Source organism: Tasmannia lanceolata, unplaced genomic scaffold (genome assembly GCF_043159265.1).
Source record: "Tasmannia lanceolata isolate RefF3 unplaced genomic scaffold, GAP_Taslan_0.1 ptg000015l, whole genome shotgun sequence".
NCBI lineage: Eukaryota > Viridiplantae > Streptophyta > Magnoliopsida > Canellales > Winteraceae > Tasmannia > Tasmannia lanceolata.
Genome location: NW_027518692.1, coordinates 64,294,313 through 64,361,106, shown reverse-complemented (window position 1 = coordinate 64,361,106; position 66,794 = coordinate 64,294,313). Strand labels below are relative to the sequence as shown.

The 66,794-nt window shown below is 40.0% G+C and overlaps 3 protein-coding genes across 4 annotated transcripts; 2 read left to right on the top strand and 1 right to left on the bottom strand.

The window, feature by feature from the left end:
• Positions 1 to 9,632: 9,632 nt before the first annotated feature.
• Positions 9,633 to 14,821, bottom strand: LOC143847415 (Toll-Interleukin-Resistance (TIR) domain family protein). 2 transcript variants are annotated; one of them, XM_077356230.1, is made up of 3 exons: positions 14,740 to 14,821; positions 10,519 to 11,044; positions 9,633 to 10,049 (listed from the first exon to the last, which is right to left on the bottom strand). In XM_077356230.1, the coding sequence occupies exons 2-3, from the start codon at positions 10,986 to 10,988 to the stop codon at positions 9,980 to 9,982; spliced, it is 540 nt and encodes a 179-aa protein (XP_077212345.1). In that variant the 5' UTR covers positions 10,989 to 11,044; positions 14,740 to 14,821; the 3' UTR covers positions 9,633 to 9,979. The 2 variants fall into 2 exon arrangements, with proteins under 2 accessions (XP_077212345.1, XP_077212346.1); XM_077356231.1 differs by lacking the exon at positions 14,740 to 14,821 and adding an exon at positions 13,793 to 13,858.
• A 5,483-nt stretch (positions 14,822 to 20,304) lies between these two features.
• LOC143893036 (NAC transcription factor 56-like) lies at positions 20,305 to 21,904 on the top strand. Its single transcript, XM_077397981.1, has 2 exons — positions 20,305 to 20,968; positions 21,161 to 21,904. The coding sequence occupies exons 1-2, from the start codon at positions 20,438 to 20,440 to the stop codon at positions 21,614 to 21,616; spliced, it is 987 nt and encodes a 328-aa protein (XP_077254096.1). The 5' UTR covers positions 20,305 to 20,437; the 3' UTR covers positions 21,617 to 21,904.
• A 26,952-nt stretch (positions 21,905 to 48,856) lies between these two features.
• LOC143893032 (putative protein phosphatase 2C 52) lies at positions 48,857 to 66,581 on the top strand. Its single transcript, XM_077397973.1, has 6 exons — positions 48,857 to 49,210; positions 49,672 to 50,154; positions 50,248 to 50,601; positions 50,686 to 50,803; positions 50,876 to 51,099; positions 65,831 to 66,581. Exons 2-6 carry the CDS (start codon positions 49,879 to 49,881, stop codon positions 66,299 to 66,301), a joined length of 1,443 nt encoding a protein of 480 aa, XP_077254088.1. The 5' UTR covers positions 48,857 to 49,210; positions 49,672 to 49,878; the 3' UTR covers positions 66,302 to 66,581.
• Positions 66,582 to 66,794: the final 213 nt, after the last annotated feature.

Genomic DNA, 66,794 nt, shown 5'->3' with positions numbered 1-66,794 from the left:
TTAATTAATATAGATCTAATTAAAATCTTTTAAAATAATAAAAATAGATTAATCAAGAAAGGTTAGAAATAGCTTGTGTATAATGGATCGATGCACGTCAGAAATGACGTTATCTTTAGAGTTAATACGCCCTCGTCTGCACTGGGTTCACCGGCGTTTGGCTCCCAAGATTCAACTATCCTTCAGGGTTGTTTCTGTGCAGTGAAACGCTCCCAAGAACTCGAATCGCCCGTATCGCAAAAAACAATAAAGTACCAAAGATGTAAAAGTTCAGAGGAAAATCCATGTGGGGTTTTTACCAAGAGAATATATATCTTCTAGTAGAAAACATAGAGATCAGGAGCAAGAAAACATTGAAGAGTCTATTTTTAAGCCAAAAGAAGAGAGAGATAATATAGGGAAATGAATGACTAAAATCTCTCTAACTCCCTTTCCGTTTTACACCTTTCTCTCTAACATTAAAAAACATTTATAACAAAAACGTTGTCAGTTTTTAAAAATAAATAAAAATTACTTTTAAATTATAAAGCAGTTACAACAAAACAATGATTATTTAATCCTTTAAAGGTCCTTATCGCTTGCTAGGGTATCTTTATTCTAAGGCGAATGATATCTTCCAAATGGCTAGGGCTATCTCCCTCAACAAAAGCAAACGATCGAGCTAAGTGAAGTGGCAGCCTAAGCTAATTGGAAACTACCTTTGGCTTTGAATGGCTAATATACTCTCATAAAGCACATTCAACCTCCCGAGTGTATGAATTGTGTATAATTGTTTCTAGACAGCAATGATCAAAAGAGTCAACTTCGTAAGACCAAAAGTACCTGACAGATTGGGGCTTCAGCAATGATCAAAACAAGTCTACTTAGTAGACCAAAACTTTTAACCTCACAGATTGGTGCTTATGATTTGTTGTCGGAGCACTAAAAGTCACCAGCCTATTTCAAAACTAGTACTAAGAAATCAAATTATTACCTCTTCGACAAAAGCGTTCTTATGCCTTGGTGTGATATCTTTTATCCTAGGCCAATGGTGGATTCTAAATGGCTCGGCCTATCTCATTCAATACAAGACAGAGGATGGAGCTGAGAGCTAAAGCAATCCAAGTCACTTATAAGCTACCTTTGGCTTTGAATGGCCGATAAACGTGGGAAGAATATTGCTAAAGAGAGTTGATGTCGATCAATAACCATGTTATGTTACTGGAATGGAATAATGATTAGGGTAGGTGTTTATCATTGAAGTATATTATTAGCTTAGTAAGAGAACTAATTGATATCTATCAAATTGTAATATTTCATGGGTCCCAAAACCATTCTCAGGTAATAAAGATAGGGGCCCATAAAAGACACATCCCGTCAGTCAACTTTTTTGTAAAAATCTGATCTCGAAAAACCCTTTCTATGTATCAACATCAAACACATAACCAAGGACAAAAATATTCCTTTAAAAAATGAGAACAACAATATTTGTTAAAAAAAAAATATGAGAACAACAGTAATTTATAAGTTGAATCAAAATATGAGAACAAAAGTTGTATTGATGATGACCTTAAGAAACAGCCTCTGCTAATGCAAGGTTGCTACAACCCTTAGCACATATTTTGATGCAACGACGTCATTGGAAATGTCCTTAGAAATCTGCCATTGAAGAGGATCCACAAGCACCCTAAAAGTAAGCTGTTATTGGTGAAGCCTGATCTCAATCTAATATGGAAAGTACTGTACACATTTCCTGATTTTTTAAGGTATTTTTATACTGGGGTAGTTTTGTACTTTCATGAATTAGGGTTTTTCCCTTTATTGTAACGCAAGTGAGAACACTATATAAAAGGGTGTGATATCAGAAGCCGCCTCAGAGAGTTATGAGGGTTTTTGTAATCTCTTCTTCAGAATAGTGGAATCATTGGCTTGTCGCTCTGCTGTGGACGTAGCCCATACCAAACTGGTTGGGTGAACCATGTAAATCTGTGTGTTTTGTTTGTGTGTTTTTTCGTTTATCTTTTACATCGTTATTCTGCTGCGTTGTTAATTCCTAACATAAGCTTATATAAAGCAAAATCTGCAAGAAAAGGCTCTGTGTATTAGAGATTAAGAAATGATGATCCCAACCTGCCAATAGGTCAATCCATTCTTAGTTATTAGTTACACATTCAAAAGAAAATAACAAAAAATAAATTAAAACTACAACAAAAGGAACGACATCCATGGAAATGTGGATGTATTCATGGTAAGTGGCCATCCTAGATTGGAAAGGGACTAACTTAAAAGTTTATATGAAAAAATGCTTGATATTCACTGTTAAGTTATATAATTAAGCATTAAGTGCTAAACAATTTTATGTGATATGAAACTTACGGAGATTAAAAGGCTAGGATCCTCCAATCAAGCTGTGGCCAGTGGCAATGGGCTGCATCCTGGTCCCTTATAAGTTCGAAGGACCTGATTATAACCATAAGAAGCTGAATATTATTAGTTTTAGTAAAAAAAATCAGAATGTGTGAGGGTGTGCCCGCATACACATGCGCTCAGATTTTGGAGCCGGAGATAGCAGTTCTGTACCACTAAAAAGCATTGAACTTGAAAATCTAATATTTAAGCATGTAAACCGGGAAGAGCAGTTGCACTATCCAACGATCACAACGAAGCTATGAGGAGCAGTTGGTGAATCACAACTTGAAAAGAATCAATAATGACCAATACAGATGAAAAAAAAAAGAGGAATTCTAGACTGAAGAGAGCCCTTGCAAAAAAGAGGTGAAAGGGCTCTCCCATTGGCTGCACATCACTATCATGCATTAATAGCTGCCGAAAAGTCAAACATGATGGTGATTTGCAGCCAATGGGGAGCCCTTTCACCTCTTTTTTGCAAGGGCTCCATTCAGTTTAGACTTCCTAAAAAAAATCGTGTGTTTCACCTTACCCTGTTTTTCATCTATACATAGTTTTCACAAACCAAACTGTGAAAAGCAAACTCCAACGAAATCCTTTAGGGCCCATTTGGATGCCGAGAAGATTTTAATTTGGATTTCTCACATTTGCAGCCCTTTTTGCATTGTAATTTGGATCGGATCAATTTTTTGGATTTCTAATTCAGCAGCTGACATTAGATACTTTTTATGAATGTCAACTAAGTGTCGTAAGTAAATTGATCCCGGTTGTTCAATCGTTTGATAACCAGAAGGAAAAAAATGACAAACCCAAAAGAGAGAGAGAGAGAGAGAGAGAGAGAGAGAGAGAGAGAGAGAGAGATGGTTAGAGGTTTTGTTGGGTTGTAGAGAGAGAGAGAGACGGTTTCATTTTTAGGATTTGCTGGGTAGCAGAGAGATAGGGTTTGGCTTGCACCGAGAAAGAGAGAGGGGTTAGGGTCTTCTTCTGCCTTCTCTCTTCTGTAGAAAAAACCCAATCCTAGAAAACTCACATAAAAGAGTTTTTAGAAATGCCACCTTTCCAACAAAAAAAAAAAGCTTTTAGAAATGCCAATAAAAAAAAAGTGTTTAGAAAAAATAAACAATGAAAACATTGGAAAAATATTTTTATTTTACCTTCTTCTTTGGATCGACCATAGGTTGTCGGGGTTGGTTTCTCCAGCGGGAAGCAGAAGAATGGACGAGGAGAATTGGTAGGTAGAGAGAGAGAGAGAGAGAGAGGGTTTCCCTTTACCGTTGCGAAGAGGATCCCAGTCACAGCTTGCAGGTGTGACCAACCTCCTGGACTCAACCTGGCTCCATAACGTCCATGGAGGAACTTACTCCATGTTCCTCTAACATGAAGGGGTGCACAAATACTTCCTCCAGCCGGACCCAACCGGAGGAACTCTTTTCAACACCCAAACCCGACCCGATCCGGCCCGAGTTCAACCTGACCCAAACCTATTCAACCCATGTGTTTAAGCTTACGAAAAAAATTAATAAAAAATGTTGGATTTCACTCGAGCTTCCCCAAACCGAACCCGACTTTTTTTTCGGTTGAACCCTACCCAAGTTGAGTCGAAGAAAGTTCCTCCGTAACGTTTTGGAGCCAAGTTCTGTTCGAACTTCCTCCGTAAATGAGCAATGTGAGAAGTGGCCAGGGTAAAAGACTGCCACATGGAGATTCTCTATCCCCCACTTCCTTTGTTCCCTTGGTGGGGCTGAACATCTCTCTCTCTCTCTCTCCACACCCTTGGTGGGGCCACACAATTGAATGGTTTAAATCTTTGAAGGAGGGCGGGCCTCATTGTATTTAAAAAAATACATACACCTACGTACAAAACACCATATAAAGTGTATTAAAAAAAAACTCACCTATGTACAAACACTAAAAAGTGTATTAAAAAAAACTCACTTAGGCCACAAATATCGCACCTGCCTCCATACACGCATCTAGAGTGGCTTATCTTGGTCACTGGGGTAGTGGGCGAAATGAATGGTTCACATACTAAACAAATCAATTTAAAGAATAGCATGTGGACAAGGATATGGATCAGGTTATTCTGTTAGTCGAGACCCTTTATTTGTCCTTCGACCTGAGGAGTCGTTTTTGTCTGTGGGCCCACCTTATGGCTTTGGTCTATCAAAGAGTGGTTTCGGCCCGGGATCACTTACGGATAGTGCTGGGTCATTGGGTAACCCATGAGATCAATAGTGATGCCCAACAAGGGATCCTCCATCTCTCTTACAAATAAAAGTCATTTATCGATCTCAGCAAAGGCCTTTAAATATTGATTGACCGGTCGCTTTAATAAAGTATTTATAAAAAGGGTTTTCAAAAAATAATGGTTTTTTCAAAGGTGTTTAGAAATGCATATGCGAGCCCGAGCTTACAGATCGAAAGGTATACCATTGGGGGTGGGCTCAGTGGGTATTGAAATCCACTCCCGTAGGACCTAATCCGGTAAATGAGTATTGGAGTAAGGACATACACATTGGATGTGATTAGGGGTATGTTGATTTGATCATCTATAGGGTAATGTCCTGGTGGGGGCCACTTGCCCAATGCAATTGTAGTGAGACTACAATGCATGAGATCGTAGTGGAGCCTATCATGGGTTCTGCAGGATCGGGCGTCATATCCCTACATTGATCCCACTCATGACTCGCTTAACCCATACGGATCATTGGATGATCTGATTACAGATTTAATGGTTTGTACATATGGATATGACCCAGTACTGTATGAGATACATGGAGGAGGTGCACCATACTTATGGTCTGTACACATTAATTAACGAGATTAATGATGCATGTGCTAAATAGATGCTTAAATACTATTGGCTGAAATTAGCTTAAATCCTATTAGTTGAGATTAAAAAGGAGAGAGATATATTAGAAAGAATTTCTAATTTTTAGTAACTTCCTTAGCAAGCAATCTAAAAGGAATTTTATTTAAGCTTGTTAAAATCCTATTGGATGAAATTTGAAAAAGGAAAGAGAGATAAATACAAGAAGTTGTATTTGATTAAATTTGCTAAAAAAGAAAAGATTTTTATTGTCTCAAAATTGCAATTTGATTTCAAATACGAAACAACAAGAGTAAAAGAAAGAGGGGACGCCCAACCCTAATTGGTCTTGGATCCACCTTCCCCTTGGCTATCTCTCTCTCTCTCTCTCTTTCCCTCTTGCTACATCTCCTCATATCTCTCCTCTAGTTAAAACTTGAAGAAACCTTTAAGATTTCAGCCTCCATTATTATTTGAAATGGATTCCAAATTAGAAAAAAAGTTATTCTTCCCCCTACATTGTCTATGCAACCAAAAGAACCCACTACTTTGACTTCCAGAGTATTCAAAATTGAGAAATGACGAAAACCAAGTAGGGGTGGATCAAGCAGTGCTTATTGTTGAGTTGGATGTCTTGAATTATAAGGGAGGATATGGATAGAGATACTACTCAGTTGTATCATATGCATTTGGGTCACATGAGTGAGAGAGGTTAAGCAAAGCAGGGGTTGTTGTGTGGGCAGAATACTGGGAAGCTGGACTTTTGTGAGCACTGTGTGTTTTGAAAACAGTGTAGGGTGAAGTTCAGTAAAGTTGTTCATAGAACCAAGGGTACAGTGGATTACATTCATTCAGATCTTTGGGGTCCTTCTCTTGTGCAGTCAAATGGTGGTTATTGGTATCTTCTCACGTTTATTGATAATTATTCTAGGAAGGTCTGGGTGTATTTTCTGAAGCAGAAGAATGATGTATTTGTCACTTTCAAACAATGGAAAGCTTTGATTGATAAGAAGCAGGCAAGAAGATAACAAGGTTCAGAACTGATGATGGCCTGGAGTTTTGTGAGGATGACTTTAATGAGTTCTGCAAGAATGAGGGCCTAGTGCGGCACTACACAGTTGTAAAAACACCTCAACAGAATGGGGTTGCATAACGGATGAATAGAACTCTCTTGGAAAAGGCTCGTTGCATGCCGTCTAATGCTGGGATGTCTAGAGACTTTTGGGCTGAAGCAGTTAACACAGCTTGCTACTTGGTTAATAGGTCTCCTTTCACTGTGATTGACTGCGAAACTCGACAAGAGGTGTGGTCTGATACTTCTGCAGATTATTCAGATTTAAAAATATTTGCTTGTCCTTCATATGCTCATGTTAATGATGATAAGCTTAAGCCTAGGGCAAAGAAATGTTTATTTCTTGGTTGTTGAAAGTAAGAAAGGAGGTTGTTAGTGCAGGAAGAGATTAAGAAGTCAGGAAGCAGGTGGAGTTTGATGTTAAACCTTCACGGTTAGTACGACAAGAAACCCCAGTCCCACCTATTCATGATGAGGTGGAAGATCCTACAAAGGATGACAGTTCAATACAGGATGTTGCAGATGAGCAACAATATAGCATTGCTATTGAGTGGATGAGGAGGCATATTAGGCCGCCTCAGAAGTTTGGCTATGCAAAGTTAGTGTCCTTTGCATTGACTCTGACAGAGAGTATAGAAGTTCAAGAATCTGTTACTTACCATGAGGTTGTCACAGGGAACCATTCAGCTAGTGGAGTATTGCTATGAGTGATGAAATTGAATCTCTTCATAAAAACCAGACTTGGAAGCTTGTGAAATTACCTAAAGGTAAAATGGTTGTCGGTTGTAAGTGAGTCTTCAAGAAAAAGGAGGGAAACCCAGGGATTAATGATGTGAAGTTTAAAGCTCGTTTAGTGGCAAAGGGCTATAGTCAGAAAGAAGGTGTGGACTTCAAGGAAGTGTTCTCACATGTTGAAAACATAGCTCTATCCGAGTGTTGCTTGCTATGGTTGCTTTGTTTGACTTGGAGTTAGAGCAACTTGATATCAATACACCCTTTCCTACATGGGGAGCTTGAGGAGCAGATTTCCATGCATCAGCCAGAGGGGTTTGTTATCTAGGGAAAGGAGGACCATGTTTGCAGTTTGAAGAAATCCTTGTATGGCTTGAAGCAGTCGCCTAGACAGTAGTATAAGCGATTTGACACTGTCATGCTTAGTAACGGTTACACCAGAAGTGAGCATGACAGTTGTGTATCCTTGAGGAGGCTCTCAGATCGATGTGTCATTTATGTACTTGTTGTTGTATGTTGATGACATGCTCATTGCTGCTAGAGACATAACAGAAATCAACAAGTTGAAATCTAAGCTTAATGATGAGTTTGAGATGAAAGACTTGGGTGCGGCAAAGAAGATTTTGGGGATGGAAATCTTGAGGGATAGGAAAGGAGGCAAGCTGCATTTGTCATAGAAGTAATACATTGAAAAAGTACTGGAGCGTTTTGCCAAGCAGAAGTGTAAGCCTGTGAGTACACCACTTGTTGCACATTTTAGACTTTCATCAGCTTTGTCACCACAGACCGAGGAGGTGGTGGAGAACATGTCGCATGTTCCATATGTGAGTGCAGTTGGTAGTATCATGTATGCTATGATTTGCACTCTCCTGGACATTTCACATGCAGTTAGTGTTGTTAGCAGGTTCATGAAGAACACGAGAAAAGACATTGACAGGCAGCGAAGTGGATACTTCGATACTTATGTGGAACTTCATATATTAGTTTGGTGTTTGATAGGAGCAGTAGTATTGTTAGAAATGTTGTGGATACTTGGATTCATATTATGCTGGTTATCTTGATCAGATGAGGTCTTTGACGAGGTATGCATTTCTTTGTGGTAGTGCTGTTAGTTGGAAGGCAATATTAAGTCTACAGTTGCGTTGTCTACCATAGAGGTTGAGTACATGGCAGTGACTGAGGCGGTGAAGGAAGCCATTTGGATGAGAGGGCTACTTGGTGACTTGCGATTGCTACATGAGTCTACAGTTGTGTATTGTGACAGCCATAGTGCTATCCATCTGACTAGATATCAAATGTATCACGAGAGGACGAAGCATATAGATGTCAAGTACCACTTTGTTCGAAAAGTTGTGTCTGAGGGAAATATTGCTGTGAAGAAGATTGGTATCGCAGAGAATCCAGGAGACATGATGACCAAGCCTATTCATGTGGCTGAGTTCAAGCATTGCTTGGACTTTGCTGGTGTTAGCAACTTGTGAGTGCCCCGATGAGGCTGTTGCAGAGATGATTGGAGAGAATTCAAGCCAAGGTGGAGATTTATTGAGTTGGGTGTCTTGAATTCAAACCCGATTGGGGTCCGAAACATTGGCTTGAATAAGGCCCGTTTATTCGACAATGTGTGGGGTTTGCCCACTATTGTCTGGGGTCCGGGGGCGTAACCCTCGACCGCTTGGCCCAACCCGTTTTATGTGTTTCTCGGCCGGATAAGACTAACTTATGGTCCACTTTATATAAAGGGACTTTTAGGGCTTATATCGTATGCTAGTCATAAAAAGAGGGTTGAGAGCTCAAAAGAAAGGGGAAAATGGTGTGCTAGGGTTTCTAGTGGGTTTAGTGAGAGACACCTGTCCATAAAGCAGTTTTTAACTTCTGGAAATGCGTAGACGTCTACACCGTAAAAAAAATAGTCGTTGTGGCTAAAACGGCTAGTTCGAAATTTAATTTTTTGTAGCTGTAAAATGACCATTTTACCCTGGAACGGTCATATTTTGGTTTAGACTATATATACCATCTTAAATGAAGCATTTAATGTTTTTTGGAGATTTGAATATCAAATTTACTTGCTATCAAAGGGTTTTCTATCATATTTCTAGCATGCGTGAGTAGGGACTTTAGTAGATCAATATATGGAGGATTGAGGTAGGTGTGTGTGTGTGTGGGAGGGAGGGGGGGAGAGAAGGGAGAGGAGTGGGTTGGGGGTGGGTGCTCGCATTAAGTCTCTTCTCCCTCTCTTACATTTCATGCAAACACGATAAACATATCTTCCTTTACGACAGGTCGATTGGACCTGGCCCTCTTTCCCAAGGCCACTAAGATAGGGTAACTCCACAATTTGGATCTTTGCCAAGGCCACAAAATAGTATAATTCCTAACATAATTAAGTTTCAAGTTTCAGAACCCAATATCCTACTATCTCAATTAACTCTGTGATCCAATAGAGCTTCCTGTATGAATCTTTTGTGAAGATTCAGAGTTTTGATTTTTTTTGACTTATTTGAATGAGGAAGATGGCACCAGTGGCATGCTAAAAAAAATGATCGATTTGCTTTGTTGGCATGAAGACATAAGTGCCAATGAGTATAAATGGAGATATGGACAGGATTCTTATATATATAAGCACATAAAATATTAGAAAGATCACAACAGGTCAGCATATTAGCTTCTTATTATCAACCACTGTTTACAAAATAATTACAAATAAAAGAATTCTCTTCATTGCCTCTGTCCCCTTATTCGCCTTGTCCCAAGTTTAAGATAGTCACCACCGTCGATCTCTAAAGCACTTGCAGAGTATAGAATGTTATGCCAAACATTGGCAGTTAATTTTCATTCTTTGTTATATGCATATGGAGTCATGGGATTGGTAGAAAAACATAGTAAGATAAAGAAATTAATACGTAAAGCAAATTAATTAGATTTTTTTTTGTCAACATACAAATGAATCACGAAAGAATGTTTCTCTTTGCATCTGTCTCCTAATTCTCCTCCTCTTCTAGACACTTCACGACTACGTCTGTGGCTCTTTTTACGAGATCCGACCAGTTCCTAAACAAAACAAACCGCGCCAAGGAGAAATCCTAAAGATTAGGAAGGCTGAGAAAGTAAAAGGCAAGATGAAAGAGAAGATACATATGCATCCTATAGAATATCAGTTTTAGTAGTAACTCTACAAGAATGGTGCAATTATTTCTCTTGGGATCCTCTTACCACGTCCTTGCGGGAAAAGTACATGTGCAAACCCCACAAGAATGGGTAATCATTTAATTTTTAAGATAGCCGACCCCAACTAGTTTGGGACGAAGGCTTAGTTGTGTTGTTGTTGTTGTAGAGTGATTCCTCCTATTAAGTTAACTAGGGGTGCAACTGGGGCCAATTTTTGGGGGGTTGATTCCACTTCATTTTTTAGCAAGAGCTCAACCCGATCCGACCCAAATTGGACTCTTGTATTAAACTTGTCCCTTAAATTAATAGCAATAATTAATGAAACTTGTAAAGAGGGATATTGTCTACTTACCCATTGTGCGAGTCGAACGTGAGGCCTACAGTGTACCTAGCTTCATCGAGAGCCATCCTAAATCTGTCGAGCTCCTTGGGTGGACATGCAGCATCGCTGTTTATGTGAAGGTCAGAGGGCTTTATGTCACAGAAAATGGGGATGATCTTCTTCTTGGCCTCAACGATAAGAGACAGCTCACGGAGACAGTAATGAGACTCACAGTAACGAGGGGAGAAGACGGCAATCCCAACCTTGGAGGTTTGGATCGCTGAAGCTATGCATTCCCAAAGCTTATCACCGGGTTCCATGCTTCTGTTATCCAAGAAAGGACGGAGATTGAGTTGGACGAGGCGGTCAAAGAGCAAAGCTGCGATGGTTTTCTTTGTATCAACGCCTCGGTGGTTTATGAAGACGTCGCAACCAGGTGAAGATGGAGGTGGAGAAACCCTCGCTCTTGTGATCATTCGACCGCTAAGAAGACGCTGCATGATATATCCCTACGTGATCGATCTTAGTAGAGCCTAACCTTTTTTGTTTCCCTTCTCTGTACATTTGCATGCACCCCATTAACAGCTATATATAGTATGCATGTTAGCACCGTCATGGCATTGATTTCAAAGAGGAATTCAAATATCAGATCGCGTTTAGCCAGTAATATTTTAAGTAAATGGGCGTTTGAATACGTTGACTACAATGAATTTCTACGGTTTGAAAAGCCCTTCAAACACGACAGGAGGGTCCAGAGACATGAAAACATGACCGGAAACATGACCCTCTTTTCGGACGGGTTTCTTCAATCTTAATTTACTAGAGAACGACAGACTCGGATGTATTATTATTATCTACTAGGAAAAAGAGATTTCTTTTCTTTTTATCTGGGATTTACACATTAGCATTACTCTTTTACCATTAACCCCTTTGCTGATATCTAACATCTATCTTTATAAGAAATTATTTGAGGGTAAAATCATAATCTACATACAAAAAGTACCGACATAGGGTATCTATCTATGATAATTAAGGAAAAAACTACCAAAAAGAGATAAAGACATATGACAATGACGAAAGAACTACTTTATATTACTCATGCAGACACTTGCAAAATACTGACGGATTCCGGGCACCTGAAGAGGAACAACAATTATGGAACCCTCTATCGATTGGAGGGCTAGGATCAACCTATGGAAACGATTTGACGGGCACAAACTTATTGTTGTTGTGTTCTATCACATGGACGGTTTGCATCAACCTATAACCCTCTATAGATTTGAGGGTTCGGATCATCCTATGAAAATTATTTTTGGGGTACAACCTATGTAGGCAGTGGCCCATCTAATGGACGGTTTGGATTATCCTATGGTACAGGCCATACCGTACATTTTAATAAAGTGAGGAGTGCAATCATCAAAATACGATGAGTAGTGCCATTATAAAATATGGTAGTAAGGACATTAGCATTATATCTATTTTGAAACCATCGTTGTTACTTGGATGTTCCCACGCGGGAATTTGGGTTGGGTCGGGTTAAGCTTTTTCGCAAATCGGGTTAGGTTGAGTTAGGAAAAATCAACCCGAATTGGAAATCGGGTCGGGTAGGGCTGTCGGGCAACCCGACCCGACCCGACCCGAAACCTGAATTTGGTTTCCATCTGGATAAGTTATGTGTATATGTTTTTCTTTTTCAACATTGAAATAGTCTCCACAATCCACAATGGACGGTTTGGATAATCCTATGGTGCGGGCCATACCGTACTTTAATAAAGTGAGGAGTGTGATCGTCAAAATATAGTAGTGCGGATAAAATTTTCCTTTGTTAATTGTTAGTCCCTGTTTGGTTTGGATTTTGAGAACCGATTGTGAGTTAAAAACTGATTATTGGTGACTCACTATTGGTTCTCAAAATCCAAAGCAACCCGGCTTGAGTTGAGGTGGTCAACAATTGGTACCATATCAAATCGGGTCGACCCGACCCGACCCAACCCGAATTGGAAATCGGGTTGGGCCGGGGTGAGAAAATTGCAAATCGGGTTGGGTCGGGTTGAACCCAGTCGGGTTGAACCCAGTGAGGTTGGAAATCGGGTTGGGTCAAGTTGAGACCCAAGTTGCACCCCTAACGATGATTAAAAAAACTACTTTTCCTTATTCACTATGTGCGGGTCAAATTACGGAAAGTTTGATATTAGGACACTAGTAAAAATATTGATGAATTCTGGGCACCTTAAGAGGAACAACAATTATGGAAACCTCTATAGATTGGAGGGCTAGGATCAACATATGGAAATTATTTTACGGGTACAACCTATTTATGTTATGTTCCATCACATGGACTGTTTAGATCAACCTATGATGTGGTCTGTACAAATCTTTGTCGGCACGGGATTTTTTGCTAGTATACTATATAGCAGGAGAGAAAATGAGAGAATTATTTGAATTTCTCCCCAAATTCTAATAGAATTACACATCATTTTTTTTTTGACTTTTTTTAACAAAGGCACACATCAACCCACATATTTTCAATCCTACCCCCTCCTTTATGCTTTTTAACAAAGGCACCCATTAAAGCCACATAATTACAATCCTACCCCCCTCCTTTATGCTTTTGTAATAAAAAAAAAATGGGCAAAGTTACGTTTTTTCTTTGCAAAAATACGGATTTGGTGCATATGTTACATAATACTACGGATCTTTGTGAACATATTACATAATATTACGACTTCGGGACACCTTTACAAATATTGACAAATTGCGGGCACTTTCAGAGGAACAACAATTATGGAAACCTCTATAGATTGGAGTGCTAGGATCAGCCTATGGAAATGATTTTACAGGCGCAACCTATTTATGTTGTGTTCCATCACATGGACGGTTTGAATCAACCTATGATGTGGTCCGTACAGTTCTTTGTCGGCCCATGCATCGCACAAGGTTTTTTACTAGTACATATATAAACTTATATAGAGATTTTACACTGCCATTCTTGGCCCAAGCATACCATGGGTATGCATGGGTGTACAATAGTGGGCCACACCCCATGCTTGGCTTGAGTGGACATCATGGGACCCACCCGATCAAAACAAGAGATAAAATCCTGATCCTCACCAATCAAAATAATGAGCCCCAACCTATGCATGGATTTGGCTGGACATGGTGTGCACTTATGGGTGTAAAAATGGTAGGCTATGCCATTTGCATGGGCTTGGGTGAAGATGGTGGGCCCTACCGTGTCTAAACTTGAGGTGTAAAATGGTGGCCCTACCCATACAATGCATGGGTGTAAAATGAGGGACCTCACCTGACCAAAACATGGGTTGTAAAATGATGGGCCGCACCCATGCCACACATGAGGTTTAACAAGAATCTAAAACAGAAAAAATTCCATTAAAAATTCTCCATAAAAATGTTATTCTAATAAAAAAAATTCTGGGAAAGAAAATGGAAAAGCATGGTTAATATACAGGGATTTGCTAGGCAATTTCACAGAAATCAGCCATTTCACAGCTGACTTTTGCAGGAAAGAATAGCCACATCAGATGATGAATAAGACAAAATCTGCAAAAAGTAAGCATGTGTAATTGTTCTCACATGCAAAAGTCAGCCGCGAAATAGCTTCCCGTGAAATTACCTAGCAAATCCCTAATATATATTATATCGATGGCTTTGTGCCCCGCACCGGCCATCAGACATTCTATGCATGGGCATAAAATGTTGGGCCCCACCCCATCAAATCCTGAGGTGTAAAATGGTGGGCCATCCAATGCATGGGTTTGGGTGGAAATAGTAGGGCTATGGCATCTGTAAGATGGTGGGACCCACCCCATCAAAGCATGAGGTGTAAAATGGTGGGCTCAACCCTAGCTATCTATAAGGTATACAATGGTTCCTTCTACCATATGAATCAGTATTGGTAGAGATGGCGGCCTCACCCCATCAAACCCTGAAGTGTAAAAGAGAAGCTCCACACCACAAAAATATGCGTATAAAATGATGGGTCCCACCCTCTTTAGAGTATATGCCCTAAAAATCCAATTGTTATGTAATATGCTTTGATTAATTAATGAATTTCACTACACTTATTGCCTTATTGGGTACTTTAAAGGAATGTGTAACATGCTTGTGAAAGTTGGTGGTGGAATCTCTATACGCAGCGGAAACTAGTTTGCAATTTTATTTCCACCAACTCAACCAAGATCCTAGTTACTAGATTCATGTTGGTGATAAATTGGAACAATAAAAACTTACTAGTTGATCTTCCTTTCTCGAAGAACGCTCCTTCATCTACTCCTTGCTATGTATGCTCGGCGCCCTCAAACCCTAACTCTTCCGAAGGTCGAAGTAGTAGCTTCCAAAGATTGCAAGGATGAAGGTGCCTGAAGAAGCCGTTCTAGGGTTCCGAACCCATTTTAAAATACAGCAGCTACTTTGGCTTCCAAAACCAAAACCAAGTTCCAATTAGAACTAGAACTCAAATTAGGACTCTGAAACAAAGGTGGTTCTTTGATGTAGATGGAAAAGTAATCTAGAAAATCCAAAATTAAAAAAAAAATTCCATTCAAAAAAAAAAAAAAAAACCCAACGTAGAAAATGGAAGGAAATGAACTGGAGAAGAACATGAGGTTTTGTTAAAAACTTCGTGTGATGCAGTACCAAAATGGGACACATATTCAGTTAGCGGAGAAAACAAAGTCAAGGAAGAAAAAACACGTGGTGGGAGTAATAGGGATAGTGGGCTATTTGCAAGATCTTCAGGGGAATGAAATGTCAAAAAATGCCCTTGGGAATTCGGAGATAATAAGAAGATTTAGGAGGAGATATTGGTGGAAATATATAAGAGCCTGTTCGGTTTGCAAGAAAGGGGTGGAAAGAAATGGAAAGGAAACAGTCTTCCAAGTTTTCATCCCTTTCTATTGTTTGGTAATAGAAAGAGAGAAAGATAAGATGCGGTGAAGAGGTGTTTCCATATGGAAACCAAACCAAATCATCCTGCTTACCCTGAAACCAAACCAAATCATCTAGTTATTCCTTATGAGTTACATGCCATTGAGAATTGTAATGACTATTAGCTGAGTTGCAAATTCAATAGATTAGAAGTGCTTTCTCAAACTTATGTTTTACTTGTGGGACCCATTGGCCAGTGTTAATCACTTTAAGTAGTGTGTTTCTTTTTCTTTTCCAAACAATAAGCATCCAGACAAGAACAATATCTTTCTAAGAAAAAGTTTTCCATTTTATGTTTATTATACCAAACGACAAATTGGATTTACTTGGAAAAGAAAGGAAAAGAAATGGCTTTCCCTGGAAAGCCTTTCCAAGGTGGAAAGACCTTTCCTACAAACCAAACAGGCCCTAAGGGTAAAGCACCTGACTATTTTTCATCGTTTAGGCTTTAAGAATGGTATAAATTAGTTCTATAACATAAAATGAAATTAATAGATTTTGAATTCTTGAGTTATATTTTGTAGGGTTTTCCAATCTACAGAAAAAATATTGGAAATTTATATAAAAATTAGTGCAATTATAAGATCTCAAACTTTTTACCATCCAAGAGGATATAGTAAATAAATAGGACTCACGAGAGGAAGAAAAAACCAACAAATTGAACTAAAAATAAATAAATAATAGGAGTCTTAAAACAAACTTTGAAACCCAACAAAAAAAAGAAGATAAAAGTTTCAGACAAAACCTTTAAACAAAAGAAAAGAGAAAGACAGCGAGTTGCAGGTCCGGAAGCCCTCTTTCTGTGGCGATTTCTCTATGGTCAGTGCTTGGGATGCCACAAAACAGGTCCCAAACTCACTCACCCACTCACAATTGCAATTATCCAATATTCAAAATCGTCAACCAATCAATGTGCAACTTTATAAATAAAACTACACGTACATTTTCAAATCTATGAACACAATTTAGGTATGAAGTCTGCATATATAGTAATAGAATGCACCCCTACAAGAAATTGGAATACCTTTTTACAGATTGGATTGAAGGAAATCCGTTTACAACGAAAGATAAAGATTGCCCATCCTACAAAATCAGCACCAACAGTGAGGCAATTTGTGAATATTTATTTTTTTGAATGGCAGCAATTTGTGAATCTAAAAAATGCATATAAGTAATGTAATATAATTAAGAGAAAACGGTTTCTACACACGTGTAGATAAGTTATCTACACACCAACTTAAAATACAGTGGAGGGCATATTGTTTGGGTGATCCAAACCATCCATTTGATTGGCCCTCACATAGATAGGGTGTCCACAAAAAATCAGCTTCATAGGATCATCCCAACCCTACGATTTGTGGAGGTAAAATGGACGTGTATAAACATTCACAAATCTGTCCATTTTTTGTCTCCACGGTTCGAAGGGTTAGGATGATACTATGGAGCTGAGTTTTTGTGGACACCCTATCTATGTGAGGGCCAATCAAATGAATGGTTTGGATCACCCAAACAATGTGGGCTTCCACTGTATTTTAAGCTAGTGTGTAGATAACTTATCTACACATGTGTATAGAAACCGTCTCTCTCTCTCTCTCTCTCTCTCTCTCTCTCTCTCTCTCTCTCTCTCTCTCTCTCTCTCTCTCCACGGTTCCAGAACTAAAATGATTATAGAGATTTATCATGTGATTTCAATCAAAATCTAAAAATTTATGAAATTAAATTGAACTTGGATCCAAAGATTAATAGCTTTACAATTTATATCATATTAGTTCTGGAACATAATCTGGAATTAATAGATTTTGAATTCTTGAGTTATATTTTGAGTAGTACCAAGTAACAAATTCTGGAGACCTTTGCCAGGTTGGTTAGAAGCTTTTTCCTTCTTTTTTTAATGATCCGGCCGGAAGCAAGGGCCGAAGAAGGGCCCTTGAATACATCCACGTCATTTTTAAACTCGGTTGCACTTAATGACGTGAATATATTACAGGGCCCTTCTTAAACCCTTGCATAAAGAGGGCCCTTGCATCTATCATTCCTCAAATATATATGTATATGAGGAAAAAGAGTATGCACTCAACCGTTTCATTCCATTCATGCGGTTGAAGAGAGAGAGAGAGGTGTTCTCATTGGCTCTTGAAAGTGGGCCCCTCGTTTAGAGAAAAAGCAAATAAGCGGTGTCTTTTCTCCGTACGAATGAAACAGAAAAGGTTTTCTCCGTATGAAACGTTAGGATTTAACGTATGTGTCACTTTCCCACCATTTGACCTCTCTCTCTCTCTCTCTCTCTCTCTCTCTCTCTCTCTCTCTCTCTCTCCACACACACACACCCAATAGGAACAGTTGCAGAAACCGTTGGTGGAATGGTGGGCCCATCTTTGAACAATGTAGGACCCGCCCATACCACACCATAGGATGATCCAAACTATCCATTTGATGGGCCATAAACATAAATAGGTTGCATCCCAAAATATAATTTCCATAGGCTAATCCTAACCCTCCGATCTAAATAAAAACTACATTTTATGTAGACCTGGCAAACGGGTAACCTGCGCGGGTACGGGTAAGAAATACCGGCGCGGGTACTGGCCTTTCATGAACCCGGAACCCACCCGGGCGGGTACGGGTATACCCGCGGGTAACCCAGCAAATTTAAAGAAGAAATTATATATATATTTACCAAAAGAAATTATATGATTAATGCGTGTATGAACACATAAAAGTAGTACGATGGATGTACAAGCCTTGATATTTAATCCAACAGCAGCTTCTTAACAAGTCAGCTGCTGTTGGATCAAATATCAAGGATGGGATCGGTGATGAGTACATGTTTATACTCCCATTCATCATACAATTTTTCATTTACTTTAACAAGTGTTTGTTTTGGTACAACCAAAGATACCAGTAACATAGTCTAATTGCTTTGACTTGTTTAGTTGGCCCACCCACATAGTCTATTTTTAACTGTTTAGTGTTTAGGCCTCAAAAATAAAAAGTTGAAAACCGAATGGCGGGTAACCCGCGGGCACCAACGCCCGACCCAGACCCACCCGCGAGTCACGGGTACGGGTAATTTTTTTCACGGTAATGAAATTGGTACCCGTACCCCTGTGGGCCGGGTGTACCCGCGGGTACGGGTCCCATTTTGCCAGGTCTAATTTTATGCAACCTCTATAGATTGTAGGGTTGTGATCATCCTATGGAAATGATTTTTGGGGCACAACCTATTTACATTGTGGCCCATCAAATGAATGGTTTGGATCATTCTATGGAGTTGGTCGTAAAGTAACATTAAGGCCCCTCCACAACATAGGACGATCCAAGCCGTCCATGGTTTGGATAATCCTATGGAGTTGGTCGTACGGTAACATTAATGCAACGGAAATTACATTAATGTTACCGTACAATTTAATGCAACGGAAATTACAAGTAGGGGCTTTGGGAACCCAAGCTTTTTTAGTCCCACCACTATCCCTAATCCATCTAGATGCACATTGAAATTGATAATGCCCGTGAAGGCCACAATCATGACATCTAATGGAAGGGTTAGCTAGACTAGTTCCATTATAATGCACATGTCTAGGTCAATAACTAGTCTTCTTTAGGATTATGTATATAATTTTATCATCATCAAGAAAACCATGACATAATCTTAATCTCTCATTTTTATTTTGAAGATTATTAATTTAATTTAAAAATGTACTACTTTCATCTTCAAAATTCTTGCAAAACTAGCCACTATATATATATATATATATATATATATATATATATATATATAGAGAGAGAGAGAGAGAGAGAGAGAAAGAGAGATTGGGTGCATATGTTACATAATACTATGGATTCCTGTGAACATATTACATAATAATACGGATAAAGGACACCTTTAAAAATATTGACGAATTCCGGGCACCTTAAGAGTAACAACAATTATGGAGACCTCTATGGATTGAAGGGCTAGGATCAACATATGGAAATGATTTTACGGGCACAACCTATTTATGTTGTGTTCCATCACATGGACGGTTTGGATCAACCTATGATGTGGTGGTCCGTACGGTTCTTTTTCGGCCCATGCATCGCACGGGATTTTTTACTAGTGTGTGTGTGTAGGGACCCATCGTAGAAGACATTTCACGGGCATCTGTGGTTGCTCTCACGTGCAACACCCAACCGTGAGAAGGCGCATTCTATGATGGTCCTTAGCAAATCCCTATATACACAACAATATCTCTTTTATGTCACCGCAATTAGGTAATCTTTTTCCTTTTTCTTTTTTTTTTAATTTGGGGGTGCGAGGGTGCGTAGGTAAGCTGGGATCGAAACTCCAACCTCAAGGTTGAGAAACAAAGGCTCAACCATTGAGCTAGAGGCCGGCCTAACCCCGTAATTAGGTAATCATCTAGAAAATTTTCTTATTAAATTGCTTCTGTGTCCTGATTATTTTAAGGACAACGCCCTCTCATGCTTCATTTGATTTTGGTGACTTTTATTACAGCTTGATGGGGACCCGAAACTGCAGAGAGAGAGAGGGAGAGAGACTTTTAGCCAAACACACGTGGACCATTTCTCTGTGGCGCTCTCTCTCTCTCTCTCTCTCTCTCTCTCTCTGGGCTTTGGGATTGGCTGTCGCATAAGAAAAGCATGACATCAAACGCGTATAGGCAGTTTCGACCTGAAAACTCAACTGTCCCTTTTTTGTGGCCTTGTGCGTCGGTGGTCCCCACCTACAAAGTGACACGTGTCGCCCTCCTTCTCGTCCTGGAATAACACGCGTCGGACGATCCAGTGAGGGCGTTGGGTATCTATGCCCCATAGATGACGCCATCACCCATCCTCCACAACCGTTTAAAACACTAGTCCTCCCCAAATGTTTCTTTCCATCATCTTTCTGTCTCTTCTCCGATCTTCTCTTCAGAAAGCAAAACAATTTGAAAATCAATGGAAATATATATATGTATATATTTAAATTTTAGGTAGGGTATATATATATATATAGTGAGAGATGGATCAGATGATGATGATGGTGATAGAGAGCAGCACCACCACAGATTCATCGTCATCTGTGTCACAGCAGCAGCAGCAGCTTCTCCCACCGGGCTTCCGATTCCATCCCACAGATGAAGAGTTAGTGGTTCATTACCTAAAGAAGAAGGCGTCTTCCTCTCCTCTCCCCGTCACTATCATAGCCGAAATCGATCTCTACAAGTACGATCCTTGGGAGCTTCCAGGCAAGGCCACTTTCGGGGAAAAAGAGTGGTATTTCTTCAGCCCCAGAGAACGCAAATACCCCAACGGTGCCCGTCCTAACCGCGCTGCTACATCTGGCTATTGGAAAGCCACTGGAACTGATAAGCCCATCTTGACCTCTGCTGGGAATCTCAAGGTTGGAGTTAAGAAGGCTTTGGTCTTTTACGGAGGAAGGCCTCCTAAAGGCATCAAAACCAATTGGATAATGCACGAATACCGCCTTACCGACAACAACCACCCTATAACCAAGCCTCCCAATATTATTGACAAGAAGAGCTCTCTCAAGGTACGTAATTAATTCCTAATTTTGATTTCTACTCTTTCTTTTTCCACGTTATTGTTTCTCATATGTATTGAGAATTAATTCTGCTTAGTTTTGATCGACATTAATTAAACTTGAATTTTCTGAATCAATTGGACATACATACATACAAAGAGCAATTTGATCATCATCTGTGTTTTTGTATTAATTGTGCAGCTCGATGATTGGGTTTTATGCCGGATCTACAAGAAGAACAATTCCCAGAGGCTGCCGCCGATGGGTGATCATAATGATCATGATCCAATAATAGACGATATGGTGGGGATGGAGGGGCAAGTACAGAATCCAAAGGGAGGACAAAAGGCAACCAACTACAACGAGTTGTTGCTCGAAGAAGACAACAACTTGTTCCAATTGCAAGGCCTACTGAGCGATGAAGATGGTATCAATACCCTCTCACAATTGGCTTCCACCTCCAACATACTAAAACGTCCTCATTACAGCTGGAACGTTGAGGCCCCACCACCGCCCAAAAGGTTCAACGGAGGAGGAAGCAATTCAATCGCCACCACGCTGCTAAATCATCAGCTCCCTCCTCCTCCTCCTCCCCTTGTTGCCGATGCTGTTTACCGCCAACCCTACCAACTTTCCACCCTGACTTGGAATTCTTGATCAGCTCTTGGGTCCGACCAATATTTTTATGATATATCATATCCATCCTTTCGATCTACATAAAACACTTACCCATATGAGGCTTCAAGATGAAGAAAAACATATATACAAAGAAAAATAAACTTGATACGTGGCGCCGTTATCTTATACACCCTACGATTCGGTGCCTCACATTCTTGTGTCAGATATAAAACGCTTATATACTGCGGGGCCATGTAAAGGGGTTTCTATGCTCTGCGATTCCCACTCTGTAACTCTTATGATTATGAATATGATTTTTATTACTTATTTTCTAATTACATAGATAGTTAGATTGAAGATGAGGTAACCTAGTTTAGGTATGGAAGAAAACTATCACCTTTATTACAGGTGACTATATGTTGAGTTAAGACACAGCATTCAATCCTTGTATATGTAGAAATTACTACGATAGAATTATACGCCCTTTCTCCCTTAATTTTTTTTTTATGAAGATTACGATGGTGATTTGTTTGCCTTGTTTTATTGACATTTCTCATAATATTAGGTTAGCCCAGAAACTAAATTTCAATCATAATCAAACAGCATCAACCATCATGTTTGCTATTTAATGTATGATTCCATTTTTAATGTAGAAAATCCATCAATATAAGTTCTAGAGGTTCTTTTTGTTCCATCAACTCTCTTAATACAGGGGACAATACTAGTCGTTCAGCAATGATTTTTTCATTTATTCCAAGATTGACAATGATTTAATTTAAATAATAAAATATAAAAGTTGTCTTATCCAGTGAAGTAAAATTTTTTTAACAAAGTTCTTACTGACTTTTTCTTTCCTAATGGATGCTACATAAGTCTTCCCCATCGAAAAATTTGCTAGTGGTTAAAAGCAAAAAAAATAAAAATAAATAAATCGAGCTGTAGACATCATGGTGACGAACATTGGCAATATTGAAGCACGATAGACGAACACACAAGCATTCTCCTTACCTAGTAGTTTGTCGTTCTATAATTCTAAGAAAGCTTAAATCCCTCATGTAGAGTCTTAATTATGGGCTTAGGCAACTTTCTTGATTTTCTTCAACTATTATTGTAATGAATTTACCTATTCTACATGTTCTTTCTTTGAAAAAATTCTTGCTCCCACAACAAAAAAGAAAATAAAAATAAATAACTATATCATCAAGAGATAGACACGCATAGCCACTCAAAAAAGAAAGAGATAGACACGTATTGCCCGTATGGGTTTGAGAAAGTATGGCTTTAGCTGATGGCGGCAGAAACCTAAAATATTTGCATCTAGATATTGTGGCAAATCTCTTTTGCTAATCCCTTTTTTGACCTATTCATTTTGGGTAATCTCCAAGCTGGTGATGTAGAAGACATGATGCTTCTAGAAAAATCTCGATGCTTTAAATTAAAAGTAGTCCTTCCTTATCTCTTCTCACAACAACCTCGATATTAACTTGAAATTTAAGATATTTTGTGGGGGTCATTCTCTCTCAGAGTGATATGACATTACAAAGTATATTCCACAACCTATGGTCATACAGGTTGACCACAAGGGCTACCTCACAATCGTATTTCTCGTAAACTATGGTCCTAAGTCGCCATCAAAAGGAATCTCTTCCTCTATAATTAATCAAAGTAACACATTATCATCGCTTTCCATTTCTAGGAAAGAGAACAAACAAATTTTATATGACATCAAACCACTGGGGACTAGTATTGGAATATCCATCAAAACAGTGAAATCCTCAAAGATGTTCCTTTACCTTAAACGACATGGGTACATTTTATAGTAGCGTTTTTTTCTCTCTTTTCGTACTCATTTATTTTTCTTCAAAAGCCAAAGAATTCTCATCCATAGGATGTTGTCGATTATCATCTAGCACTTGGGAATTGTAAGAGATTAATTTCACTAATCTTGGATAATTACATAGAACCCTAATTAGTACTTATTTAGAGCTTTAAGATATAAACATAGAAAGAGATTGTTGAGAAATCCGCGGGGCAAAATCCAATCTGATGGTGCGCAAAAGAAATATATTGGTTAAGAGAAACAAGCCAAAAGTTGCACGCCGCGATTTCATGTGGATTGGCCAAGATGTCTACATCCACGGGCGAGACATGATATTCCACTACAAGAAAACAAAATTACAAGGATTACAACGAGATTAACCTACAAACCACAACCCGTTAGAGGACATTCAAAACAAAACAGCGTCGAAAAAATATATTTTTTATTTTTAAAGAGGGTGCTTTTTGAAAGAGGTGGAAAGTACTTGTGGGAAGACAAAGCTTAATCACGTATTGGAAAATAAGAATAGTGTAGAGGGGTTAATAAGTCAAGCTAATGACACAAGACTTTGTCAAACTTGAGTGGTTGAACAAAGGCAATTTAAAGAGGTGGTAAAAGAAGGTTCATTTCATCATCATCAGACTCAAAGTGGTCTACATTCTCACCACTCCAAAATCTTCAAGACTTGATGGTAAGACGATTGCCCAAGCCCGTAGGAGAAGGAATTGACAGCAGGACGATTATTTATGCAAAGACCATATCCCCAACACCATGTCCAGTGATCTTTTCGACATTTATCATAGCATGGAGTTGGCGGGTGCACTATGGGGCACTTTAGAGGTGAAATACCTATTGGAAAATGCTAGAGCCAATAAGTTTTTTATGTCGATTTTAAAATTATAAGATGACTAATGATAAGTTGGTTGTTGATCAAATTTATAAAATCCAACATATCATTAGTCAAGTTTATCAACAAGGGGTAAATCTTGAAGATACTGTCATCATCCTCTCGATTATTGACAAACTTCCATCGTCTTGAAAAGATTTTAGAAGAAATCTCAAACATAAAAAAGAGGAAATATCTCTTGAAGATTTGATTCAATGCCTCCAAGTAGATGAAGAATCTAGGCTTCGAGACAACGAAGAAGTGAATGCACATCTATCCTCTAAAGTCCATGTCATGAGAAATGTAAAAGGAGTGAATCCCCCTCCTCAATCTTGGAAAGACAATCGGAAGAGAAACGTGCATCGAGGTAAAGGTGCTAAAAAGAATAAGAAAAGAAGTGGCTCTTGTTTCCATTGTGGTAAATCATGCTACTTCAAGAAGAAGTGCCAACTTTTTAATAAGAAGTCTAAAGCTCAAGGAAACAAGGAGAAATTTGTTGCTGTGATATCCGAGGTTAATTTTCTCGATGGCAAAGATGCATGTGGATTGACTTAGGTGCTACAAGACATGTTTATAAAGATAGGAGCACATTCTCGACAAATGTTCTAGTAAAAGATGGGGGTGTTCTTTATATTGGAAACCCTTAAACTATTAAATTCAAGGAAAAAAGGAGAAGTGGAAATAGAATTAACTTCTGAAAAAAATCCTCACCCTTATCAATGTTTATCATGTACACCGGATGTTATAAAGAATCTTGTATCTTGTAGCATTTTGAATAAGAATGGTTTGAAACTTGTATTTGAGTCAAACAAGTTTATTCTTTTCCAGGGTAGAGTCTATGAAGGGGTTGTAGATCTCAAAGTATGAAACTTGAAAGAATAGAAAACCTAACTAAAGTGATCTCAAATTATGGGGTTGTAAATCAATTGTTTAAGAACCCAAACATAAGAAAAAAAATTTATTGAATGCATATTCTCAGGATATGCAAACCATAGCAAAGCTTATAGGTTCTTACTTACAAAACCAAGTGACGTAGTAGAATTCAATACTATTATTGAGTCTAGAGTGTCATCTTCTTTGAAAATAGTTTCTCCTCTATCCCAAAATTGATGATTTATAATTCACCTTTAGAATCATCATTAGAGCCTCAATAAGAAAGTAATGATGAACCTAATGAAATTAGAAGAAGTAAAAGAAAAAGGAAGAGAAAAGAGCTTTGGTCCCACTTTTCAGCAGATTTTGTTTTCATTCATTTAATTCATTTGTGGTGGCTGCTCTCACATGCAACAGCCTATCCACGAAATGCCTCCTGCGATGGTCAGTAGCAAATCTCATCAATAAATTATAGTTTCAATACGACAACTACTAGCTTTTAGGGCATACATTTTAACACTACGCATGTACTTACCACCCGTGTGTCGTTTCCAACCATCCTTCGAGATCTTAGGAATACTAATTAAGACGTCCCGTCTCTAGGGGACATTTTCATCTATTAGCCCTGATTGGGCGTGGTTGGGATTAAGAAATCTTTAAGGGTAAATGAGGAAATTCGCCTTCACCTAGATTAACAACTGTAAATACTTACTAATTCCCACAAGTCATCAGTTTTTCTCCAAAAAACCTTAGAGAGAGAGGGCTGATGTAATAACCGGTAAAATATATATATATATATACAAATAAATAAAAATGGCCTCATAGATGGGAAATGTGGGACCCGATCCCGCGAGAGGGGTGGTGGCGCGAGCCGCCACGCACTATCTCTTGGTCTCTCGTACCCACGCGATTGGCGTGTGCCTTTCATTATTGATTTTAATTCGTCTTTTATGTGAACTTGGGATCACTAAGGCAATCCGAATTCCACACAAAAGAGACTGACAGAGTCGCCACCTAGATGTGGGATCTAGGACCCATAATTAACCAGAAATCTAGACTCGCTACCTGGTTACAAGAATGGAAGGTATGGGGATTTATCCACCACATGCACCATTCCTGCCCGATAATCGGTCTTCAATTCCAAAAGTTAACTCTTTTAAATTCATTTTTAATGGCTCATTCAACTCTCTGTTAATGTGCTATCTATGTGACATGCATCCTATGATCTAATTTCAATGTGAATCCTAAATGTGTATCTTGATTTCTTAATTGGTTTGGATTCAATCTAAGTGAAAGTTCTCCTAAAATTCTAATTTCATGGAAAATCCTAAGTGATTTGATTGTTTCAACAGTTTTAAAAGTGATTAGCCCGAGTCCTCAGATGGTCTGGTATTCATCCAAAGAAGCCTACGTATCCCCGCCTCCACGAGAATCAAGGCAACGTAGTTCTTCGCGCCTATTCTAAGCTAGGATGCCTAAGACACCTAGACTTCTATCCTAAACTCGATCTAAAAGACCGAACCGGTTATTAAAGTTTCTTGTACGATTATTTAAATTTCAGTGAATTGTGGATTTTATGACACCCTATATGCCCTAACTAAATGCAGATTAGCCCTAAGCTAATGCAGGTGGTTCTTACAACCTATGTGTGACTAGGCTGTATTTCCTAAGGAAAACCAAGGGTGGACTAGCGTATCCTACTCTAGTCATCACTCGGCGATATGGATCGCCGACTGACCGGACGGAGGCGCTCCTATAACTCTAGGACAGACCCCTAACTCTAAAAACAAGCACACAACAAACAAACAATCAAACTACCTATCAAAAGAAAAACCCTAACTCTAAAACTCTCTATCTAGGAGAAACTCCTAACTCTAGAGGAAGATCTTTTGAAAATAAGATTTTAAAGGTTTTTGAAGAAAGTTTAAGATATTATTTACAAAAAAGGTTTGGCTGGACTTGGGATATAAATCCCAAGCTGCACTACGTACCTCGGAAGAGGATCAAGCCAACGTAGTTCGAAACGAACTCTTCTAATTGTTATTTCTAAAACACTCAACACTTTTGGCTTTTTAGAGGTTTTCAAATGTTTTTTATGTTTTAAATTTCCAATGTTTTTGAATTTTAAAGCTTTTCCAATGCTCAGGACCTTTAGATGAATTCACTCTTACAGAGAACAAACAAGCATAACCATAAACTAGGGCAAAGCCCTAAAGCAAAAGGGGAAACCCCAAACAAGCAACTAACGCCTCAAAGAGACGAACCACAACAAGAAAGATAGCGTCCCAAGAAGAGAGAAAACGATCCAAGATCCGAAGCAAGCAAAGCTTTAATAAGACTGAGTTAGTCTCTAATCAAAGTGAAGTAATCAACAACTCTAAAGGAGAAACTCCGAACTAACAACACTAAAGAGGGGAACAGATGAGTCAGAGACTCTCTAATACTACAACTTAGAGGAGGAATGAGTCAAAGACTCCCAAATAACGCCAACAGAAGAACCAATGAGTCAACGACTTCCTAGTAATACAACAAAAGAACGAATGAGTCAAAGACTCTCTAAAAGAAATGGAAACATGAGTCAAAGACTCCAATAACACCAACTAAAGGATAGATGAGTCAAAGACTCTCTAAAAGAAAAGGAAACACGAATTTACACATTTGGCAGAGGTAAAACACCCAGCCGGGCCGGACAGCTACCTAGCCCTAGGGTGCAACAAATGTGCAACCCAATACCCATAAGGGTAGGGGTATGGAGCCAAGCCGAGTAGGGCGTTCTTCCAAAACCAAACGGCGCACAAAGAGGACTAACGAGAGAATGAGACCGGGCGGGTCTCCCAAACACACACAAAGATGAAGGTGCTTTAGAGATTTTAAGATGATTTTCAATTAATTTCAATTTTTTAATGGATTTTACCAATTTTTAACCATATGAGTGATTTTACAAGTGAAGCTGTTGCAAACGAACTCGAAATGAGTTGAAACTTCTCCAGCAACAAGATATGATGAGATGTAACTTACTGGAAGATTTTTACAGATTTTTACATTAAACTCATATTTAATATGGATTTAAAAATTAATTGACCAGATTGCAAAAATAACACATAAACTACTAGAAATAGATATCTAAATTCCATGAAATTTCTACAGTAGTAAGAGATAAGTGAAAATAGCATACTGTGAGATTTTCATGAATTTAGAAAACTATTTACTATCAGTTTCGAATTTTTCAAATTTCAAACCAGATTATGAATTAACACTACAGCTCATATGAAACAAGATCCAAATCACTTGAAAATTTTACAGAAGCAAGAAGTATAGAATTTAAGACTACTGTAAAAATTTGGAGAATTTTATCTGTGATTTGACGTCAGTAACAATTCTCCCAAAATCTGCTGATTTTCAAAGAAAGCATAAAATTATATACCAAACAAAATCCAAAAATTCTCACAAATTCATGGTAGAATATATCATTATCATATTATTTTCCCACGAAATTTCATTATTTTTGGAATCTGTTTAGTATATCGTTTAGTTTTCTTTGTTAAAAATCATGCAAAAATCCGAAAATATACCAAATAATTCTAAAAAAATTCCGAGAACGGTGTACCTACCTGTGATCGAAATCCTCGCCGAATCCGAGAGCCGAAAAACTCGAAAATCCCGCCTCCGTGCTATCGCTTCCGCTTTCTTTCTCTTTTTCGTTCTTTTTTTGTTTCTTTTTCTTCTTTTCTTGTTTCTTTTTCTTCTTTTTTTTTTCTTTTCAACCCCACATAGCAACTTTGTTAGAACACATGATAGAAGAGAAATGAGTTGTCTCTCTTTCTTACTCACCCTCATTGAACCATTTATAGCAAAGGAATGGGAGGGTGGTGGCCACCATTGTGGACTTATTCCATGGTAGGTGGCCACCATTGTGGACATATTCCATGGTAGGTGGCCACCATTGTGGACATTGAATTTTGACATGTGTGTGACCCCATGCATGTTTTTTAAAGTTCTTTTGAGTAGGTAAAAGATAACCCAAATGGGTCCCATATGTGACCAAATTCCCAATTGTGCATAAAATCATATGCCCCACTCCAAAGTATGATCGGAACCGTTCATTTGATGGGCGACAATGTGATTTAATTTGTGCTCCGCTAATCAATCCTATGGGCTGATCCAAGCCATCCAATAGATCAAAATGTGAATATGTTACCCCATTTTTAAATCACTCCTATTTGATGATCCGAACCGTCCATTTGATGGGCGACAATTGATGATCTTGACCGTTCAAATAGTGGGCTGCGATGTGATTTAATTTGTGCTCCACTAATCAATCCTATGGGCTGATCCAAACCATCCAATAGATCAAAATGTGAATATGTTACCCCATTTTTAAATCACTCCCATTTGATGATCCGAACCGTCCATTTGATGGGCGACAATTGATGATCTTGACCGTTCAAATGGTGGGTCGCAATGTAAATTGGTTGTGCTCCCTTAAATCATTCCTCTATGACGATCCAGACCATCCAATTGATGGGTCCCCTACCTAAGTAGGTTGTGTCCTCCTAAATCATTTCAATGGGCTGATCCGAGTAACTCAACCTGATGATCGAAACAAAATTGGTTGTTAAAACGACTTCTCTGAGATCTTGACCGTTCTCTTGATGATCATCTTTAGGTGTTGGATCGAAGTAGGTTCAAAACTCATTTTTCACTAAAACAATGTGCGGGCCACCCTGTTTGATTCAAATCTAAACAAATGCTCAAGACGGGCCCATCAATCGGATCCAAATTCTCTCTTGTTCGGATTCTTGGGAATAATCTCTCTCAACACTTAACGGAAAAGTGCGAAACATGGCGGAAATGATTGAACGGGATTTCGCCCAAGCATAGCGAACTTGGGTCCGGTCAAAATGGGGTGTCTACAGATGCCCCTCTTTGGCAAAGCGTGTGTAACACACGAATGGCAAAGCTGAACAGACGACACATTTTGGCCGGCCCGAAAACAAAGTAAAACAAGTTTTTTTTGTTTTGTTTTTAAAATGATGTTCATCAGGGTAAAACAACAAAATAGCACTACGAGACTGAAAGACTAGAAGCAAAAGGGAGATGACCTCTCACCGACCCTTAACTCGGCAATCACGACATCTCAATGAGATGGCCTCTCTCTAATACTCACAACTCAACTATTTAAATCAATACGCAAAGACTCTATTAAAGCAAACACAAACATACTTTGTTAAAATAAAGCTTTTAAGAAAACGAACCCAATGAAATTACCTCAAAGAAAGCAGACCACTATCGATGCAGACGTAAATCAACCCTTCAAAGAATATCAAATCAAATTACTCAAAGAGTATGTAACACTCATAGAGTCTCAAATCAAACACTCAGAGAGCTTCATAGAAATCTTTATACTCAAAGAGCCTCAACTACCCGAAGAGTCTGTAACACTCAAAGGGGCTTAACTACTCAAAGAGTCTCAAATTAACGCAAAACATTTATACTCAAAAAGTCTCAACTACCCGAAGAGTCTGTAACACTCAAAGGGCCTTAACTACTCAAAGAGTCTCAAATTAACGCAAAACATTTATACTAAAAAAAAGGTCTCAACTACCCGAAGAGTCTGTAATACTCAAAGGATCTCAACTACTCAAAGAGTCTTAAATCAACAAAGATCATTTATACTCAAAAAGTCTCAACTACCCGAAGAGTCTATAACACTCAAAGGATCTCAACTACTCAAAGAGTCTCAAATACATCACAAAAACATTTATACTCAAAGAGTCTCAACTAACACTCAAAGGATCTCAACTACTCAAAGAGTCTCAAATCAACAAAGATCATTTATACTCAAAAAGTCTCAACTACCCGAAGAGTCTGTAACACTCGAAGGGTCTCAACTACTCAAAGAGTCTCAAATCATGGCGAAACATTTATACTCAAAGAGTCTCAACTACCCGAAGAGTCTGTAACACTCAAAGGGTCTCAACTACTCAAAGAGTCTCAAATCAACACAAAAAATATTTATACTCAAAGAGCCTCAACTACCCGAAGAGTCTGTAACATTCAAAAGGGTCTCAACTACTCAAAGAGTCTCAAACACATGCAAAAATCTTTATACTCGAAAGAGTCTCAACCACATAGAGAAACATTTATACTCAAAGAGCCTCAACTACCCGAAGAGTCTGTAACACTCAAAGGGTCTCAACTACTCAAAGAGTTTCAAATACACCAAAATCTATTTATACTCAAAGAGCCTCAACTACCCGAAGAGTCTGTAACACTCAAAGGGTCTCAACTACTCAAAGAGTCTCAAATACATCAAAAACTATTTATACTCAAAGAGTCTCAACTACCCGAAGAGTCTGTAACACTCAAAGGGTCTCAACTACTCAAGGAGTCTCAAATACATCAAAAACTATTTATACTCAAAGAGTCTCAACTACCCGAAGAGTCTGTAACACTCAAAGGGTCCCAACTACTCAAAGAGTCTCAAACCAACACAAAACATTTATACTCAAGGAGTCTCAACTACCCGAAGAGTCTGTAACACTCAAAGGGTCTCAACTACTCAAAGAGTCTCAAATCAACACAAAACATTTATACTCAAAGAGTCTCAACTACCCGAAGAGTCTGTAACACTCGAAGGGTCTCAACTACTCAAAGAGTCTCAAATCAACACAAAACATTTATACTCAAAGAGTCTCAACTACCCGAAGAGTCTGTAACACTCAAAGGGTCTCAACTACTCAAAGAGTCTCAAATCAACACAAAACATTTATACTCAAAGAGTCTCAACTACCCGAAGAGTCTGTAACACTCAAAGGGTCTCAACTACTCAACGAGTCTCAAATCAACACAAAACATTTATACTCAAAGAGTCTCAACTACCCGAAGAGTCTGTAACACTCAAAGGGTCTCAACTACTCAAAGAGTCTCAAATCAACACAAAACATTTATACTCAAAGAGTCTCAACTACCCGAAGAGTCTGTAACACTCAAAGGGTCTCAACTACTCAAAGAGTCTCAAAACAAATCAAAACATTTATACTCAGAGAGTCTCAACTACCCGAAGAGTCTGTAACACTCAAAGGGCCTTAACTACTCAAAGAGTCTCAAATCAACACAAAAATATTTATCGATCTTATATCGAGTTCATTGATAGCATAGCGATCTCCTGCCGAGAATAAATGGGAGTGCATGATCTTTGCTGAAAGCAAAACTCAAGTAGATTGATGAGATTTTTAGGTGCTGACTCTCTTTAACAGATGAAAAGCATTCTAATGAGGTTTGAAGGATGCAGGAGTAGATTATATACCCCGCTGGGAGTTGAAGTTTATGAAACTTTGACTCCAAAAGAAACAACTTGATCAAGGAATTCAACTCAAAGAGTATGTTCAAGCTTCTCTGGTTTCTATTTGCTAAGAATAGATATCCCAGTTATCATTGTGTAATATCTTTTATGACGCAAGTCATAAAAGATGCCCCTAGTATGATGTGCTTCCATGACAAGGTTTTAAGAAAGCAGAATTCTTTGGTATAATGGTAAGACCACCTTCACAAAGGCTGAACGTAAGAGTTCTTCATTTTGCTCAGTGCTTGAGGCTTTGATGTTTCAGGCAGGTTTGAATAACAAATCTCTTGCCCTTCTTTGATTCTTAAACCAGGATCTACTCTAGATTTTTCTTTACATTTCGGAAGGTGTACACCCATTCTCTCCAGTGCCAAACACTTTTGATTCTAAAAGAAAACAATGAGAAACAAGGAACAAACTCCTGAGGACTCTTTCAAAGAAGACTTACAATATTCATGGGACTTGACTAAATTTTGATTCACTCTTAAATCAAATGTGTTATTTTTAAATGGTAAGGTCAGCCACTCTTAGAGTAGTCTCAAAAACCATGCCAAAAGGCTCTAGTTTCCTCCATCAGGACATCCGTCATGGTTATACCCCTTCGGATTGCTCGGTTTTAATGCCCCTAGTTTAAAAAGGTGTCAAAGTAAGCCTTGCTGACACTATTCGGATTCCAGGATCCTACCCTATGCAGTGATTGTTTCTCCGTCTTCTTGAGTCTCCTTTTCAAAAGAAGTCACAACTTTTAATTTTCAAGTTTTCAGTCTAAAAGACCACTTGTCTCAACTTTTATTTCCAAGTTTTCAGTCTAAAAGACTACTTGTCCTAACTTTTGCTTGCACTCGAACTTAGGAATTCTACGTAACTGAGGAACTTCTTCTGCTTCTATTCAACTCAACTTTTCATGGGAAGTATTTGCCTCTGACTAGATTGTCTCTTCAAGTTTTCAATCCAGCATACCACTACCCTTACTTTCTGATAAGTCAATCATTTTGCTTGTTGACTTAGTAAGAAAAACGACTTTCACCTTTCTCTAGGCCGCCCTTTCGGGTTTTCAACCTAGCGGGTCTTCAGACTCTCATTCTTTTCTTTCTGTTTTTCTTTTCATTCGCCTCGAACCTTTACTTGTTTCACCAGAAGGACTTTCTAGGTGGGCTTGGGTTCAAAAGGGTTGAATACCTAAGTTTCTAAGGATTTGGACCGAATCTGGTCTAGCCAGACTACCTACGTACCCCAAAAATGGAGGATCAGGTCCGCGTAGTTCGCTTAAGGATTTTTCAAAGAATGGTTTAGCATTTAGCTTCAAAATTTTGAAAAGGGATTTTATCCCAAGGTTTGACCGAACCTGAATTAATCAAGTTGCCTACGTACCCCTGAAGAAATGGGGATCAGGTCCGACGTAGTTCGGGTGCATAAATGCCCCGGATTTATAATGTGTTTGAAAAGAAACATTGGCTTTAAATTGTTGGCCCAAAGGGTTCTCAAAAGGATTTTAGGATTTTGGCTATTAAGGCTCAAATGTCCAATGATGGCCTCCTGATGTATATGATGTACAAGCTCTTGAATGCTGAGGTTCAAAGACTTAGAATTTTTTTTTTATCGAGGAGTCTGGCGGTTTTCTGGCAAAACTTCAACCACTGTGCTCCACTCTCATCTCAAAGATCTTGGATTTATGCTCAAGATTCCACAACTCCTTGTCCGAAAATCTTCTCTCAGTATTTCATCAGCTCCACAGGATGTCTGATGCTTATCTCTTTAAAATTTTACTCTTAAACTGGATGTCTAAAGCAGATGAAGTCTTGCTTTGCTCAACGACAGGGCATTCCCCTGGTTTATCCTTATAGGATCAAGCAAGACTACCTCAAACCCCTCTAAACAGGTTTATCAATTCTTTGCGCTCCTTAGGAGATAAAGTTTTTCCAATCCATTTCTCCCGAATTTCGGATTTCGATACCACTATCAATGGCTTCGATTTCTTCTTTAAGTGGCTATGCTCGACGCTCTTCCTCTCGTTCGACCATCTTTCAGATCTCGAGGTGAATTTCGTCTGCATTCTCATCCGAAAAGGGGGTCTTTAGTTGTTTAAACATTAGATCTAAGAGTGAATCATAGAGTATCAAAGATACGAAATCAACCATTTTATTGAATTGAAGACTGTAAGTACATTGATGATTTTTGACACACCTCAATGGGCTCTTTATCAGTTCTGATAGAAAACAGAACACTGACTCTATATAAGAAAGACTGGCAGATATGACACTTCTCTCTTCTTCTTTTTTAACATCTACATAACTGAACTTTTTCAACTTAGAGAGAAGAAAGTTGATGTACACTCAATGAAAGATAAATCTAAAGACACAGGACACTTCTTCAAAGGTAGTGAACTGACACTGAAAGTTTATAGGTGATACACCTTTCTTCATGATAATGATAATTACAAAGTTCGATCCCGAAGTAGGAATCCCAGAAAAGGCAACTCCACAAGGTCTAGGTTAAATGGGGCAACAAAAGGCTTATGCTGACAATGTGGGTAAAGCAATAGACTGATGTATCGAATGAATTCAGAAATGGTCAGTCTTTTGGAAGAGGGGCTTTTTGTTGAACACAGACTTTTGACTTAGAAGCAATCACACTATCTCAATAGTCATGGGATAAAAATTCTAAACAAATAGAGAAAAGAGTAATCTTGAAATACATCAACGGGTATGTTAATTTGGAAAGAATCCTCAATCTATTCCTTAAGATGTTCTTTGGGTATAACTGTTCTTCTTTTGGGAATGAAAGAGTCAGGAACGATAAACATCCCTAATCAGAATAAGTTTCGATCTCAGCAACGATCATGCACTCAAAGAATACAGGTAAGATCAAACTTTTCCATCAATGATTTCGATATGATCCAAAGGTAAAAGATATATGATAGGTAAACATTGATCAATGAAAAATCAATGGCTCAGATAATAGACCATGGCCATAAGAATGACAAAAGTAGAGTCCAGGGCCAGATCTAAAATCTGAATGATGGATATCAACAACTGTAGATCAATATGATTAGATCAAGATGAGATGAGATAGCATAAGATTGCTTTCAACGGATGGATCATGAATGACTAATCCTATGAGATCTTTGGAAATGAATGGGATTTACATCCTAACCCCAAAGGAAAAGTTTTTTAATCTTCGCACATTTTATCAGTGTTACCTGAAGGCATCAACCCTAACCCTAATCTAGCGGAGTGGAGAGAGGATCTCGACTCATGACTTTGTTTGTGTACCTAGGACCGATCGTAGCCATTGAAAGATGGATTACGGCCTAATCTAGACACAAATGGGTAGGATATCCTAAACTAGGCTCACACACACAATTGGGTAAGATATCCTAAACTAGGCTCACACACGTGATGCACATGTGTTCGTATACTACATGCATGTGTGGGTTAATCTAGGGGTAAGGCCAAGAGTTCCCTTAGCGCGAATCCGTGTTCGATATACTGTACCAGTGTCCGGCGTATCAGTACGTGAACAAGAGATCCGTTTACGTACCATAAAGGTACTAGGCTAAGGGTGGAATGCTTCTCTAGCACAGAGGCACCAGGTGATGAAATCCCAGTCAACCATGCTAGATAACACTCCGGGTTCCTAAAATAGGACGTGTGTGCATGTGAGATGCAGGGGTTTAGATGAAAGTGATGTAAGTGTGTGCAATAAGTTCGCGCAATCTATGATGCCTTCAGGTTTTGTTAGATTAAGTTTGAGTAAATGTGATGAGAAAATAAAGCATACAAACTAATCTAACAAGCATAAAAGAGATAGAGTTTTCATGAGCCAGTTGAAATAGATTCAAATGAGTTATCCTTTGGAATTGTAATGAAGTTAGGTTGTCCCCAGCAGAGTCGCCAGTCTGTGGGACCCGATCCCGCGAGAGGGGTGGTGGCGCGAGCCGCCACGCACTATCTCTTGGTCTCTCGTACCCACGCGATTGGCGTGTGCCTTTCATTATTGATTTTAATTCGTCTTTTATGTGAACTTGGGATCACTAAGGCAATCCGAATTCCACACAAAAGAGACTGACAGAGTCGCCACCTAGATGTGGGATCTAGGACCCATAATTAACCAGAAATCTAGACTCGCTACCTGGTTACAAGAATGGAAGGTATGGGGATTTATCCACCACATGCACCATTCCTGCCCGATAATCGGTCTTCAATTCCAAAAGTTAACTCTTTTAAATTCATTTTTAATGGCTCATTCAACTCTCTGTTAATGTGCTATCTATGTGACATGCATCCTATGATCTAATTTCAATGTGAATCCTAAATGTGTATCTTGATTTCTTAATTGGTTTGGATTCAATCTAAGTGAAAGTTCTCCTAAAATTCTAATTTCATGGAAAATCCTAAGTGATTTGATTGTTTCAACAGTTTTAAAAGTGATTAGCCCGAGTCCTCAGATGGTCTGGTATTCATCCAAAGAAGCCTACGTATCCCCGCCTCCACGAGAATCAAGGCAACGTAGTTCTTCGCGCCTATTCTAAGCTAGGATGCCTAAGACACCTAGACTTCTATCCTAAACTCGATCTAAAAGACCGAACCGGTTATTAAAGTTTCTTGTACGATTATTTAAATTTCAGTGAATTGTGGATTTTATGACACCCTATATGCCCTAACTAAATGCAGATTAGCCCTAAGCTAATGCAGGTGGTTCTTACAACCTATGTGTGACTAGGCTGTATTTCCTAAGGAAAACCAAGGGTGGACTAGCGTATCCTACTCTAGTCATCACTCGGCGATATGGATCGCCGACTGACCGGACGGAGGCGCTCCTATAACTCTAGGACAGACCCCTAACTCTAAAAACAAGCACACAACAAACAAACAATCAAACTACCTATCAAAAGAAAAACCCTAACTCTAAAACTCTCTATCTAGGAGAAACTCCTAACTCTAGAGGAAGATCTTTTGAAAATAAGATTTTAAAGGTTTTTGAAGAAAGTTTAAGATATTATTTACAAAAAAGGTTTGGCTGGACTTGGGATATAAATCCCAAGCTGCACTACGTACCTCGGAAGAGGATCAAGCCAACGTAGTTCGAAACGAACTCTTCTAATTGTTATTTCTAAAACACTCAACACTTTTGGCTTTTTAGAGGTTTTCAAATGTTTTTTATGTTTTAAATTTCCAATGTTTTTGAATTTTAAAGCTTTTCCAATGCTCAGGACCTTTAGATGAATTCACTCTTACAGAGAACAAACAAGCATAACCATAAACTAGGGCAAAGCCCTAAAGCAAAAGGGGAAACCCCAAACAAGCAACTAACGCCTCAAAGAGACGAACCACAACAAGAAAGATAGCGTCCCAAGAAGAGAGAAAACGATCCAAGATCCGAAGCAAGCAAAGCTTTAATAAGACTGAGTTAGTCTCTAATCAAAGTGAAGTAATCAACAACTCTAAAGGAGAAACTCCGAACTAACAACACTAAAGAGGGGAACAGATGAGTCAGAGACTCTCTAATACTACAACTTAGAGGAGGAATGAGTCAAAGACTCCCAAATAACGCCAACAGAAGAACCAATGAGTCAACGACTTCCTAGTAATACAACAAAAGAACGAATGAGTCAAAGACTCTCTAAAAGAAATGGAAACATGAGTCAAAGACTCCAATAACACCAACTAAAGGATAGATGAGTCAAAGACTCTCTAAAAGAAAAGGAAACACGAATTTACACATTTGGCAGAGGTAAAACACCCAGCCGGGCCGGACAGCTACCTAGCCCTAGGGTGCAACAAATGTGCAACCCAATACCCATAAGGGTAGGGGTATGGAGCCAAGCCGAGTAGGGCGTTCTTCCAAAACCAAACGGCGCACAAAGAGGACTAACGAGAGAATGAGACCGGGCGGGTCTCCCAAACACACACAAAGATGAAGGTGCTTTAGAGATTTTAAGATGATTTTCAATTAATTTCAATTTTTTAATGGATTTTACCAATTTTTAACCATATGAGTGATTTTACAAGTGAAGCTGTTGCAAACGAACTCGAAATGAGTTGAAACTTCTCCAGCAACAAGATATGATGAGATGTAACTTACTGGAAGATGTTTACAGATTTTTACATTAAACTCATATTTAATATGGATTTAAAAATTAATTGACCAGATTGCAAAAATAACACATAAACTACTAGAAATAGATATCTAAATTCCATGAAATTTCTACAGTAGTAAGAGATAAGTGAAAATAGCATACTGTGAGATTTTCATGAATTTAGAAAACTATTTACTATCAGTTTCGAATTTTTCAAATTTCAAACCAGATTATGAATTAACACTACAGCTCATATGAAACAAGATCCAAATCACTTGAAAATTTTACAGAAGCAAGAAGTATAGAATTTAAGACTACTGTAAAAATTTGGAGAATTTTATCTGTGATTTGTCGTCAGTAACAATTCTCCCAAAATCTGCTGAATATATAATTATATACCAAACAAAATCCAAAAATTCTCACAAATTCATGGTAGAATATATCATTATCATATTATTTTCCCACGAAATTTCATTATTTTTGGAATCTGTTTAGTATATCGTTTAGTTTTCTTTGTTAAAAATCATGCAAAAATCCGAAAATATACCAAATAATTCTAAAAAAATTCCGAGAACGGTGTACCTACCTGTGATCGAAATCCTCGCCGAATCCGAGAGCCGAAAAACTCGAAAATCCCGCCTCCGTGCTATCGCTTCCGCTTTCTTTCTCTTTTTCGTTCTTTTTTTGTTTCTTTTTCTTCTTTTCTTGTTTCTTTTTCTTCTTTTTTTTTTCTTTTCAACCCCACATAGCAACTTTGTTAGAACACATGATAGAAGAGAAATGAGTTGTCTCTCTTTCTTACTCACCCTCATTGAACCATTTATAGCAAAGGAATGGGAGGGTGGTGGCCACCATTGTGGACTTATTCCATGGTAGGTGGCCACCATTGTGGACATATTCCATGGTAGGTGGCCACCATTGTGGACATTGAATTTTGACATGTGTGTGACCCCATGCATGTTTTTTAAAGTTCTTTTGAGTAGGTAAAAGATAACCCAAATGGGTCCCATATGTGACCAAATTCCCAATTGTGCATAAAATCATATGCCCCACTCCAAAGTATGATCGGAACCGTTCATTTGATGGGCGACAATGTGATTTAATTTGTGCTCCGCTAATCAATCCTATGGGCTGATCCAAGCCATCCAATAGATCAAAATGTGAATATGTTACCCCATTTTTAAATCACTCCTATTTGATGATCCGAACCGTCCATTTGATGGGCGACAATTGATGATCTTGACCGTTCAAATAGTGGGCTGCGATGTGATTTAATTTGTGCTCCACTAATCAATCCTATGGGCTGATCCAAACCATCCAATAGATCAAAATGTGAATATGTTACCCCATTTTTAAATCACTCCCATTTGATGATCCGAACCGTCCATTTGATGGGCGACAATTGATGATCTTGACCGTTCAAATGGTGGGTCGCAATGTAAATTGGTTGTGCTCCCTTAAATCATTCCTCTATGACGATCCAGACCATCCAATTGATGGGTCCCCTACCTAAGTAGGTTGTGTCCTCCTAAATCATTTCAATGGGCTGATCCGAGTAACTCAACCTGATGATCGAAACAAAATTGGTTGTTAAAACGACTTCTCTGAGATCTTGACCGTTCTCTTGATGATCATCTTTAGGTGTTGGATCGAAGTAGGTTCAAAACTCATTTTTCACTAAAACAATGTGCGGGCCACCCTGTTTGATTCAAATCTAAACAAATGCTCAAGACGGGCCCATCAATCGGATCCAAATTCTCTCTTGTTCGGATTCTTGGGAATAATCTCTCTCAACACTTAACGGAAAAGTGCGAAACATGGCGGAAATGATTGAACGGGATTTCGCCCAAGCATAGCGAACTTGGGTCCGGTCAAAATGGGGTGTCTACAGGTAATCATCGGTCATTACTCATTTTTCCCCGAGTTAATCGGGCATGAGGACATCTGGCATAATGGGGCGTACGCGATTCTGTAGACACCCCATTTTGACCGAACCCCAAATAAACATGTTTGAATAAATCTTCTTAAAACAATTGAATCTGTGTCCCAAAATCAGTTATAGGGTAGTTCTAGATCCTATGTAGGTCTCAGCAAGGTTTCAAGTGAATCGAGCGAAGCATGGTAATCAAAAGGACAAGCCGAGTTTGTGCCCTTAGTATAGCTTCATATTACGGAAAAGAAGGGTGCCATTACCATGTAATCACCTATCCGGCAAAAGAGTAGTCACCATGCAATAGGGGGCTGTCCTGGAAAAGGAGGGGTTGAATACATTTTTAGTTTTGCTTAGATTCATCTTACCCGAGGCCCTCCCATAGAACAAAGGATTAGTCGCAAATACACTGCATGGGTGGTCCAGTAAGCAATTGGGGGGGTCGAATTTACATTTTTTCTTCACTTTATAAAGCCCCAAATGAATTAGGGCTAAAGGGGGCTCTTCATTTTCTTCTCCTAACAGAGGAGCTGGATTTTGGGGCAGCCTCAAGAAAAAAAAGACATTTGCAGAGAGGAGAGAAACAGAGAGAGAGAGAGAGAGAGAGAGGATTCTCGATCAAAACACAGCAGAGAAGAGGAAGAATAAGGAGAAAACCCATCTCCTCCACCCATCTTCTACCTCCGACCACCCACCGGCTGGAATCCGACAACACCATTTCAGCCACCACCTCCATCTATCTCCACCACCACGAACCACTACTCTCACCATCCTCCTCCCCCTCTGCAAACCCCATTTCATTTTTATTTTTTATTTTTTTATTTTTCTCTTCAAACTCGCCGGAGCTCCACCCGAAGCTCCATCACCACCACCTCTCCCTATCATCTCCTAACCCTTGATCTTCTCCGGTATCACCACCACCCCATTCCCATTCCCCTGCAAATCCGGCTCCATCCTCACCCTCAAACCCATTTCCATTATCTTCTTCTCTGGGAAACCCACCGGAATCCGGTCGGACACCATTAAATCCGACCAAACCCACTTCATTCAAACCGCCATCGTCTCCAGCCACCTCCACAACATCCACCGACCTCCACCCTCACCACCTCATCTTTAAATCCCAACCCATTTCCGCCGGCCAACTCCATTAAATCCGGTCTGTCACCCTCAAACCCATCTCCACCTCCATCCCATTTCTGCAACCAAACCACCACCATCGACCACCTTCTTCCCCTCTGCAAACCCATTTCGATCTACCCATCTCCAAGCCCATCAACCCCATTAAACCCACTTCAAAACCCATCAAACCCACTTCAATCTCCTCCATTTTTCCGATCACCACCATTTTTATCTTCCATTTCCACTCCCCACCACCACCTCCTCTGTTCTCCTAACCTAAGCCACCGACCCAAACCCATTTCAAACTCAAAACCCCTTCCTCTGCAACTCCGGTCAACCCTCCTGCCGGCCGAACCCTCCATCCACCATCCGTCCCGCCCAGATCTGTCTCCACCTCCACCATTTCCATCTATCCGACTCTCAAACCCTCTTCTCCACCAGACCCTATTTTCCATATCCGGTTCCACCGATTCTCAATTCCCCTCAATCAATCATTAGCCACCCTCATCTCTATTTAGTCTCGTGCCCTTCGGCCTTTCTCCGTCAAAAGAGCTGGGTTTGTAAGGTATGGTTGAATGGAAAGTGAAGTAGGGTTTGAGTTGCAGAGAGCATCTGAAGGCCCTTGGTGGCTTAATCTCAAAGGAGAAGAAGGGGTCAAAGTCACATCTCAATGGACGCAGCACCGATCTCTGCAAAGAAAGTGATTCCATGGCTGTGTCGATTACAAAATCTCAGAGAAAAGAAACAAAAAGGTAATGCATATTCTCCCCTTGCATTTTCACTCGTATGGTTGATGGTTCTCCTTCGATAATGCATATTCAATGGCATATACTTGTTCGTGTGTGTCTTAGCTTGGGATGTGATCTCATCTAGCTAGAAATAAAGTATTTCTTGAATCTAGGCTCTGATCCTCTTCTTTGGAAACTAGAAGGATATGCTCTAAACTCCTTTTCCTCTCACTTAAATCTAATTTTCCCCTGCAGCATTCATCTTGATCTTGTGATACTAACGCTTAAAATGTGGTTGAGTTGATGTCGTTTGCCTAGAGGAAGCTTCCCTTACTCATTCATTTAATTGGAAAGTGTTGCAGGCCCAACCATATTTCAGTGATTGCAGGGCTATAGCATGTCTTCCCTTTTTAATTGGCTATCAAGAGTTTTATATCGTGGAATAGGGCCATGTTTTCTACCATTATTTTATTTCGCTGGTTTTGTGGTGAGTTTAGTTGTAATCTGATGGAATCCGATCCTCTCTCTATTTTTGCTTTCGATTCTCCACTTGTCAGTTTGTTTATTCAGAAAACTTGGGCATCGAGTGGGAGGTTTTTAACATTGCTTCTTGTTACGATTTTGACCTTTGATGTCTGCATTTTGAGAAAAACTAAAAAATGGGGAGCAAAGGAGTTGAAAAGGGGGGGGGTATAGTTATGGTTTTGATTTGGAGAATTTGCACTGGCCGAGCGAAGTTGCAATACTTTGAATCTTCATTTGATTATTCAGAAAGCGTTTGAGCTTTTGGTTCTTGATTTAGACTCTTTACATTTGTTTAAGTGGTTCCAAATATTACTCGGTTTTATCCTTGGAGCCCTTCTTTGTATAGTAGACTTGCCTAGTCTTTTAGACGCCTTTTAGATATTAGAACCCTTCTCATTGTAGGGGCGATGAAGGCGCTAGCCCAAGCCTATCTTCAGGGGACTTGCTCAGTCCAAGTAGCATACCCCTCCTTTGTACATAGGAGACTTGTCCAGTCTCATCAGAACCCTTGTTCACGTCATTTGTGTCTCAGAGACAAGCCTTGTCTCATATAGAGAGTTTCCCCTTTAGGAGGCTTACCTAGCCTCATCTGAGAGTGGCCTCCTCTTTTAGAGCGAGTCTTTGACTTAGTAGTGTTATTAGAGAGTCTCCGACTCATTTGTACTCCCTCCCTGGTGTCATTAGTTAGGAGTTTTTCCATTCGAGACTAACTCAGTCTTATTGAAGCTTTCCTGCTTGAGATCTTAGATTGTTTTCTCTGTTCTTGGGGCGCTATCTTTCGTGTTGTGGTTTGTCTCTTTGAGACGCTATTTGCTTGTTAGGGGTTTCCCCTTTAGATTTAGGGCTTTGCCCTAGTTTGTGGTATTACTTGCGTGTTCCCTTTAAGAGTGAAAACATTTAAAGGTCCAGAGCATTGGAAAAGCTTTAAAATCCAAAAACATTAGAAATTTGAAATTCAAAAAAACATTGGAAAACTTTAAAAATATCAAAAACATTTGAAAGCATAAAAAACCTTAAAAAAATCTAAAGTGTTGAGTGTTTTTAGTAGCGTAGTTGGAAAGTTCGTTTCGAACTACGTTGGCTTGATCCTCTTCCACGAGGTACGTAGTGCAGCTTGGGATTCTTATCCCAGGTCCAGCCATACTTTGTAAATAAATCTTTTAACCCTTTTAAAAAATATAAAAATCTTCCAAAATATTGTTTTTCGAAAAGATCTTCCTCTAGAGTTAGGACTTTGTCCTAGATAGAGAGTTTTAGAGTTAGGAGTTTGTCTTTTGTTGTGTGCTTGTTGTGTGTTTGTGTTAGAGTTAGGAGTTTGTCCTAGCTAGGAGCGCCTCCGTCCGGTCAGTTGGCGATTCACATCGCCGGCTGATGACTAGGTCTTGGATACGTTAGCAACCCTTTGTTTTCCTTAGGAAATACAGCCTAGTTACACATAGGTTGTAGGAACCACCTGCATTAGCTTAGGGCTAATCTGCATTTAGTTAGAGCATATAGGGTGTCCTAAAATCCACAATTCACTGGAATTAAAATGATCGTACAAGAAACTTTAATAACTAGTCCGGTCTTTTAGATCGAGTCTAAGATAGAGGTCTAGGTGTCTTAGGCATCATAGCTTAGAATAGGCGCGAAGAACTACGTTGCCTTGATTCTCGTGGAGGCGGGGATACGTAGGCTTCTTTGGATGAACATCAGACCATCCAAGGACTCGGGCTAAATCATTTAGAGTCTTAGGATTTGTTGTGTTATATTGTATATTTTGTTGTGTTTTCTTACTTTCTTGTGCAGACCTATACCTTTAGCTGTAGCGTACATGTGTTTGTCCACCATAACTTAAACACCTATTAGCATGTCACTCATAACCTAGTTAGCATTAGGTGACACATCTTTTATCTTACTTTATGTGTGTTTATTATTTCATCCCCGAGTCATGCATGATTAGGTAGACGTTCACTTGGGGATATTTGTTCCCATTTCACATGATTTTTACCCAAACTTCTTCGAAGTTAATGAAAAATGGCATAAGAGACCAAGTGTTCGCACTCGGGCGAATTGGGGGCGCTCTTCGGACCTTCTCCATTCGTCACCAGGCACAGATCTTCTGTATCTCTGGTTATCCATTGCAAACAGAGCATTTGTTTTGGTTCCATGGCGCATCCATGGATGGCGACTCTGAGTTATTTTCAGATATATCTTGGTTTCGAGCCCTGGCTCCGGATCAGGATGTATCTCTTTCTTTTTATATCGTCACTCATGCTATGCTGTGAGGGTGGCATCCGTTTCGAGAGTTCCTTGGCAGAGCTCTCCTTCACTTTGTGGAGATCTAGAGGATTGCAGGGACCCGTTCCCTCTCGCCGCCCTCGGATCGGGGTCCACAAGCTGGCGACTTTGCTGGGGAGTTCTTGAAACATTGCCTAACTCTTTAAAAATGCCATTTTATTAACTTTGGAGAAATTTGAGCTAAAATCATTTTAAATGGGAATTCTATCGTTAGAATCCAGGGGCACCAGATAGGTGCGTAATTAAAACAAGGGATTCACACACTGCACGTCATATGTTATCATATTGTTTATTCTTTACTTCTTTCGTTGTTTTTCATTATTGGCTCCACGGGATAGATTCAATGCGTGCCCGACTGGGATGTTATTACACCCTGATGGTACTGTTGAATCTATTTCCAAGCTATGCGCCGGTACTGCAGCCGTAAACACTGGGCGTACTTGTGTTTACAGCAGCCGATGAGCAATGAAGCATACTATGTATAACATCTGGTCTCGGCAGGAGTCTGAGTAAGGGATATGGTTAGATGGGGAAGGGATTAGGCACCCCTCATGCCCTGGTTAACTCGGTCTCTTTACTTAACAAGATTTGTGTTTGAGTTGCACCAATTTGAGTACGACCAAATCTGGATTTGAGTCGCACCAATTTTGGTTCAAGTAAGCCATGGACCGTTCCCTATATTCATCTCAATATCTAACAATCTCAAGAATCGTAGCATTCAGATTTATTACTTTTTACAAAAAAATTGTTTTACACTACCCATTTTAGATCAAAAGAAACAGTTCCTCTTATATCACAAGCAATTCAGGTAAGCAACATTGCGACAATTTTTAGTAAGAGCCCTGAAAAATGAATTTTTGAGAAGGGCGGTGACATCCCCCCCCCCCCCCCCATTCTACTACCGATACAACGCAAAACGTGATTCAACAAGAAAACGGAATGGCAAAAATTCGAGTTTAATACGGTATTGGTTCAAAGAAATCCTTGAACAAGGTAGGCCCACCAATATTTTTCAAAATGAACTATACGGCTCACACCATGGGATGATCCCAACCGTCCATTTGATGGGCTATAGTGTAAATAGGTTGAACCCCAAAAAATCATTTCCATACGATGATCCTAGCCCTCTAATCTGAAGCGAAACTGCATATTATGGAAACATGTATAGATTGTACGGTTGCGATCATTCTTTGGAAGTGATTTTGAGGCACAACCTATTTACATTGTGACCTATCAAATGGAGAGTTTGGATCTTCCTATGGTGTGGACCGTACACTTTATTTTGAAAAATATGAGTGGGGCCTACAACAGGGCCTTAATGTTGCCCTACAACCCAAACTAACTCATTTCTTGAATTCTTCCTAATTTTCTCAGTGATAAAATTCGCTGAAAAAACGGAAGAATAAGAAGCATTGCAGAAGGGCTTCTTATATGGTGACCGTTTTTTATTGGTGGGGCCGTGACAGTATGGAATGAAGTTGATCACACTTTGTATAATTGTAGGTCCCTTGGGTGGGCCGTACTATGAATAATAGCAAAGAGCGGTGGATCCCAAAGCGGTGATAAAATAGAAAAGGTAAGGTGGCTATTTTGGTCATTTCATCTATTTAAAACTCAAAAATCAAAGCCGTGTCACTTTCGGCGGAAAATGGGTGGGAAAGGCATCGTCTTTTATCTCAAAAGCACTTACGGCTTTCCCTATTAAAAGCCGTCTAAAATCATTGTCCAAAACTCGGGCGAAGCCTTCAAAATTGAAACTCTCAAAAACAATAACTGATGAAACGTTTTCTGCAACGTGTTCTCATTTCAAATTAAAAAAAAGGAACAAAGTAATCCACTTACGAAGTCATAGATGTTTTATTTGCGTTATTTGCGTCATTTCAATAACACTCGTTGCGTAAAACGTGATTGTTCAAAAAGAAATATGCAAAATAAATATGATATCAGCACAACCATGTATTAATAGTTGCACGTCTTAGCTTGTCTTCTCTTTTAAATTGGCTTGTGAGAGCTTTTTGCCAACCCGAACCTGACCCAACCCAAACCAAGTTCAACCCGACCCAACCCGAGATTTTAAGCTTAAAAACTAAAAAAAATATTAAAAATTTCGAATTGAACTCGAGTCGGGTTGCCCAAGCCCTCAACCCAGGTTGAGAAAACCCAACCTGAGCCTGAACCCAACTTGAACTCAACCCAACCCGAGTTTTTTCCAGGTTGAACCCGCCGGGTTCGGGTTGAGCCCGCCTGAGTTGCACCCCTAACTGTAATAATCTTTCGACAACTCTTTAAATCCTAAAAGGCAAGATGGTTTAATGGAAGGGATTTGCTAGCGTCTATCGCAGAAGGCATTTCGCACTAGGCTCACTTTTCAACAAATTTTTCTTCATTCACGAGGTGGCTGCTGTCAGATACAACAAACAATCTGCGAAATGCCTTTTGCAATGGACGCTAGCAAATCCCTTAATGGAAAAATCAAAACATGGACTTGATCGCACACACGTGGCACTTAGTGCTTGCTTAAGGTTGAATTCAACATATAGGAGACGCACTTCCCTTACTACATCTTATTAGCACTTCTCTTTTATTGGTTTAGATTTTGATAATGGTCGAGAGAGTCCATGAGTCTGTTGGGGCCTGGGTAGAACTCATCCTCAAAAGCTAGCCATTAAGGAGAGGGTGCCCAAATATCTATAAACCCATCAACATCCCTTTTACTTTACCGATGTGGGATCTTTTCATTTGCATGGAACCCAAAGGATCACTCGTACAATCCCAAATGGACTTAATAGAAGCTAAACGGGGGAAGTGATATATCCGCCCCTTTTGATCATCACGAACGCCCCCTATCAGTGTATTAATGACTAAAGAGAGGCTGTTGTACTTATGTGCAGAATCCAATGCCCCCTCATTTGGGCTCTGTTCACTTGTCTTCTTGAGAAAGGAAAGGAGAAGAAAGTAAGCCAAATTTTTCTGTGATTAGACATGATTTGACATTTTTCGCTGTTCACTTGTTTTCTCGGGAAATCATAATTACACAGGTGGAAAATATAAATAATGACGTGGAAAACCATCTTTCTTGTACTTTCCCTCTAAATTTTCTCACCAAAAGGGTGAGAAAATCACTTTCCTGAGAAAACCACTTTGCCTGCATACTTTTTTTTCCTTTCTCGGCAAAGTGAAGAAAAGAATTTGTGAGAAAATTCCACATTAGATTCTTTCTAATTTTCTACATTAAATTCTTTTCTCACAAAAGGAATTTTCTCACAGATTCTTTTCTTTTCTTTTCTTTTTCAGTTTTCCACATTAGATTCTTTTCCTTCTTTTTTTTTTCTGCAGCTAGAAAACAAGTGAACAGAGCCCAACATAGGGTGGCGGAGAGCATGGGAAAGGTCGAAGGAGTCAATTTTTTTTCTACTAAAAACGACTTATGAGTTATGACAAGCGAAACGTTTGTGTTTTTTTTTTTTTTTTTGGGTATTACCTCTTGTCAACGCTCCACAGTGGGGAGAGAGCACGGGAAAGGAGGCGATTTCGGATTGGTAATTAACTTCCGAGCCACGTGGCAACCGCGGGCAGATATTTGAATCGCCGTCCCATCATTTTGCCAGGGGTGTACACGGGCAGCTAAACCTGCCCGGAACCTTTCACGCAATTTCCCTTCTTTAATAAAGTCTCTCTCTCTCTCTCTCTCTCTCTCTCTCTCTCTCGTGCATTTAATCTGATCGTTCACACCTTTTCTTTTTCTGTTATTTTTTTTCCGCCCCTAGGTAGGTAGCTCCGCTACCAGCTTCGAGTCCGAGCCCTAACTTTGGGTTTCCTCTTCCTCGACGACTGATACTAAAAAATGGGGGCCTGAAGTTTTCTTTTTTCTAGGGCAGATTACAAACCCCGTGAAATTTACAAAGCTCTGTAGCTTATTCGGTTTCACATGAGGTTTCTTTCACTCGTTTTTTCACGATCTATTTCGTAGACTACTCATCGAAATTTCACATCCAAGAGATTTGGAGAAGAAAGCCCCCTGCTAATTTCAGATAGATTCGTAGAGAGAGGTAGAGTTTCTTCAATCGTTTCATTTTTTCCATTTCCGTTTTCTTCTGCTTTATTTCTTTGACGATCGATGCAAATCATCGAGGCGATGTGCTGTTAGTGGTCGATTCTCTTCTTTACATACCAGGATTTTCCTTTCCCAACACACAACGATTTCCAATCTGCTTTTTTTTCCCCGTTTTCAGGAAAATAATTACTTGTTCAGTCAGGATTCTGTGCAAATTTTTCTTATTGCCCTGGAACGATCTTTCTATACTTTACTACTATTTTCGTTTTGAGGCATAAATCGGCGTTACTATTTATTTTCTATGTCCTGCGGTTGCTATATGCATGCACTTCGGCTATTACTCCTTTGCTTCGATTATTATAAAATTAATATCATCTTGTTTCGTTCATGTATGGATGATCCATGCTATTCTGTAATCAAAACACTAATTCAGGTTATTTCTCTTATTTTCGCTAGCTTTGTATCTCTGAGCATCTGCTGCTTGTCAGGATTCATATAATATTTGGGGGTGGACTTTAAATATGGAGTAAAGCTGGCTATATGCCATGTTTTCTGGAATTTTGGCTGGATCTGTTTTGCAATTAATGTGCTTCAACTGTTGATTTCTTCTTGCTAATTTGCCCTGGACAAATTCCTGCATGCATTCTGTTTCGAGCTGAGCTCATGGGGAGCTGCATTTCAACAGTTAGTTTTACTAGTGGTAGTAGTAGTAGTGGTGGTGGTGGTGGTGGTGGTGAGAGAAGATCATCATCATGTTTTCCACTCAGATCACACAGGAACAAAAGAACAAAGGCTTCCTTCTCGAAACAGATCATCAACTTGGAGCAGTTGCCTCAGATACCCAACCAAATTTTCACAAATGGAAAGAGCAGAACTTCTTGTATTTATACCCAGCAAGGACGCAAGGGCATTAATCAGGATGCCATGGTTGTGTGGGAAGTAAGTTGTGTTTTCCACTTTTCCCAATGGCGAGCTTTGTTTATCTGCTGATTCTATCTTCTTTAAACTCGTGTATGTTTCTGTTGCACTCAGGAATTTGTTTCAGAAGATGCTATCTTTTGTGGTGTATTTGATGGGCATGGCCCACATGGACATCTCGTCGCACGGAAAGTGAGGGAAGCACTGCCGCTGAAATTGCTGTCATTCTTGCAATCTCAGGAGTCAACGGGAAATGATGCAGGTAGTAATTGTTTTAATAGGAAGGTGAAAACAGGTTCAGGAGATTCCTTGGCTTCTGTGAAGGACAGCCCATCTGAGGATCCGTATCTCTCATTGTGGAGCGATGCTTTCGTGAAATCATACAAAGCCATGGACAAGGAGTTGAGGTCTCACTCTACTGTGGATTGCTTTTGCAGTGGTAGCACTGCTGTCACTTTGGTCAAACAGGTGAGGCCCGCACAACTCAGCCCATTCCCCGTCTTACTTTCCTTCTCCTTATGTCTATATATATTTTCTTTTTGTTTTGTTCAGGGGTTGAATCTTTTCATGGGATACATTGGAGATTCTCGGGCGGTTTTGGGATCCAGGGATAGCAGTGATTCTATAGTTGCTGTACAGTTGACAGTTGATCTAAAGCCCGACCTGCCGAGTATGTCTATTAAGTTTGTTTAGCAGAATTGCATGGAATGGAAACTTACTCTGATTTCATCTTAACTTTCAGGGGAGGCCGAGCGAATCAAACGGTGTAAAGGCAGGGTGTTTGCGCTACAAGACGAACCTGAAGTGCAGAGGGTCTGGCTGCCATTTGATGATGCCCCCGGATTAGCAATGGCTAGGGCTTTTGGGGATTTCTGTCTGAAGGACTATGGAGTGATATCTGTACCTGAATTTTCCCACAGGTTGCTTACAGAAAGGGATCACTTTGTTGTGCTGGCATCTGATGGAGTAAGTGTCTTGATCTGTATCGATTGTGTGTGGGATTTACCTTTTCATCCATATTCTGAAATTCATGTTAGCAGAATGGAAATTGATGGTTATGACAACTTTTCTTGCATTGAATTTGTGTATATTGCTGATTTAAAATTTAAATTTTGGTTTCTGAAGTGCAACACAATGAGGAGTGACAAATGACAAAGAAAACCAACAATACATGCTCTAATACTCAAAACACAATGAGGAGAGACAAACGACAAATAAAACTGATAAGGAAAGCTCTAATACACAACTTCTATGCTATATAAATCACCTCCTTTACATCATAGAAGTGTCTACTGTGCATGAATTTCAACTTTGAATGCTGAAGTGAATTGAAATTGAAAGAAATTTCCGTTCCTGCCACAGCTGAAGTGGGAAGCTTGTGAGCTTTAAAGTATCTGAAACTGATTGGTGCTAGGAACTATAGTTACATGAAGATGGGCATATTTTCACTATTGTGTAAATTAGTGTCTACTAGTACTTGAACTTCCATTGACGAGACCTTGATGCTTCGTACGATTGAAACCCATAGTTTTAGTTCCTACTTTGATTCAATCTAATTACTTCGCTTCCTGTTTATACTTCATGGATGTCCCAATCCTATTCCTTAAGGATGTTGTTTTTACTTTTAACATGTAGTTTGAGAATTGTAGTTTGATGAAGTCTTGTGCAATTTCTTGTCAGGAACTCATTTTCTAGGAGTTAATGGCCTATGGACGTAGTGTTTTGTTTGGGAATTGTGCTAGTCATTTACTTCACCTGTGTTAATGGGTTACTGGTAGCTTAGGGAAGCTAAGATTTGTTAAATCTTGTTAATCTCGGATTTGGAATGTAGGGTATATTTATAAATTCGCCATGTTGGATCCATCCATGGTCTTGCGGCATGCAATGAAATGTGCCATCTTTGAGAATCTATCGACCACAACCATAATGGAATCAACTCCTCTTTGTGTGTGAGGGAGACCAAGAACGAAATCCATACTCACGTCTATCCACGGAGCAGTAGGTATGGGAAGGGGAGTGTAAAGCTCGGCATTGGTAACTTCACCCTTCGACTTTTGGCAAATATAACACCTCTCAACTTACCTAGTGACATCACGATGCAGCTTTGGCCAAAAGAAATGGGAATCGATCATAGCGTAGCTTTTGTCTCGTCCAAATGTCCCATACCATGACACTCGACGAGAATCTTCTCGCGTAGAGAGTAAACAGGAACACATAAGCGAACACCCTTGAAGAGAAATCCATCCTGGATGTGATCATGATCTTTGTGCCCCGCTAGTGTCGCCATGTAAATAGCCCCAAAGTCTGGATCGTCAGCATAAAGGTCAGGAAAAACATCAAATCCATGTACCTCTACGCGCATCGTGCTAAGTAGAGCCACTCGACGTCTCAAGGCATTGACCACTCTATTGCTAGTGCCAGCCTTGTGCTTTATGATGAATGTGAACTCCTGTAGATATCCAACCCATTTTGCATGCCTTCGATTGAGCGTTTGCTGGGCTAATATGCTTGAGCGCCTCATGATCAGAAGATAAGATATACTCCCAATGCGCTAGGTAGTGCCATCAATTCTTCAATGCTTGCACATTAGCGTAAAACTCAATATCATAAGTAGAATAATTAAATCTCGCACCATTGAGTTTTTCACTATAAAAACAACTGACCTTCCCTCTTGGCTCAAAACGGCTCCAATGCCCACATGGGAAGCATCATTATCCACTTGGAAAACCTTCTCAAAATCTGGCAAGCTAAAACTGGAGTTGTAGTCATCTTTTCCTTGATAAGTCGAAAGCTATCATCAGCTGCTGACATCCAAGTGAAGGGTTGTTTTGTCTTCATGCAGTCGGTGATGGGTGCTATGAGACTGCGGAAATCACGAATGAAGCGCCAATAAAAAGAAGTGAGTCCAGGAAAACTACGGACCTCCTGAAATGAACGCGGCACTGGCCACTCTAAAATGACATTCACCTTGTCTTGATCAGCCTTCACTCCTGCATCTGAAATGATAAAAGCAAGAAAGAACACTTGATTAGTAATAAAAGTGCACTTCATAAAGTTTATGTATAACTTATCTCGTCGCAAAGTCTCTGGCACTTCACGCAAGTGTTAGACGTGGGTGTCCGTCGAGGGGCTACAAATCAGGATGTCGTCAAAGTAGACAACGACAAACCATCTAATAAAAGGCCGCAACACTTGGTTCATAAACCTCATAAAGGTGCTAGGCGCACTTGACAACTCGTACAGCATCACCAACCATTCATAAAGGCCCTCATGTGTCTTGAAAGCAATTTTCCTCTCATCTCCCTGGCGAATCCGAATCTGGTGATACCCACTCTTTAGGTCCAACTTGGAAAAGACCTTTTCACCCGCGATTTGGTCAAGCATGTCATCAAGTTGAGGAATCAGATACCAATATTTCATCGTTATCTTGTTAATGGCACGACTGTTAATGCACATGCACCAAGACACGTCCTTTGGTGTGAGCAAAGCCGGCACGGCACAAGGATTCATACTTTCCCTAATTAGCCCCTTGCTCATGGCCTCCATTACTTGCCGATGTAACTCTTGGTGTTCTTGTGGGCTCATACGGTATGCAGGTCGGTTCGACAAACTTGCATCTGGCACTAGGTCAATCTGGCGTTGTATGTCACGCATGGGAGAGGTAGGCATGATGGAAGCTCTTCTGGCATAATATCGGCAAACTCGGTTAAGAGGGGCTTTAACCACATCGGGTGGTGGTTGGGGCGAGGAACCCTATTTACTGATCAATGCATACACCACTCCACTCTCCATTTCTTCCATGAAATTGTTAATAGATAGGAAGTTACTGGCCTCCCCCATCGCGGGTTTGGTCAAGCTACTATCTCTCATGGGAGCGAGAGTGATTTTTACATTGTCCATATAAGAGGTGTATGTTTTTTTTTCTCCCATCATGATTAACACTACGATCAAATTGCCATGGTCTACCCAATAAAAGATGACAAGCATCCATGGCAACTACATCACACCAAATATTATAGAAATATCGTTTTCCAATCGAAAATGAAACCAAACAACAAGTCGGCACGGTTACCTCGTTCCCTTTCTTAAACCAAGAAAGCTTGTAGGGCCTGAGCTTTAACTTTGTTACCGCCTCATGTGAGATAATATTCTCACTATTGCCTCCATCGATGATCAACTTGCACACCTTTCCACCGATTGTACAAGTTGTATGGAAAATGTTACTACATAGCCAATCTTCATCAACATCTTGCTTGGGCACCAAAAGGGTCTTTCAAATCATCGAGGCCTCTTCTGTATCTCCATAGACAAGCTCATCTCCATCAATCTCATCTTCTTCCTCATCATAAACGGCATGGCCAACGTCATCAAATTCGGCATCTCTAACGTCCTCAATTATCAATTGTTTGGCTTTGGCGCGACATTCCGATACGTGATGGCCTAGCTCATTGCATCGAAAACAACGACCCGATCTCATCGTTTGACCTCGATTGCTTGGGCCAAAATTGTTCCACTTACTTCCAGAATCGGTAGTAGCGCCTTGGGAGAGGCGTGGAGCTTGATGCCCCCATTCACCATTCATTGGCTGAGTTGGATTGAACGGAATCACTTCTCGGAGATGGCCGTGGCTTACCGTCCCACGATCCCCCAACCTTGGTCCTCTCCTAGATAGTTGTCTTTCTGCTGCACTAGCTCACAGATATTCTTCCTCCACCGTCCAAAGTGGATGGAGGGCAAGCAAGTCTTGGATGTTTTGCCGCAAGCCGCCAATGTAGCGTGAGGCTTGTTGTTCTTCAGTCTCCATCAAATCAGCCCTAGTGATGAGTTGATAGAACTCATTCGTGTAATCCACCACGGAATGGCTCCCTTGTTTCAAATTTCGAAAGCTATCATAGATCGTTTGCATGTAGTGGAAGGGGAGGAATGTCTTCTCCATTGCTTTCTTCATCTTCTCCCACTCGACAATTTTGGGCTTTCCTTGTCGTTCGCGATTCACTTTGAGTTGTTCCCACTAGGAAGATGCTCGGCCACACAATTTGATTGTGACTAGTTTCACCTTTCGATCTTCAGGAACATCTTTTAAATTAAAGATCCGCTCCACGGTTTGCAACGAATCGATGAAATCATCAGGTTGAACGCCGCCATAGAATTCGGGCATTTCAATCTTGAAACCCATCTCCCATCGGCAATAATCCATACGCCTATCATGAAGTGGATTCTCGGCAATCTTCATCTTGTGTATGTGGTTCTTTGTGCCAAACTCTGTCATGAAGTGGATTTTCAAAGACACCCTCGGACCTAGAGGCATCGTCCTCTTGGATGCGGGCTTCAAGTAGCATAATCCTTTGCGTTAAATCTTCTACTTAGACCTGGCAAACGGGTGGGTCGGGCCGGGTCAACCCGCGGGTGATGCGGGTGCGGGTCCACGGGTCGGGTGAGGAAATGACCCGCATTTTTGCGGGTCAGAATTTAGGTGACCCGCGCGGCTCGCGGGTGGGCCGGGTCAACCCGCGGGTCACCCGCAAATATATGGGATTGTAATAATTATCCGATTTGACCGCATCTGTTTTCTTCCGTAATTGTCATAACCTTTTATATTTATTTGTATTTTTTTCGTAATTTTAGAACTTTATAAACATTTCTAGGTAATTTTTCATTTAAAACTTTATAATTTAGCTATTTTACTTTTCTGTGTGTAATGATTACTTTTTTTTGTTTTTTTTTATTTGCTAGCAACATTTGCCATGTGCGCATCGTTGCACGAAGATGGCCACATGCCGAGAAGTTGCCATAGGAGAAGTTTGGTAGCAAATTCTTGTAAAATAAAAAACCGAAGGAAATGTTATCCACAATACTGTTTTCTTATAAGCGCACTCTCACTTTATTAAAAGTATGGTATGGCCCACACCATAGGATGATCCAAACCGTCCATTAGATGGGCCATAGCTTAAATAGGTTATGCTCAAAAAATCATTTTCATAGGATGATCCTAACCCTCCAATCTGAATGTTAGAGGGTTGATCCTAACCCTCTATAGATCGGAGGGTTAGAATCAACCAAATGGAAATAATTTTGGGGCATAACCTATTTAGGCTATGGCCCATCTAATGGACGGTTTGGATAATCCTATGGTGCGGGCCATACCGTACTTTTTATAAAGTGAGGAGTTCCCTCGGAAAAAACAGTAGTGCTGATAACATTCTGAAGAAAAATTAAAAAATACGTAAAAATGCAGGTGCCCGCGGGTTGACCCGACCCGACCCGACCCGTGTTTTTGCGGGTTGGGTCACCCGCGGGTTAGTTTTTCACGGGTCGCTAAAACTTAGACCCGTGCCCGCAAATTTGCGGGTGGGTCGGGTCGACCCGTGGGCACAGGTCGCTTTTGCCAGGTCTACTTCTACTTGCCGTTGGAGTTGATCATTCTCCATAGTTAGATCAGGTTGAGATCCTGGAGGGGTGGCGATCTCATCCAAACGTCGTGTACGGCGCTGCAGAGGCATCCTTAGCTCTGATAGCCACTAACATCAACCACTAACATCAGAACCACTCGCAATCCACGAAAGAAGAAAATCAAATGCTAAGAACAATCGTGAGGCTTGATAGGCAACTCACGTTTTGGAGGAAACTCCAATGGATACTAAGAGAAAATCTCTTAACGAACACAATTCATTCAATCTGCAAAAATCTCCTCTGCTGTCCGGTCTTCCTTCTTTTACAATGTAGAATTGTAGTATCATTCTATTCTAGTTAAATGCTAAAACAAGAAACAATCCTCTATAGTGAGGAAAAGACAAATTAATATAGAAACTAGCTTATAGGACTAAAACTTAAATTAGTGTGCTATTAGAATAGTTGTTGTGACACCTTTTCACAAAATCAGCAACGTCCATTTGGAAAGGCAACTTGTAAAGGTATGTAAAGAAGGAAAAAGCAACCTGCAAATGCATGCATAGTTTTCATGTTACGGTCCCATTATTAGCAACACCACCACTCACTATTGGCCACACCATCACTCGTCCAGATGAATTCCTAATAATATGAAAGAACTACCAAAGATGAAAGGCACCTCATTTGGCAACTAGTCATGGGCCCTTTTTGGATGGTTCATCCATGCCATGTGGGCATCAATGATGTGTCAATGTATTCCTGCATCAAGAAGTCTGTGTGGCATGGCGGACATGCATCTTGACTTGGTGGGGCCCCACAAATATGGCACTTTTGTTGGATTAGATACAAGTTAGGCTATTGGTAATGTAATGGGGAATGGAATGGGTAGCATACAACAGATATTTCTATTGTATGTAGAGGGTGGTACTGTTGTAGCCTGTTAGGGGACTGCTTGTCCCTTATTTGGCACTCTTTGGAATAGTAAATGTCAATTTTCAAAAAAAAAAAAAAAGTTAATCCTAATAGTGGGAAGTAGGATTTAGATGCACAAACGTTCGACATCCATTGGAATTTCTAGTGCCGAAGGCTATCGATACATCGTTTGGTAGCCAATATTGCATTGAAATTCCAGGAGACTTCCCAACATGTTTCAAACATAATTATTGCTTTTTTGGCCATGTAGCACTTATGTCCCCCTTCTCAAATTCAAACCAAATTCTACCAAAAAGGTAAAATTTTAGTAGTAGAATAGTAGAAAAGGTGTTTTTCCTCTTTCTCTCTCTTCCCTGTCTCTCTCTCTGTCTCTTCACTCTCTATATTGGTAACGACACCCCTACTTTTTCCATTACTCTTTGACAGGATTGCCACACAACCAAGCACTACTTACCACTATTCCACTATTCTTTTTTTTTTGAATAAGGCAGATTTATATTAAAATAGAACCGAGATGGTCCTGAAGAGAAACAAAGAGAAGAGAAGAAATTACAATAAGTCAAGGAGGAAGATAATCAAACCACTCTAAACCTGCCCTAAAAACACCTCCCCTAGCTAGAGAATCTGCTTCAACATTGGTTGATCTCCTAACATGGTCAAACACAATAGAAGAACCCTGAACCAGATCCTCGATCTCCTCGAAAAGCAGCAAAAATCTCTAAGGAGGGATTGCCTCACCCGAAAGCCAGCGAATTACATTTAAGGAATCCCCTTCCACAATAATTTTGTCAAAAGCCGAGCTAGCCAAATATTTGATCCCGCAGTGGGCTGCTCTGACCTCTGCTTCATTTGAGTCCGCTACTCCGATAGGACCCGAGTAAGCCCAAAGAACTTCCCCCTTGACATTTCTGCATAAACCCCCAATTCCTGCGTCTCCAGGGTTGCCAAGAGACGAACCATTGAAGTTAAGCTTCAATTGCCCATCTGAAGGAGGAGACCAGGATTGGAAGATTTTCACTTTGCTAACCCCTTCCTTACAGATGATTGCCCATCCTTCCCAAAGGTCGAAAGCTGAAACAAAACGAAACAAAGGGAGGCTCCGAGCCCAGGATATAACAGCAGCTATCAGCTTTACATAAATCCAATAGGGAGACCTTGCCACGCCTTCAAAGACCCGCGCATTCCTCTCTTTCCACAAGAACCACCACGACGCCAGAAGGCACATCTTCCAGAGGATCCGGCCTTTCTTTCTCCAAGGATTCCACTCCAACTCCTAATGAAGTCTGCCAAGGTTTTGGATGGGACCCAGCAGACCTCAAAGCGAGCGAAAATGAGACCCCAAATGACTCTAGCTACCTTCCAATGAATGAAAAGGTGATCTATTGATTTGCCTTCGGATAAGCAGAGAGGACAGTGATCTACCAAATACATTCCACGCTTCCTCAAAAAATCCATTGTCTGAATACGACCATTGCAAACTGACCACCCAAAGAAAGCAACTCTCGGCGGACAGCAGAATTTTCGAATTGTGGAAGACGAAGGCTCAACTATACTAAAAATCATGTGATGGTAAAAAGATTTAACTGAAAATACACCAGAAGGGCTCCAAATCCAAACTCGTCTATCAGCACCCGCTTTCTTAATATAGGAAGCTTCTAATAGAGATAGGAATTCTTGGAGAGAATTTAGTTCTCTATCGAAAAAGGCTCTTCTAAACTTGGGAGTCCAGACCACTTTCGCATTCACTCTTTCAAAGCAGTCCTTGACCCAAGCCCCTTTCTGAGATGACACCATAAATAACTCAGGGTAAAGCTCCTTGAAAGGCGCAGCCGAGCACCAAGGATCCAGCCAAAAACGAATCCTATCCCCCACATAGACTTTGAAACGAATGCCTTTCGAAAAAAGAGCCTCCTCTTTCAAAATATCCCTCCACACCAAGACGCCCTTGAATTTGTAATTGTCAGAGGAGCACCAGTTTCCTTTCAAGAACCCATACTTACTTCCAACAACTCTAACCCACAAAGACGACTGTTCTTCGCCAAACCGCCAAAGCCACTTTCCCAATAGAGCCTTGTTAAAACCTTGAACCCTCCTAAGACCCAATCCTCCATTTTTTATAGGGAGACAAACCGCACTCCATTTAACCAAAGGAATCCCTTTTGAAGAACCGGATCCTCCCCACAAAAATCTTCTCTGGATTTGTTCAATTCTCTGAGCTACACTCACAGGACATTTAAAAAGAGAAAGAAAATATATCGGAATATTTAATAAAACTGCCTTTAGGAGAACCAGCTTACCACCTTTGGATACCAAGCTGCGCTTCCAGGTTTCCAATCTCCGCTCAATTCTGTGAATAATGGGGATCCATAAATTTTTGTTTGGTCTTCTCACGCCAAGCGGAAGGCCTAGATACGAAGCTGGTAGAAAGTCGAAGGCACAACCCAGGATAACTGCATAGGAGGAAGCGTCGCACTCGGGAACGTTGATTGCGTACAGCCTGGATTTCGCGAAATTAGATCTTTGACCCGAAACCAACTCATAACACCTGAAGATTGCTTTCAGATTTAGAATCTGGGAGACAACCGGAGGGCAAAACAGGAGAGTATCGTCCGCAAATTGAAGAATCGATACTTCGACCCTATTGTTGCCGATTAGAAACCCTTCGAAGAGACCCAACTCACTCCCTTTTTTCATCAATCTGCAAAGGGATTCTGCTACTATCACAAAAAGAAAAGGAGACAATGGGTCTCCCTGCCTCAAACCTCTAGTTGATTTGAAAAATCCTTCGGCGGAGCCGTTGATCAGCACAGAGAACCAAGCAGACGCTAAACAGTTTCGGATCCACCATCTCTAACTGCCACCAAAGCCCATTCTACCCAGCAGATAATCTAAAGCTCCCCAGTCCACCCTGTCATAGGCTTTCTCCATATCAAGCTTGCAGAGAATCCCTCCTTCCCCATTCCTTCTGTAATAATCGATAGCTTCATTAGCTATCAAAGAACAATCAAGAATTTGTTTGTTACTTATGAAAGCACTTTGACAGTCCGAAATAATTGATGGTAAAACCACTTTGAGGCGATCCGCTAAAACCTTGGCAAGAACTTTGTACAGGCTGCCCACCAAACTAATCGGACGAAAATCCGATACTTTTGATGCCCCTTCGATCTTTGGAATTAGTGAAATAAAAGTAGCATCCATCCCTTTGTCAAGAACTGCTCCCTCAAAGAATTCATGGAAAAATTTTAGTAAGTCAGATTTAACAGCTTCCCAACATAGTTGAAAAAAAGGCGAAACAGAAACCATCTGGACCAGGAGCTTTATCTTTTGGTAAAGAGAACAATGCTTTCCTAATTTCCTCTTCAGAAAATGGAATTTCCAACAAAGCAGATTCCTCCAAGCTTAAACTATCAAACATAATCTCTTGAGGAATTGGACGAAGCATCCCTTCAGCTGAGTACAAAGACCTGTAAAAATCAGTAATTTCCGCAATAATCTTCTCCTTATCCGACACACAGACCCCCTCAACTACTAAAGATTCAATTCTGTTTCTTCTCTTGCGGGTGCTGGCCATTGCATGGAAATAAGCTGTATTTTTGTCACCCTCAGACAACCACTGGACTCGGGATTTTTGACGCCAAGAAATTTCTTCGAGCAGCAGCAGCTCTCTGTGCTCTTGACTTAATCTTCCTCGCTCCTCAAAGTCTTCTTTTGACGCCAGACCACACTCTTCTAGAGCATTCAGCTCCAGCATTCTATCCTCCAGGAACCTCTTCCTGCCATGGTCAAGCTCCTTCTTCTCCGTAGCCCACTCTTTAAATTTTGACTCAAGGAATCTTAATTTTTTGCCAATGATTACATCAGCGGACCTTCAAAGACGTCATCAGACCACCATCTTACTAATCGAGCCTCCATAAGGGAATCTTCCAACCATGCTAGCTCAAATCTAAAAGGAACCGGACCCCACGACTCCATTTTAGGATCTAAAAGAATAGGGCAATGGTCAAAAACTGAATGAGCTAGAACTTTCTGATAGACCTCCGGAATGCTTGCCAACCAGTCTCCCGAAAGTAAGAATCTGTCGAGCCTGCTCTTGAGCGAACCTCTGGCCCAAGTGAAAGATGCACCGCCCAACGGCAGGTCCACCAACTCATTAATCGCGATAAAATCAAAAAAGTCTCTCATACCTGAATTGACTCGCTGGCAACCTAACCGATCCCCCATTTCTAAAATTTCATTGAAATCTCCCCCAATACACCAAGGGAAAGAACAGAGATTTCTCATCTTTACCAATTCCTCCCAAAAAAGACTCTTTTCAGCTGATGATGAAGGACCGTAGACTCCAGAGAATAACCAAACAGAATTGTCATCCGACTTTCGGAAAGCTACTGAAAGAGAAAAAACTCCACGCCATACATCCTTAATGACCCATTTAACCCAAGCCTCCAGAATGCCCCCCGAAGCTCCTTTAGAAGCTAAGAAAGCAAAGTCCCACTCATTTTTGAACCCCAGGCTTCTCATGTCTATTCTACTAATATGCTCCAGCTTTGTTTCCTGAAGGCACACAACTTCAGGTCTCCAAAGTTTAATTAATTCTTTAATTTGGTTTCTTTTCTCCTGTAAACCCAAACCATTAGTATTCCATGATAGGATCTTCATTGACAATCTTAAACAGAGGTAATCTTCCCTACCCTGACACCAAGGGCTCTCCCTTTTTTCTTGGTTTTAGGGTCTTTACTAAGCGACCCTGAGTCGTAATTGATATTAGATTTTAACCTTACCAGCTCTCATTCCTTCCTTTTCAAAGTTGCTTCAGAAAGGGAATTTGAACTTGAAAAGCCCCCAACCTCCCTGAGCTCAGCCTCCTTGATACTAGATCTGTATTCCTCTTCAGGGCCCGTAAAAACTAAGCCCAGGTTATGACTAATTTGCAAAGTGTGACCTACCATCAGATCAACCACATCCTGATGAGAGCCAGACCCATTAACATTCTCAGGCAAAACAGGAGAAGGCTCAGAAACGAAAGGCATTAAAAAAGACACTGCCTTGCTACACTACCTCAGAGAAGAGAGATGAGAGAAGCTTCCGAGCGATACCCTTACGAGAAGACGAAGAGGATGCTCCCTAGCCCAACCAGAGAAGCAATTCACCAGCCCTCCAAAACCACTGAGATCAATCAACACCTTTTTGTAACCCTTAGAGCAAAGAAGGAATGAATTGCCAACGGGAAGAAGAAAAGTAGAAGCCCTAAGCTCGCCATGATTCGCCACTAGATTACTCCTCCTCTGACCTTCCCCCTCAACAGCCTCTTCTATCTCGAAATTCAGTCTGGTTCGAAGACCACCCACTAAAATTAAATCCTGAAAACACCTCTGAGCCATGGAGCCCTTCAAGGAAGAAGAAGAAGAACCATATGAAAAATCCTCCCCACAGACTGGTAGCTACAAATGATCTGCTGGAGAGTCATAAGTTCGATCCCTGAGTCTATCGGGAATCAAAGCCTGGGAAGGGTCCGAACTATTCCACTATTCTTTGCGTGGTAATTCTAGACAAATCAAATGTTTGTATCCTCCCGTACTTACCACTATTCTTTGAGTGATAATTCTAGACAAATCAAATGTTTGTATCCTCCCGTTTGACTTATTAATCCACTACTCTCCGAGCCACTCCCGCGCAACCAAACAGAGCCGAACCTTGTAAATTCATGTGTTCTTTGTGTATTGTTGCTCTCTTGTGAATTTTGTGTTTGTTTCCATATTGCCTTTGATTGTGTTATTGGATCGGATATCTTCTTCTAATGAATATTGTTCCGCACACACGCGCACGCCCACACACACATATATATATATATATATATATATATATATATATATATATAGAGAGAGAGAGAGAGAGAGAGGGAGAGAGAGAGAGAGAGAGAGAGAGAGAGAGAGAGAGAGAGAGGAATATGTTCGTGCGCTCAAGCTCTAATAGGAAATGGTGCGCTTGAGTGCACCAATCACATGGGTCCCACAATTTCTGTGAGGATCCAAACCATTCATTTGCAAGGCCCTATCATAGATAGGGTGTGCACCAAAAATCAGCTCCATTGAATCATCCTAACCCCTCCCAAAGTGGAGGGCAAAAATGGGAAGATTTGTGGTCTGTCCATTTTGACCTCCACAAATGGATGGGTTAGGATGATCCTATGGAGCTGATTTTTTGTACACACCCTATCTATGTAAGGCCCTTTCTAGTGAATGCTTTGGATCATCCTAACAATCTGGGTCTCATTGGTTTGAGAGCTCAAGCTCACCATAAGGTTCCAACGCTCAAGCTCACAATCCTTTTCCTCATATATATATATATATATATATATATGTCTGTGTGGACACACGAGTGCAGAAACAGGATGGGGGTCACATTTTTGTGGAGATCAAAACCATTCATTTGGAAGGACATTACATGGATAAGGTGTATATATATATATATATATATATATATATATATATATATATATATATATATATACGTTCCTGCACACGGGCACACCTTATCCATGGAATGTCCTTCCAAATGAATGGTTTTGATCCCCACAAAAATGTGACCCCCATCCTGTTTCCGCACTCGTGTGTAGGTAACTTACCTGCACACGTTTGTAGGAACCTCTCTCTCTCTCTCTCTCTCTCTCTCTCTCTATATATATATATATATATATATATATATATATATATATATATATATATATATATATATATGGGAAAGGTGTTTGTGAGCGGCCCCTCATATAAGCTTATATGAGGTGACAGCTAGAAACACGCTAGGCCCACATTTTTGTGGTGATCCAAACCATTCATTTGATAGGCCTTGACATAGATAGGGTGTACCCAAAAAATCAGCTGCATAGGATCATCCCAACCCTTTGAACTGTGGAGGTGAAAAATGGAAAATTTTGGGCAAATTTATAACGGCCCATTTTCACCTCCCCACTATGAATGGTTAGGGTGATCCAGACCACTCATTTGACTTATTATTCCACTACTCTCCGAGCCACTCCCGCGCAACCAAACATAGCCAAACCTTGTAAATTCATGTGTTCTTTGTGTATTGTTGCTCTCTTGTGAATTTTGTGGTTGTTTCCATATTACCAATATAGAGAGAAAAGTAAAATACAGTGGAGGGCATATTGTTTGGGTGATCCAGACCACTCATTTGATTGGCCCTCCCATAGATAGGGTGTCCACAAAAAATCAGCTCCATAGGACCATCCTAACCCTACGATTTGTGGAGGTAAAATGAACGTGTATAAACCTTCACAAATATGTCCATTTTCTGCCTCCACGGTTCGAAGGGTTAGGATGATCCTATGGAGCTGATTTTTTGTGGACACCATATCTATGTGAGGGCCAATCAAATGAATGGTTTGGATCACCGAAACAATGCGGGCCTCCACTGTATTTTAAGCTAGTGAGTAGATAACTTTTCTACACTTGTGTGTAGAAACCGTTCTCTCTCTCTCTCTCTCTCTCTCTCTCTATATATATATATATATATATATATATATATATATATATATATGAGAAAACAGTTCCAACACATGTGTAGAGAGTTCTCTACACACTAGCTTAAAATACAGTGGGGGCCCACATTGTTTGGGTGATCCAAGCCATCCATTTTAAAGGCCCTCACATAGATAGGGTGTCTACAAAAAATCAGATCCATAGGATCATTCCAACCCTACGATTTGTGGAGGTAAAATGGATGTCTTTAAACCTTCACAAATTAGTCCATTTTTTGCCTCCACAGTTCGAATGGTTAGGATGATCCTATGGATCTGATTTTTTGTGGACACCCTATCTATGTGAGGGCCTTAAAAATGAATGGTTTGGATCACCCAAATAATGTGGCCCCCACTGTATTTTAAGCTAGTTTGTAGATAACTTATCTACACATGTGTAGGAACCGTTCTCTCTCTCTCTCTCTCTCTCTCTCTCTCTCTCTCTATATATATATATATATATATATATATATATATATATATATATATAAAATATGAAGGGGATTTTGAGATGTAGAAGGGACTTCTATCAATTGGATTTTCAGATAGTTTTGGAATATTTTGGTGTGTATTGCTCCAGAGATTGAATATTCTAGGGTAGAGTTTACCAATATCTATTATTTATTCTTGCTTCGATATTTCTTGGTGTAAACTTGGGGTGGGAAGTTTGGATGTGTTTTGTGATAAAAGACATCACGGCCTCTACAAACCCGACACTCTGATATAGTGCCAAGCAAATAATAAAAAAGAGCTCTTCAGTTATAATTGTGCTGATATCGCATACATGCCTGACAGGGCTATATTCTAAAAAAATGGAGTAATTGGAATGAATTTCTATTGCAGGTATGGGATGTGTTAAGTAATGAAGAAGTGGTTGAGATTGTGTTCATGGCTCCAACACGATCATCAGCTGCACGGGTTGTTGTGGAGTCTGCTGTTCGTGAATGGAAGCTCAAATACCCAACCTCGAAGATGGATGACTGTGCGGTGGTTTGCTTGTATTTGGATGGGAAAATGGACTCTGAATCTGAGCCAGAGGAGCTGAGCATCTCTGCAGCCACCAATCACAGCTATCATTCTCAGGTGAATGAATCCGATGATGGGCAGAACCCAGCAGAGTCATCATATCTGCAGCGGAATTTCACGGTCAGGTCGGCTGAAGACAGCAACCTGGTAAGTGGGACAGCCATTGAAATTGTTGAAGGAGGAGAGGGAGGGTCTGAGGATCACAACTGGTTGGGTTTGGAAGGCGTTACACGTGTGAATTCGCTTGTTCAGCTTCCAAGATTTTCCCAAGAGAGGGCAAACACTTAATTCATACATTTCCTTGAGGTGATCTATTTTCTAACTAACTAACAGGTCGCTCTCATCCTATCTTGAAAGCAATTCAAAATTCCTTCACTCCCAAGTGTAGGTTGCCATTGAGATTGAGTTGTGGATGAAAAGGTCTGCATGAAAGCGTGTTTGTCTTTTGTTGCATTTTTCGTTTAGCAAATATTCTCGAATTCGAAACTAGTATGGAAATCCATCTTTCGCTGGATCTCTCTTTCTGTAATTATTTTATGAGAATTCAGATCACAAGCTGTGTTTTGCAGAGCGCCAGAGCCCTGTTTGTTTTGGATTTTTAGAGCCGAATTTGAGTCCAAAAACTGATAACTGGACTCAAAATTAAAGCTGCTTTTTGTTTTGATTTAAGACCTAAATGAAGGGGGGGATATGATTTTGATTACCGACTGTGAGTCCAAAACTGATTATTATACTTAAAATTATATTGAAAACAAACAAGGCTTAAACGTAAAAAAAAAAA

Excerpts from the sequence above, each read along its gene's own strand:
- LOC143847415 (XM_077356230.1), bottom strand. The coding sequence starts at position 10,988 with ATGCAGCGTCTTCTTAGCGGTCGAATGATCACAAGAGCGAGGGTTTCT. Across the intron at positions 10,050-10,518 it reads ACGTTCGACTCGCACAATGG|GAACTGGTCGGATCTCGTAA; the intron begins GTAAGTAGACAA and ends TGTTTTGTTTAG.
- LOC143893036 (XM_077397981.1), top strand. The coding sequence starts at position 20,438 with ATGGATCAGATGATGATGATGGTGATAGAGAGCAGCACCACCACAGAT. Across the intron at positions 20,969-21,160 it reads ACAAGAAGAGCTCTCTCAAG|CTCGATGATTGGGTTTTATG; the intron begins GTACGTAATTAA and ends TTAATTGTGCAG.
- LOC143893032 (XM_077397973.1), top strand. The coding sequence starts at position 49,879 with ATGGGGAGCTGCATTTCAACAGTTAGTTTTACTAGTGGTAGTAGTAGT. Across the intron at positions 50,155-50,247 it reads ATGCCATGGTTGTGTGGGAA|GAATTTGTTTCAGAAGATGC; the intron begins GTAAGTTGTGTT and ends TGTTGCACTCAG. Across the intron at positions 50,602-50,685 it reads CTGTCACTTTGGTCAAACAG|GGGTTGAATCTTTTCATGGG; the intron begins GTGAGGCCCGCA and ends TGTTTTGTTCAG.